The 69346-nt window shown below is 54.0% G+C and overlaps 2 protein-coding genes across 2 annotated transcripts in view; both read left to right on the top strand.

The window, feature by feature from the left end:
- NLRC5 (NLR family CARD domain containing 5) overlaps positions 1-17995 on the top strand; it is a gene marked incomplete at both ends in the record, with an annotated part of 61149 nt that extends 43154 nt beyond the window's left edge. The window contains 21 exons of the mRNA XM_084256857.1: positions 223-306; positions 1030-1119; positions 1455-1520; positions 3458-3577; positions 3665-3748; positions 5174-5260; positions 5646-5819; positions 6579-6662; positions 6931-7014; positions 9112-9204; positions 9747-9830; positions 11829-11912; positions 13438-13521; positions 13764-13847; positions 13988-14065; positions 14696-14779; positions 14866-14937; positions 15181-15264; positions 16714-16797; positions 17115-17198; positions 17920-17995. Coding sequence (XP_084112983.1) covers positions 223-306; positions 1030-1119; positions 1455-1520; positions 3458-3577; positions 3665-3748; positions 5174-5260; positions 5646-5819; positions 6579-6662; positions 6931-7014; positions 9112-9204; positions 9747-9830; positions 11829-11912; positions 13438-13521; positions 13764-13847; positions 13988-14065; positions 14696-14779; positions 14866-14937; positions 15181-15264; positions 16714-16797; positions 17115-17198; positions 17920-17995 — 1864 coding nt within the window. The remainder of the gene's footprint in view (positions 1-222; positions 307-1029; positions 1120-1454; positions 1521-3457; positions 3578-3664; positions 3749-5173; positions 5261-5645; positions 5820-6578; positions 6663-6930; positions 7015-9111; positions 9205-9746; positions 9831-11828; positions 11913-13437; positions 13522-13763; positions 13848-13987; positions 14066-14695; positions 14780-14865; positions 14938-15180; positions 15265-16713; positions 16798-17114; positions 17199-17919) is intronic.
- Positions 17996-38363: 20368 nt separating this feature from the next.
- Positions 38364-67935, top strand: CPNE2 (copine 2; the record flags this gene model as incomplete). Its single annotated transcript, XM_084256855.1, has 15 exons — positions 38364-38573; positions 40679-40858; positions 42716-42790; positions 44472-44543; positions 45677-45760; positions 46020-46109; positions 46877-46975; positions 47485-47571; positions 48946-49005; positions 50238-50371; positions 52631-52685; positions 57679-57730; positions 59069-59202; positions 66388-66624; positions 67825-67935. Exons 1-15 carry the CDS (start codon positions 38394-38396, stop codon positions 67933-67935), a joined length of 1650 nt encoding a protein of 549 aa, XP_084112981.1. The 5' UTR covers positions 38364-38393.
- Positions 67936-69346: the final 1411 nt, after the last annotated feature.

Raw genomic sequence — 69346 nt, 5'->3', positions numbered from 1 at the left:
TGGGCACAAGGGAGCCATGACTGGTGGTGGGGATAAATCTAATAGTGATGGGCATGGTGGAGATGGTGGTAGTGGTGGTGATGGTGGTACTATTGGGACAGTAGCAGTTTGGAGTGGCCCAGTGATTGCGAAAGTGCTAGAGAGTCACAGTGGTGGTGACTGAACAGAAGGCATCCATGAAGACTACATCTGATCCCACCAACCCCCTCTGACCTCTTACAGCCTCTCAGCAAACCTGCTGGGTGATGGCGGGCTCAGGAGCCTCCTGAAATGTCTGCCCCAGCTGCCTGTCTCCAGCTCGCTTGAGTAAGTAACCAGCAGTTTGAGGTCAAGAAGGGTGACTCCCTGGACTAAGCGGGCTTCTTTAGAGGCACCTCGGAGCACACCAGAGGACAAGGGCTGAGGAAGGAAAAGGGGGTTAGGTCCTATCCACCTTCCCTCACTATCCACCATGACCAGAACTCCCACCAGACCCCCAGGAGAGGCTGAGTCTAAAGGTTGGCTGCCCCAGCGACACAGGCTGACATGGCGTCTCAGCTGGCCCAACTCTGCACCTGCCAGTCCCTGAACTTCCTCTGGCCAAATCTGATTCCCAGATTTGAAGATGTCCCACAGCGGGGAGGGGCCTCGGAAGCCATCCCATTTTCACCCAGTCTCCCCAGCGACCTGGGACACTGATGGTCAGAGCCAGGATCCCGCCTGTTGCTAGGCAACTGAACTTTGCGCTCTGGGCTTCCCTGACCCCCATGGCCCAGCCTCCTTAATGGCCTGTCCCAGACAGGTCCCCACCAGGCAGCAGGCACGGTCAGTGCAGCTCTTAGGGCTGGGGTGTCTGGTGCCTGTGCTGCCGTGAGGAGCAGGCCCTCTGGCTTCTCCCTGGACCTCGGTGTCCCTACCTGAGAATGGATGCTTGGACACTGAGGACTGCTCCCGGAGATGACAGCTAGAGAGGAAGAGATGAGGGGGACTGAGCAAGCCTCCATTGGGGTGCTGCCCCCACCTCTCCCCTGAACCTTGTTTCTCTTCTAGTCTGAGTCATAACAACATCTCTCAGGAAGGTGCCCTGTACCTGGTGGAGACGCTGCCCTCCTGCCCACGTGTCCGGGAGGCATCGGTGAAGTAAGGATTGTGTTGACACCACTTGCTGATGGCGGGGAATGCAGGCCTCCCCTGCTTAATGGCCCTCCTCTCTCTGAGGGTCAGGGTCACTGAATTCGGCCTCACAGTTTCCATCCCCTGTGGCCTCAAGCCCTGGGGACCAGGGAGGTCACAGTGCGAGAGGGCCAGGTTAAACAGAAGGAGGAGGTGATCTGCTCCCGTGGGCAGGGCCTTTCTGGGGTGTCTAGCCTCCTTTGCTTGTGGGGAGGGGTCTGTTCTTCTGCACCCCCAGTGCCTGGGTGCCTAGGATGCTGGCCAGGTCAGCCCTTAGGCTTCCCCAACCCCTCTCTCTGCAGCCTGGGCCCTGAGCAGAGCTTCCAGATTCACTTCTCCCTACAGGAGGAGGCTGGGAAGACACTAAGGTAAGTAAGGCCTGCTCTGGGGTGAGGAGGAAAGGGAAGAGGAGACTGACCCTGTGGTGGCCTCCATGCCTCCTCTGGGCCTCTCCTCCTTCACACACCTGCTTCAAGCTCACTGTTTTGTCTGCCTCCCCCGTATCTACCCGCAGTCTCCCGACACTCGCAGCCCTCAGGCAAGCCTTCATACTGTATCTGTGCATCTAAGGCAGGTCCTAACTCTAATAAGTCTGGAGGCTTCTGACTATGTCAGTTAGGAAGTTGGACTCTGGAGCCACTTGGGGGTAGATCCCAGCTCTAGCACTTCCCAGCTGTGTGCCCTTGGATAAGTGACTGAACCTCTCTGTGTTTCAGGAGAGTGATAGTAAAACCTGCCTCTTAAGGTTTTTGTTGCATTGGCCGGGAAGTTGTTGTGGATGAGCCCCTAAATATGTGACATGACGTGATTTGATGAACGGGGACCAGGGCCAGTATAACAATGAATTGAAACACCACACACTAACAGCAGTAATAAGCAAGCCAAAGCAAGTTTATTCAGACACAGGCCAGCTCTCCAATTGCCGCAGCCTTAGAGAAACAGGCTAACTGCTGCCAGCAAGGAGCAGGCTGCTGCTCCCGCGGGAGGGGTCCTGAATGGGTTGCTGCTCGTGAAAACAGCTTGGGGGGTTTTATAGTTTTGCTCATGTTTTGGGCCTCAGAGATGAGCTGTGATGATCGTGCAGTTTCTTGATGGATCACCCTTGGCCGATATCCTAACATGGATTAAACGGTCATAGTGTCATGGGCTTTTTCTTGTTATTGGCTTTTCTCTCGTGTTACATCTCCCAGTGTCCCAGTCTATCCTAGCCCCTCATTAGAGTGACGAGTAAGTGAGTTCATGTGTGTGTGTGTATGTGTGTGTGTGTGTGTGTGTGTGTGTGTGTGTGTGTATAAAGTGCTTGGAAAGGGCCTAGCTCACCTGAGTGCTGTATCTATTGCTATTGCTGTTACAGTGATTACCACCCACCACCCCCTACCCCCTAGCTTTGGGATCAGCCGCTCTCAGCCCTACCACCTCTGTCTGAGCCGCATTCCCTGCATGTCTTACTTTAGCTGCCATCACATCCTCTAAATTGCTCTGCTTCTTCTGGCCAGGCCTCCTCCATTCACCCCTCAACAGTGGGAGGGATCCTCCTAACACACACATCTGACTTTGCCACCCCCATACTCTAAGCCTTTCAAGGACCCTGTCACTCCCAGGATAAAGTTCAAATTCCTTAGCCCGCCTCCTCCCTCATCGTCTGACCTGGCTGTCGCTTCCCATGATATTCCCCTCACCCCCACACCATACACACACCCCACACACGTACACACACCCCATATGTGCACACACACCACATACAGGCTATACACATACCACATGCACACACACAACATACACACATGTTCACACACCCAACACCACATATACACACATACCACACACAACACATACACATACACACACATTCAGCCATAGAAAGCTTTGCTTCTTGTTCACCACACATGTACTGCCTGATGAAGCTTCCCTACCTCTCAGAGGCCACTGGGCTGACATTCTCTTCCGTGTCTTTCCTGAGATAAAATTCTCCTGGCCATTTAAGACCCAGTTCAAATGTCAGCCCCTCCTAGAAGCTTCCAGTGGTCCCTGTGCAGCAGGAGTGAGCCTCCCTGTGAAGTTGTGCTGGGCCTCTCTTAGCCCATCTGGGAGGCGGTGGTCAGGGGGTCTGTCTGCTGACCACACAAGGTCGGGGCGCCTGGAGCTCAGGGCTATGGAGAGAATCACAGGGTGGAAGCTACATCTCAGGCCTTTTTTCAGGCCAGGTTCAAGGTCTTTGCACTGTGGCAGGAAAGAAGGGCTCCCCTATAGATTCTGGGGGGAGCTTGGGAAAAGCAGGACAGCAGCCCCCACAGGCCTCACTCAGACTCTGCCCCCTGTCCTCCACCCTCAGGCTGAGCAACGGTAAGTTTGGGCCAGAACATGTGTCCAGACTGGCCACCGGCCTGAGCCAGACCCACCAGACCCAGCAGCTGACAGAGCTCATGTGAGTGATCAGGCCCAGTCCCTGGGGGCAGCTGAGGGGTGAAGACTCCCTGCCAGAGTCACCCTAGTAACCCACTTCTGTCCCCAGGCTGATGTGCTGTGGCCTGGACCTGGAGCAGCTGACCATCCTTCTGAGCCTGCTGAGGAGGCCAGCGGGACTCCTCCATCTCTGGTATTGTCTTCCCCAGGGAACATGGCCTATATCATGTGTTTTGCTAGGATCTTTTTTTTTTTAAGATTTATTTATGCATACAAGAACTGGGGTACAGGCCAGAGGTACGGGAGGTGAGGATTCACCAGAGACAGAGAGGGGAGCAGAACAGGCAGATCTACTGAAACACACTGCTGAGGGGAGCAGCGGGTAAGACAGGAGAGGTCTGCTGTGCCATGTAGTTAGCTCCCCGGCCAGCCAGGAATCAAACAATGCTGAGACTTAACCCCTTGCGCCACTAGGGAGGCCCTCACTTCTTATTTGAAAAAATAAGAAGATATTAAAAAGGAGAGAGAATAATTTTGAAAACTCATAGTGCCACCCCCTAGGTTCCACAGTAGTTCCTGTTTTTCCATATTTGCTTCATGTGTTTCTGCTTGAAGTGTTCTGAAGTGGGTTAGAGACCTCATAAAAAAATCACTCTGAAATATTTCACTACAAATTTTTAAGAAGTAAAGCCATTTCTGACAGAATCACAGTTGAATGAGGACATCTATGAAAATCAATAGTAATTCCTTGGTGTTATGTGTTGCCCAATTCAGTTTAAGGTGTCCCACTGTCCCCAAAGTTGGGACCATGGTTTGTGGGTTCAGGATCAAGTACAGGTTTACATTTGCCTAGGGCATGGTGACAGTTCTTAGGAAGCTTAATCCTTGTCACCCCCACCCCCCCCACCATTTCACACCCCCCCCCATCACCCACACACTCACACACACACCCTTTCATATCACTGAAAGGTAGAAGCAGATGCCCAGCTGCAGCCCGCCCCCCCACCCCCACTCTCTGGCCCTTTCTTGCTTCCTGTGATGACACTGAGTTTGGTCCTCTAAACACTGACTTTTCTGGAACTGGACATTAGACCAAATGGCTCCATGAGATTCAGGTACATATTTGTGTCCAAAAAACTTAACTTTGTGGACAGTGCCATGTATTTTTTATTGGCTGGTTGTTCGCCAAAGTAACCTTTTTTAATTATGGTCAAATACATAGCATCAAATTTACCATAATAACCATTTTCTTACTCTAAATATAATATGGAAATGTTGGAAAATCCAGAAGAGCCTAAAAAGAAAATACTTGGGAAAAAAATTCAACATTAACTTTAAAAGTAGGAATATTTTAAGCAACTCTTTTTTCTGCCTCTAAATTAATGCATAGACATTGTAGAAAGTTCTGCAAATATTGAAAACTAAAGAAGAAACTAAGTAAAAACCATTCATGGGTATCCTACTAGCTAAACAACCGCCATTAACATTTAATGTTTCCTCATCTCTGACTCCCTCTTACTCTCTATGGTTTTTTTTTTTTCTTCCTTCTCTTTATAGATTTTCCCTTTTTTTAAAATACAAAGTTGAGATCATGTTTTACATACATTTTTATTAACAGGGTGGAGGAGCCATGGATGGAAAATGCCAGTGTGCTTGACCTGCTGAAAGTCTGTGCCCAGGCCTCAGGCAACATCACTGAAATAAGGTGAATCCAAAAGGAGACCCCTTAGAATTCTTCATCTTCTTATGGACAATGGGACCTTATCTCTGGGGAGTCTCTTGTCCTGTGGACTCACAGCTGCATCACTCACAAGTCCCCAAGATGGCAGGCACTCCTAGGGTTTCTACAAGGGGCTTTACAGGGCTGTTGGGACCTGTGCAGTAGTCAGGCTATTGTGCCAGATTGAGGACAGTGGCCCTAGATTAAAGACACAGGGCTGTTGAATCTATGTCGACACAACTGGTGGTCCACATTGGCTGCCTAGAAATGGACCCTGCATTCTAGTAACACGCACCTCAGCTCCGAGATGACAGAGTGACATGGAGTAGCTGATAGCAAAGGCTTTGGTATCCCACTGACTTCTGTCCAGGTCTCCACTGGGCCTGGGAGCTCTGTTTAAGGAGCCCCAGTCCCAGCTCAGCCTTCCTGGGAAGAGCCATGGACCTCACACTGGCCATCCTTCCCTCCTCAGCATCTCCATGACCCAGATCCACGTCCAGCTGGAATTTCCCCAACAGGAGAACCCAGAGGCCATGACTCTCAGGTGGGACCCAGGACTTAGGGCTCCAAGCAAGTGGCTGGAGATGGGGATTTGGGGGTGGGGAGGAGAGGGGCAGTGTTGCTTCCGGCATTTCTCATGTCCCTGCTCTGAGTCCTTTGATGTCCAAAGTCTCTACATCATGAGGTCTGGCCCTTTCTTCCCCTCCATGGCATGTAGTCCTTACCCCCAAGCCTCAGTCTCAGCTGCAGCCATCCCCACCGCCTCCACTTCCTCCAGCCCCACCTTGCTCCCTTTGACCTCAGGACCTTTGTACAGGCTCTAACCAGCCCAGAATGTTCTCTTCTCTCCTCTCTTCCTCCTTCTTGGCTAACTTCCCCTCACCCCTCAGGTATCCTCCATTCTTAGTTTAAATGCCACCACCTCAGGGAAGCCCCTCTGAACCCCGAGTCCTGCCTTTATTCACTTGTAGGGACCTGGATTTACAACACCTCTAATCCATATAGCACATTTTTGGAAATTAAAATGTTACCTGCTTGGGGTAAATGCAACCCTGCAGGTTTACATTCTGAGCACCAGACCACAGCTGGCTCCTATCCCCAGCTCACCTCCCTGGCTGTGCCCCCTCTGGACCTCTTCTCCATAACCCTGCTCATAATTGAATTGTGGGACTTTTTTGTTTAGGGGGAACTTTATTTGATTAGCACTTGTTTACCCCCAAAAGTAAGCTCCTTGCAGACAGGGACTGAGTCCCTACTTCTGACCTAGGAGTTCAGAAACTGCTACCTCCCTGTCCACCTCCAGGTTGGCTCACTGTGACCTCGGGACCAACCATAAACTTCTGATCAGGCAGCTGATGGGTACATGTGCCAGGCTGCGGCAGCTCAGGTCAGCACCCCGAAACACTACCAGGGGCCCCGAGTTCTCTGGCCAACCCCAGTACATACTCTAGGCCACATGTGAGAGGCTGACCACTCTAGGGTGGGGGTGAGCAGCGCCTGGGGCAGTGCTAGGCCCAAGCATCCTTGCTTCCTATGCCAGCCGATGGGGGCCAGTTCCAGAGTGGCATAGGGGAGCCTGTCCCCCTCTGTATATGACAGGTGACCCCTGAGGTGTGTCCAGCCTAAAACCCAGTAATATGTGTGGGCCCTTTCAGCTTGTCCCAGGTACGCCTGTGCGAAGCCAGCTCCCTGCTGCTGCAGAGCCTGCTGCCTGCCCTGTGTGAGCTGAAGAAGTTCCGGTACGCATTGCCATGTCCACCCTGCCCCCCCCCGCCGCTCTGCCTGCCCCCCCCCCAACTTCCTGTTCTATACAACCCTGGGCTCAGAGAAACTGTGTCCCCACCCTGTGGACTGACCTCACACTTGACCCTGGAGATGATCACGGGGTCTAGGGTGAATGCCATGGCCAGAGAGTGATTCTATTTTCAATGCTCTTTCTTTTTATTATTTAGAAATAATTGAAAACAAATGGAAAAGTTGTGAGAAGACTGAGAAGAACGTTTGCATACCATTTTCCCAAATTCACCCTTTATTTTTTCAATTTATTTTAATTTTATTTATTTATGTACATCATTGCTCATTTTTGTATGTTTGACTTATCCCCTTAGGTGTAATCCCCATAAAATTCCCACCACCAAATCTCTCACGAACCATCACCGTAGACTCGTGTGCTCTTCCCACCCCTTTTATGGCCTCTCTCCCTCCTGGTCCCCTGTGGTATGTCTCAGATCTATAGTTCACCTGCCAATTTCGTCTTTATTTTTCTGACCCCTTGTTCAGTTTCCCTATATTCCTTCTATAAGTGAAACCATCTAACATTTTTCTTTTCCTTCTGACTTATTTCACTGAACATCATCCCTTCAACTCCATCCATGCTGTGAATGGCATGAATTTATCTTTTCTGATTGCTGCTTAGTACTCCACTGTGTAGATAGACCACCTCTTACTCATCCAGTCATCTGGTTTTGTTGGTTCCATATCTTGGCTATTGTAAATAGTGCAGCAGTAACCATAGGAGTGCAGGTTTCCTTTTTAATGTTTTTGTGCCTTTTTAGTAGATTCCTAGGAGTGGAATTGCTGGATCACATGGTAGATCCATTTTTAATACAAATTCACCTTTTATCAATATTTTTTCACAAGGGATTTTCTTCCCTCCGCTCTCTCCCTCTCTTTCTCTCTGAGCCATTTGAAAGTAAGTGACAAAGCCACGCCCTTTCATCCCTTCATTCTTCAGTAAATTCCCTAAGAACCAGGACGTGCTCTCTCATAACCCAGTAAAGCTTTAAAATGCGGGAAATTTAGCATTGATACGGGAGAGTATCTAAAGCACAGTTTATATTCCAGTTTTGTCAGTTGTCCCAATAATGTTGCTTCTTGCATTTTTCCTAGACCTGGGTCCCATCCAGGACCACTGGCATCTCTCCTTCAACTGGGAATGTGTCCCCAGCCCTTCTTTGTCTTTTGGGATTTTGTCCTGACATTGAGATCAGCTGTTTCACCAAGTGTCCTATAACTTGGGTTTGTCTGATGTCTCCTTGTGCTCAGATTCAGGCTCTGCCTTCCTGGCAGGAATATCATGGCGGTTCTCTTGTGCTCCTCTCCCCATGTCACACCAGGGGGCAGACAGTGATTCTCTCTGCCCCCTTACTGGTGATGACAGCTGTGATCACCTGGTGAAGGTAGTGTCTGACAGCTTTCTTCCTTGTTCAGTTATTATTTTCCCTTCTGTGATTAGCCAGTATCTTGTAATTAACTGGTTTTGTAATTAGCCAGTATCTTGTCGGAGATAGTATAAGACCGTGTACATAGCCCGATCTTCCTCAAAGTTTCACCACTCCTTTTAGCACCCTGGGATAAGTCTTGCCTGAATTGCTTATCAGCATGACAGCTGCAAAATGGAGTTTTTCTGACTTTCAATAATCTTTCAATCCAACTGATTACATCAAGGAGAAGGTCTTCTTTTGGTGCCTGTGTGTCTTTAACATCTCTCCAACACATGCGACTTTTTTTTTCATTGCTTAAGACACAGAGTTTGTGGTCAATGACCACCACTAGGTGGACCGTATGGTGATGTCCGACTATGGCACATATCATGAAGTTGCTGCCTGATTGGTTGTGCTTTAGGGAAATTCTCAGTTACCCTGTGCTCCTGCCTCCAAGCTGTGCCTTGGCTTAGTGATTCTGTGAAGGGAGAGCTTTATAAAGGGAGAGAAGGGTCCCCTTCCACTGTCCTCCCTGAATCTCCCCCACCCCACCTCCTCAACCTCTGCCACCAGCATTTAGAACTCCCAGGACCCAGAGCCCCTGTCTGACCTGCTGCCCTTTGACCCCACCAGGCTGACCTCCAGCAGTGTGAGCGCCAAGGGCCTGGCCTACCTGGCCTACCTGGCATCTGGTCTGAGGCACTGCCACCACCTGGAAGAGCTGAAGTGAGTCAGGGATGGGGGACCCTGGAGGGGGGTGGGCCGAGGGAGGTCAAGGGGTGGAGAAGACCTTGGGCTTTTGCTAAGGCAGGTCACTTCTCTCCCTGTGCAGCCTGGAAAAGGCTGAACCTGAGCTCTCCATCAACGTTACCACCCACTCAGAGCAACTCTGGCGGAAAACTCTGACCCTTGGGGATGGCCTCCTTTGCAAAATGGAACTCATAATCCCTCTCCGCCTGGAGTGGCAGAGTTGAGGGTGGAAGGGATTGTGACGTGTGTGTGTGTGTGTGTGTGTGTGCACACGCGCACGCACGCCCTGTCCCCTGTCCTCTTCCTTCCTCTTCCTGGACTTTCTCAGCTAGTCAGCTGTGACTGCCACACTCCCTTCTCTGGAACCCCAAGGCTTGACCTTTGGGGTCAGGGATACCCCCATGGAGCCTAGATCTGCAGACCGAGACCCAGAGCTAGCCTCCTGGGGGTACTGAGCAGGGGACACAGGGGTCTGGTCAGGCTTGTCTAACCCTCAACTCATTCTTGGTCCCCTCCAGCTTGTCTGTCAATCAACTTGGCGAGGAGGGCACTATGGTGCTGATGGGAGCCCTTGAGAGCAAGTGCGGGCTGAAGAGGCTTGAGTAAGTGGTGGTGGTTAATCGGAAGGAGGGAGTGTGAGTGTGCCTAGGGACCTTTGCGTTTCTTATGGACACCGTCAAATCCTCCCAAGACCCCTTTTCTTCCCTTACCTGGCTCTGCATGCCATCAAAATGCCTGATATAGGAAACAAAATACCCACGCAAACCAACCCAAGTCAGAAATGTATTGGCTCAATGTCACAGAAAATTACAAGGCAACTGACTTCAGGCATGGCTGGATCCAAGGATTCTATATTTATTCCCTCTGTCTCATTTTGACTTTATTCCCACCTACAGGTTTATTTTCTACTAGCTTAGTGGAAAGAGAGTACCTTTATTCCTGTCATTACAACTAAAACAGCCTAGACTGTCTCGCTGCACTAGCCTGGGTCATATGTCCATCCCTAAGCCAGTCATCAATCACTCTGAGCACTAAATGTTCTCATGGGCCAGATCTGGGTCATGTGCCCAGTTATCTGGACTTAGTAGGGTCTCTTTCAGGGTGCTATTAACAGAAGAAAGGGAAACAAGCCCTAGGCAGAACAAAACCCAGAGGTGTCCATTTGGTGCCAGTCATTTTCCTCCTAACTGGCAATTTTCACCTAGAATTTGGAGTCACCAGAGTCTTAAAAACACCAGAAACAGCCTCAGTCTAAAGGACAGGTGCCCATCTTGTGCAGACATGGTCATATCCAGGCAGAACATTCTACAGGACATTTTTTGCTTTGAATCTCTACATTTTTCTGATGACGACAATTTGTGAATTTTCTCTAGAATTTTTTTTTTCGACATTTTTGGAATACAGTTTAAAAGATGCCTTCTGACGTTTTCCCCTAAGCTATGGAATTCTCCCACTCTGACCCTCTTGGCTTGTCCTGGGATGGGGAGGAGGTGGTATTAGGGAGACCTTGGCCAGAGCCCACCAGGCTTCCCACCCCACCCCTTGCCAGGTGTGCCTGCATCCCTGTTCAGCCTCCCTTCCTTCTGGAGCCTTTTTTGGGGATTCAGAGGCCCCAGGTGGTCATTCATTAGCTCACTCGTGTCTTTGGCAAGTATGTGCTCTCCAGGGCGCCTGGAGGTGCTGCGGGAACCAGATGCTTGTTACCCTCTCTTCTGATTTCTCAGCCACCCGGCGGCACCCCTTACTTCTCACCGCTTCATCACCCCATCTCAGAAGTGGGTGTAACAATAACTTCCATGTCTAAGGGAAGGAGGTACTCAGAAGCCCTCCCCATCTCAGAACTCTCATCTTCAAGTGTCTCTTTCCTGACCAGCAGCTCCCTGCCAATCCAGCTGACTGCTCCCACTGACCCCTCTCAGAGGGCTGGGGGCCACACTGCCAGCATTCACGCTTGGAAGGGTGACTAGCTGACCAAGCTGACCAGAACAGCCCTTGGGCGAGTCACTCGATTAACCTCTGTGCGCATTTTCCCTCATCCTAACGCTGGGGATGACATCTGGGACACTGGCTGTGGGGATTACACAAGATAACACGCCACAGGCACATTATGATGAGTCCCCTCTGTGCCCGGGCTGGGGGCCTGAAGGAGCAAGATCCGGTAGCTGACATATGGCCAGGTTCCTGGAATGAGGGTCCTACAACCTTGGGTTCTATTACAGAGCCGTGAAGCTCTGTGGGCTTCAGGCTGCCTCATCTGTAAAATGGGAGAGACCCAGCCCTCAAGATGGCCCTGAGCACGGTGCTGGGCCCGCAGCGTACACTTCCTAGGTGGTCACTCTGGATACCAGGGAGTTGGGTCCAGTGTGAATCAGAATATAGAACTACTGCCTGGATAACCCTAATAATTACTGCAGAGAAATTATTTCCCAGCACAGTTTTATTTTGAACAGTTTTATTTTAACTGAGGGGGTGTAAGTGCCTGACTTGGAGGGCCCAGGGCATTGCTGAGCCTGGATAGGGCCTGGGTCCGCAGCTGGGATGCAACCCCAGAGAAGCCAGAGCTTCCTTGGCCTCCAGCCTCAGCCCCCCTCTTCTCTCAGCCTCAGCCATTTCCTGCTCAACGACTCCATGCTGGCTGCGCTTACCCAAGGACTGAGCCCCATGACCCACCTGCAGAGCCTCCGGTGAGTGACCCCCTGCCCCAAAGGAATGAGTCAGAGGACTGGCTCCCTGGCTGGGGAAGCCCTGGGGGCACTCCCTGAAGCCCCTCATGGGCTCTGTGCTGGGGACACTCCTGCCCTCCCAGGCCAGTGCCATGTGCTCTTGTCTTTTCACGTCTTGAGGTTCCTCCTCAAGGAGATGGCCCAAGTTCTAAAACAAGCTCATGTGCACGCAGAGCCTCCACACTCTACCCACCTCCCCAGTGCTGCCGATCCCATGCAGGCCGACCATGTGGTGAGGGTCTAAATTCCGACGTTACTCGGTGATCGTGATGTTGTCACCCTTTGGCACTGGCCACTGGGACAAGCAAATATCACAAGCTCTTTTCATGTGACTTTTCAAAAGGAGAAATAGGGTACCTGAAAACAAAGCAGGAACACAACCAAGCCCTGCTAGTTCTGGCCCAGACCCTCCCCCCAAGCCGGAGGAGTGAACTATATAGGAGGTCAGAGAGTTTGGGGGGAGGGCAGATCACAGGGGACCAGGTCATTTTACCCTGAATTAACTCAGTTAAAATTTCACTTGGAAAACAAAATGCCTCAGACCAGTGCCTCAGCTGTCTGGTTTCCTTGGGTTTTTCCCCACTCACAGAGGGGCAAGGTCAAGATGCAAAAAAACAAAAACAAAAACAAAAAAAACAATAAACTGAGTTGAAGGGAAAGCCTACCATTTGCATGGACTAGAAGGTGATTTGTTTGGAGAAAGGATTTGCCTGCATGTAGACACCCCATGAAATTGTCATTCAACCTGGAGATCCCTGACACAGAGGCGGAGGTAGAGCTGACCCACCCAAAGGATGCAGTCAGGACTCCCAGGGCCCCTGGCTTTGCAATCCCACCTCAGCGGGGAGTCACACAGGGTGGGGGCCAGGGAGGGGGAGCAGGGCCACAGCTCCTCTCTGCACCTCAGTTTGCTCATCTGGACACTGGGTATAAGGTCCTTCTCACCTCCCTCCTCTTGGCTCTCCGTCAGAGTTTTGTGACTGCATATGAGTTCCTGGATGGGTGGAGGATTGCAAACTGTAGGTGCTGAATACAGTGCCTGCAAAGGCACGTGCCCCTGACTCGACCTCTGCTTCTCCAGGCTGAGCCAAAACAGCATAGGCGACATGGGCTGCTGCCGCCTGTCAGAGTCTCTCAGAGCTGCCGCCGCCAGCTTGGAGGAACTGGAGTGAGTTGTCTGTCCCTCCCCCAGACCCAAGACCACGTCGGCAGGGAAGAACCACTGCTCTGCATAAGTCCAGGCCTAGAACCTTGGGACACCCAAAGATCAGTTGTGGGAGTGTTGATTGCAGCAAGTGGGGATTAGGCCAGACATCAGGAGAAACGCCTACACGCAGGACCAGAGTCTGACTCTCCCCACACACAGGGTCGGGGGCTCTCGCTGTCAGCCCAGACCTCTCTCTCCACACCAGCTCCTCCTCTATTCTGGGAGGGCGAGGTGGACCAGGTGAGAGGCTTTCAGTTCTCCTGCTCTTCTCTCCTCCAGCTTGAGCCACAACCAGATTGGAGATGTCGGTGTCCAGCACTTAGCTGCCATCCTGCCAGAGCTGCCGGAGTTCAGGAAGATAGAGTGAGTGGCCAGACCGCCGACAGGGGCCTTCACAGGTCATACCGCAGGCCAGGAGACACTGGCCCTGGGACGACCTGACATTCCTCCCCTGGACACCTTCCGTGTCCAGGCAGCGGGTCCCCTTCTGGCCCTGCTGACCTTGAGGCTGAGAGCCAGCCCAGCCCCTGCTCCCCTCTGGGCCTCCCTGCCCCTCAGGCTGGAAGGGTGTCTGGGGTCTGATGTCCACTCCGCCCCTCCCTCAGCCTGTCAGCAAATGGCATCAGCCCAAATGGGGGAGTGCGGTTAGTGGAGTCTCTCACCCTTTGCGGACACCTGGAGGAGATGAGGTGAGTGTCTGCCCAGGTAGGCCACCCACTGCCTCTTGCCCCATGGCCCACCTGGCCCTCATCTCTCCCGTGCGCACAGGGAGGGCCGGGGAGCAGAGCAGGCCGGCCCATGCTCAGCCGCGTCCACTGTCTTCTTCCAGGCTTGGCCGCAATGCCCTGAGGAACCCCACAGTCCTGAAGCTGGCTCAGGCGCTGCCCCCACATCTGAGGGTCCTGCAGTGAGTGTCCCCGCATCTGTGGTATATGCAGGGCTGGTCAGTTTACCGCCACCTACCCCAGAGAGGCTGGCAGCCGCCTCTCCTGCCCACCCTGGAGTCTTGGGCAGGGCACTCGGGAGACCCAGCCCAGTCCTGGCTCTGCCACTAGCTCCTTGGGTGGCCTTGGCCAACCCCTTCCCTTCTGAGTCTCAGTTTCCTCATCTGCAAAGGAAAGGCCACAATCCCAGCTCATGAGCCCTTCTCCGAGGAAAGTATCAGCAAGGGAAAGTGCCAAGCAGCACAGCCTCAGCACTCTACAGTTTCTGTCTGGTCTCATTGGAGCCTCACAGCAGCCCGTGGCACCCAGATTTCCATATGTTCTATTTTCCAAGCAAGGGGACTAAAGCCAGGAAAGGTGTGGAAAGCTTACGTTACTAATACATGAAGGAACCAGGCCTTGAACTTGGGATCTCAGCTACAAAGCCCAGGGCCTTGATACCATCCAGACCCTGTGTAGATGGGGAGGGGGCTTGGAGGTTCACTTTCCCAGAGACTATTAAGATCTTCAGTGCAGCCTGGGAAGGTTCCAGGAAGCCCCCCGATCCCCACACCTAGTCCCCCAGGCTCCCTTCACCCCTCCCCTTTCCTCAGCCTGCAGTCTAGCCATCTGGACGCAGAGGGGGCATTGAAGCTGAGCCAGGCCCTGGACGGCTGCCCGCACGTGGAGGCGATCAGGTGCGCAGAGGCCGGGGAACCTGGGCAGGCGGACAGGCCGGGAGTGTCTGGGGGTTCTTCTCACAGGTGTTTCCTCTGCCCTGCAGCTTAGCACAGAACAGTTTGGCTGGAGGGGTTTCCCCTTTCTATAAGGGACTCGCACTGCTCAGGCAGATAGAGTAAGTACCTGGGGAGCAGGGGAAGGTGGGGGCCATCCTTTTCTGGCTGAGCCTGACCCCTGGGGAAGGCCTTTGAAGTGACAGAGGTCTCAGGTTTGGGGGAAGCCTGGGGCACTTCCCCCAAAAGGCCACCCTGCCGCAGACCCTGGCCACTCTGCTCCCTCCAACTCTGACTGCAGGGTGGGGCAAAGGGGAACTGACTCACCCACTGACTCACTCCATGCCGTCCCCTCTCCTCCCCAGCCTGGTTTATTGCGAGTTGGACGACCAGACTGCTAAGCCCCTCATTGCCAGCCTCGTGCTCTGCCCAGCTCTGGAAGAAATCTTGTGAGTACTCGGCCGAGCCCAGGGCTAGGAAAAGGGCCACTGGGGCCTTGGCCTCAACCCACTGCTGTGGCCATTGCTGGCTCCTTTTACCCCTCCCAGTCTTCTACCTGGAAAAGGAAGAATGTTCTTGCTCAGACCTGTTCTCCAGGAAGTAATGTCAGGCAAAGCCTCGCCTGCTCACAGTTCCCATCTGTGGAGCGGCAGAAGAGGAGATGGACCAGATGGTCTCTAAAGGCTCTTTGCCCCTGACCTTCCCTTTGGGAGGTGGCTAGATTGACCACCTGCTTGGTTTATGGAGCCTGGATTTATAAACCACTGGTGGGTCGTAAAAATTAACTGTAGCCACAGACCCATGATGTGCCCACTGCTGGCTGAGCCCACCTCCCTCTGAGCAATCAGAAGCACTCGGAGCTTGGAAATATCTCAAGAGCAAACTAGGCCTCCAGACTAGCCTGGGACCTGGATCACAGGATGGAAGAAATGCCTAATCCTAGGGCCTCTCTAATGGCACAAGAAGTTAAGATGCAGCCACTGAGCGTGAGTTTGATCCCCAGCCAGGGAAGTGACCCACATGGCGCAGCAGACCTCTCCTGTCTCACCCGCTGCTTCCCTCAGCAGTGTATTTCAGTCAGTCTGCCTGTTCTGCTCCCCACTCTGTCTCTGGTGAATCCTCTCACCATCCCTATCACTGGCCTGCACCCCAACTCTTGTATGCATAAGTAAATATATCTTAAAAAAAAAAAAAGAAGCAATGCCTAATCCTAAAGTACAAGACACACATGATCATAAGAAGATTTTAGGTTTTCACCCTAGAGAACTTACTCCTTCTCATTCCATTCCACCAGAGAGATGGTCTGCTGAGTGCTCAATCCTCTGTAACACCCAGCACTGCTAAGTCTCACTTTTTCAGCCCCAGTGGGCAGGTCACAGGCTCCACTGCCTGCAAAGGACATAGAACCCGTAGAATCGATTAGAAGAATACTGTTGTTTGCACTGTTTATCCTTGTCTATTCTTTTTAAAGGTCCTTAACACAGATTTTTCATTGATAGTAATAAATGTTTCCTAAGATTAATTTCTTAAAGAAAAAAAAAAGTGGGGAAAGAAGATGAATTGAAAGAAAAGTATGATGCAAATAACAACATAGGAGGGGCATGGATGCAGCAGGACTTGTAATGGGGGTGCATGCCTGGAGAGACAGGATGTCGTTTCCTCGAACCCTGGGGACAGCAGCTCCTACCTGTGTAGATTCTTAAGGGGCAATAGCTTTGCTGTGGGGTTGGAGCAGGGAGGAGAGAGCTACCCATGCCCTGAAGTCCTCACCCCACCAGATGGCCTCTCTTGCACCTGCACAGCACACCCCCGTTGGCCCCCAGCCCTCCCCATCCATTGCCTGGTCTCCATGCTGACCTCACTGCTCCTGCTCTGACCTTGGAACCCCTACCCTGCAGGCTGTCCTGGAATCTGCTTGGTGATGAGGCCACGGCTGAGCTGGCTCGGGTCCTGCCGAAGTTGGGCCAGTTGAAGAAAGTGGAGTATGACCCCCCATCCTGGGAAGCCCAAAGGGGTGGGGAGGGATGGAGAGGGACCGACGTTCTGGAAAAAGCCCAGGGGCCACCGGATTTGGCCCCCGCCTCTGGAAGCCCCAAGCTCTTGTAAGCTTGGCTCTCTCCCTGCATACCAACCTTCTGCCTTCCTGCTGCACTGCTATCTGCTGGGTCCTCTGAGCAGACGTGTGGGGAGCTCATGTGCCCCCATCATGGCCTGGGGAAGGGCTATAGAGAAGCCCTTCTCCCCAATCTCATGCCTCTCTTACTTTCTTTTTCTTCATCCTCCATTGCTCACTACGAAGTCTGGAGAAGAACCGAATCACAGCACGTGGAGCCTGGCCCCTGGCTGTAGGGCTGGCACAGGGGTCTGGCATCCAAGTCATCCGGTAACAAGGGCTGGAGGGGGCAGGGATGGTGAGTGGGAGGCCACCCCAACCCCTGTAATGTAGGGAGACTTCTGCAAGTGGAGGCAGGCCCTGGGTGGGCAATGATCAAAGGACACTTGGACCAGGCCACCAGGAATTTGGCAGCAAGCAGACCTGGATCAATCCCAGCCCTGCCATTTGCCAATTGTGAAACTGCATCAGTAGCTAGACCTCTCTGAGCCTAGGGTTCCTTGTTTGTAAGATGGGGATAATGATAGTATCTACTTCAAAAAGTTGCTGTGAGGAGCAAATGATTATATAAAGCACTGAGCACAGTACCTGGCACATAGCTATCAAAGCCTCCATGTATGGTGGTATAGGTTGGGCACTGCACAAGGACATGGCTTCTAAGGGATACCATTCACATAGCAGACCTATTGGATTTTTAGCAGATGTTAGTGCCATGTTTTGTTCTATAAAAATCCCCATATTAGGCCAATTTCAGATGATGGACATAAAGTATCTTATAGAAAGGGAGTTTTTTTCCTTATTTGCACAAATGTGCCACAGGAGCATGGCCCTGGTTAGGAGCACATGCTCCTGCAGAAGACTGTGGGAATAGTCAGGAGGTGGGTGTGGGGGACACCACACCCCTAGGGTAGCCATGCTAGTCTAATACCTGCCTCTACTAGGTGACTCTGAGCAGCTCCCAGTACTGAATGCCTGTCTCTATGCCCTTCAGGCTCTGGGGAAACTCTATCGCCCCTGAGATGCAGCAGCATCTGCAGAGTCAGGAGCCCCGGCTGGTCTTTACTTGATGGCCCCCAAGACCCATCTGATCCAGCCAAGTGATGCCAACTTCCACCCACTGCGATAGAGAGCCCAGCAAGAGAGCCTCAGCTGGGTGCCCTGCACACTGTCCCAGGAGGCTGGGGCATGTTTATCCCACTACAATCCTCAGGGAAGACTTTTGAAGAGACTTGGAGCCTAGTATGGCTGAAAGACTACTCTGCATCATATGTGACATACATGACCACTTGGGGACATGCATCACAGTGTGGGTGTCATGATGTGACATGGACATGAAGGTCATATACAGTAGAGTTCCATGAAACAGGATATGGAACTTACAGTGTGACTGTGGTCAGTGACATGGATGTTACAGTGACAGTGACATGGTACCATACACAGCAAGATGCATGATACGTGGTCCATGTGTGACACACAATGTGTCCATGTCAAGTGACAGGGATAGGTCAAATGCACTCAGGCTGGTCCTCCATCTAATTTATTACTTTTTATTTTTAGCCAAGCATGTATTTATAGTTTACATTTCCAGAGCAACCAAGTCAGGGAATGTCTCCCGCCCAACCCTGGGGAAGGGAGGAGCGTGTCCAGATACTGAAGCCCCTGGAGGCAGGGCTCTGGGCCAAGAAACCTCGACCAGAAGACTTCTGCATGGGCCCCCTCCTGCCTCAAGCTGCAGTTTTCTTGTATACTGTATAACCCTCCCCTTGAATGCTGTCTTCCAAGAATTTTGGACCGAGGTCCAGAGAGAGCCAGCCTGACCTTGGGAATGGACAGACCCGGTCTGACCTGTGTAAGGGACAAAGTCAGGTTTAAGGGTGCAGGGGTGAGCACTGCCAAGTTAACTAAGCAAGAACACAGGGTTCAGCCACCAGTTTAGCAGGATCCACAAGACCTCCCAGGAGCCACATGTATTACAGTGTTCTCGTTACTTCCAAGAGGCCCAACGGTGGGCTCTCCAACCCAAGTTTGATCAATAAATGTGGGTCGTTTTCTACTCTCTAGCCTGAGTCTGATGCATCCTGCCACCTCACCAAGATCACAAGTGGCACACTGCCTGCTCCTCAGACTGGAAAGCAGAGCAGACCAGAGAGGTATGCTGAGAGGGGCACTGGCCTGGGAATCAGGAGACATGGGGCAAGTCCAGACTCTGGACTGTTTGGTCATGTGATCATGGGCAAGCCGCCTCCTCTCTCTGGACCTCACTTGCACTGTGAGCATATGAGGAAAGCTCAATGTGTTAGAAACATTCTTTATTTGACTTGCATTTTGCAGTAGCTTGCAGTTACTACTCGACTTTTCTGAATTGTCAATCTTTAAAATGAGGAACTTTTGCATAAAATGCCAGATTTCTCTTAGGTGAAGTCCAACACATTCCCACTCAAGAGTAATCTGCTAGAGCCGTGTGACAGTGCCCTTTAGATGTGGCACACATCCCTCAATTTTAAGCAGTTCCCCCCACTCCCCAGTAACCTCCTCTCTTTTGGCGATTGCCTGGTCCTTGCAAGAACCTGGTAACTCCTGACCCAGAGGTTTTCCACAGGCAGGTGGCATATTAGGAACATGGCTTGGAAGTCAGACGGCTATGGGATGGGAAGTGACTCCAGTTGCTGCCTGTCACTGAGAGCAAGAAGTGTTTCTACATGTGAGTTACTAACACCGACCCGCCCTGCCCCTGTTCCCAGGACTTTTGGAGGGGTCATGGAAGCAAGGTATGCGAAGTTCCTAGAATGAAGAAGTAGGAACCGGTTACGTGTTTGTTCCCTTCATCTTTTATGGCTGACTATCATATGAGATGGAGAGATACTCAAAATGACAACACCCAAGTTTATCTCAGGGTGTTTATCTCAGTTTATCCCAAGTTTACCCCAGACTTCCTCCACAGTCACACCCCATTCTGAAAAGTGGGAGGGGTGCAGTTACAGCTTATCACCACTAGAGGGAAGGCTGGTCCATTCCTGAGATAACTTCCTTTGCCAGTGGACCCAGAAAGTATGGAAGAGGTAATGCTAGGAGCTGTTCCCAGGTGACCTGGGAGCCTGGAATGTCCTGACCTGCCAGTGGCTCACCTGGACAGCTCATCCCTGACCTTTGCCACCTTCCATGGTGTCCTGGTCTCCTGCAAAGCATGAGGAGAAAGTCCTCCAGCCAAGTGCCAACCACACACATCTGGCACAGGGACACTTCTATAGAGTCAGGCTCAGGGCGCACCTGGCACTGTGTGGGGCCATCAGCCTTGTCCTGGGGGAAGGGGATGGACAGGGAAAGGAACACAGACTTTAACCAGAAACGTGGAGTCCAAATTTCTGTGACCTTGGGCCCTCACAGTGCACCTACACCCCGGGGTGAGGGGGTGCCAGCTCTCCTGGAATGAGTCCCTCAAAGCTTGGAGATGCCTTGACCTGGGAAATCAAGGCTGAGGAAGAACAGAGTCCCAACCAGAAGCTCCCAGCCAGTGGACGTGCACACCCAGCAGGGCCCAGGGACTCTTCATTTGCTGATTAGTTTAGTTACTCCCACCCCCCGCCTTTCTTCCTTTCAACTCAAAATTCTAAACTCCCGAAAAACTTCATCAGCTGCTCTGAAATAAACCACAGTGTTGTCAGCACCGCGGAGCTGCTGGGCCCACGTCAGGCTGTGCACCCTCATCTTGTCTATATTCTCACGAACTTTCTCCTGCCGCCTGTTGATTGGAGCCTGGACCGTTTTTCTATTCAACACTGATGAGGTCCAGGCTCTGTCCCCCTTCCTCCCAAAAGTAGGCTCAATTTAAAATCAAATATGAAGACAAGTAAAATTCACAAAGAAGTGAAGACTCTGGTTCCATATATCCTGTAATCAAATTCACGCTCTGCATTTCTGGGAATACGTCTCACTAAATCCCATCAGGCTGGTAGTCCATCTGCAAGGCTGGGACACGCTTCTTTGCTGCGCTGTCACTTGGCCTCCATCCCATGGTTTTACACATTTACAGATGAGTTTACAGAATGGAAATCCCAGAATCTCCCTTCCCATCCCCACAGGTTTCAAGTTCTCCCAAATTGCCTTCTCTGTCCTTCCCCCCAACACACACATCTGAAGTCCAGGCCAGTCATTCTCAAAACATAAAATCAGTTACAGAAACTGTCACATGCAGTGAATCATCCGGGGATCTAGTTAACATACAGATTCTGGCTCAGCAGGTCTGGGGGGCCTGGGACTCTACATTTCTAAAAGGCCCCCAATTGTTTTGATGTGGCTGGACCATACTGAGCTTGGTGACTGTAGGGTAAATGGAAGTGATCAGGTGTTTCCTCCCTCCTGCCATTAGCATCAGTGATTGGCACCTGTGGCCTTGCATGTGTGCCTGATGGCAGCACCTGGAGTAGAGTGTAGGTGTGCATAAGAGGGCACACCTGCGCTGAGAGACTGGCCATATAAGGTGTGGCGACAGAGGACCATGGTGCAGAGTGCAGCGGAGAGCAGTGGAGAGTGTCAGAGAATGGCTACTAGAGGGAAGAGGGGATAGAGATTTGCTGGTGCGGGGGCGGGAGTGGGGGGGGTGCCCAAGTTGCTGTCTCCCTGCTGGTTTGTTTCCCCTAACCTGTGGGGATGATGCCAAGAGCTCCAAGATTCTCTTTCAAGCTGCCTGAACTGATGATGAACCTACCCGGCCTGGGATGGTTGCAGACCAGCAACACCCAGACTAGCGAGTAGGCCTCAACCCTGACTTCACATAGGCATCACCTGGGGAATGCCTTTTTTTAAATAAAGTATTTAGAAAGTTCCCTGGCAATGCTAATATACAGCCACAGTGGAGACTGGTCTGGGGTCTGCCTCCTCTCAAATAGGCAAGACTTTGCCCCTACACCCCTTCTTTAGTCCCGAGAATCCTGGTGACCCTCCCTTCCCAGGTAAGGACAAGGAGAACCAGAAATTTTTCCTGATTTGCCCACAGGCACACGGCCGGTAAGTGCCAGCACTAGGAATCAATCCAGGCTCCTCATGGCCTTTTTATTTCTTTCCTGTTTTATTGAGATATAATGGATCCAGTGGGAGAGGGGGAAAAGTTCCCGACCCTTCTGCGTTCTTCTCAGATTGGTCAAATAATCGAAATGACATCAGACAGATTAACTGAAGATAAAAACAATTTGATGATGTGCATAGAGGGTTGAGGATTCTAAAGCTAGTGAGGCAAAATGGGGACTTATATCCTGAGCTAAGAGAGGAGATAGAGGCCTGAGGCTTTAAGGAGCGAGCAGGGGAGGGGACTCACATGTGGAGGAGAGGTGATTCATGTGACAAAGAGCAGATGCTCTGTGATTCAATGTCTGCCCTGCCGTATAGATAGGCTTTTCAGACAGAAAGGTTATTTCTGGTAATAACCCTCATTCTGGATGAGACTGCCAATTTTCATCCTTCCAGGCAGTTATGCCACAGTAAAGGTTCCTCCTGAGATTCCGGGGCCTCCACCGACCTCCATGTGAAATCGTCTGCACACCAAGGGCCGCGTCTGGGGAAGCTTGATTTGGACGTCTATACAAGCACAAGTTTAAGGGATACAGCCTAGCGATTTGACTCGAATCGATCACCACAATGAGTTCATTAACGTCCATCATCTTGTAGAGAGACAAAAAAAAAAAAGGAAAAACTTTTTTCCCTTCAGATGGACCGACTCTCGACAACTTTTAAATTTCATGACTCATAATCCCACAGGTGCAGCCCCAGTTTCCTTGTCTGCATAGTGAGGGGTGAAATATGAGACCAGGCACCAGGAGGTCCTCAGCTGCGAAGATGACCTGATGTTCCTTGGTCAGGGTTCTAAATCCTCTGTCACCAATCTTGCCTGGTGGTAGTTCTGAGGGGTTTCGCCATCTGGGATCCCCTCCAGTCAAAGAGCACCATCACAGGAGAGACAAGATTTGCCCAAGGTCACACAGCAAGTATCTGGTGGCCTTCAAATTCCAACCTTGAGCAAGAAGGAAAGGTCTTCGGGATGGTCCTGGGCTGGGGACGTAACTGGCCTGTGAGTCTGTTTGTTCCTCAGAAAGCACCCCCAATCCCAACTGTGAAGGTGAGAGGGCTGTGTGCTCTTGGGGGACCTGTAGCTGCCCAGCCTCACCCCTGCATGACCAAGGCCAGGCCTGAGCGCCGAGGTCCCAGCCAGGACCTGACATGCCCTCCGGACAGAGGTCCTCAGAAAAGTCCTGCAGTTAAGATCCTCTCAGGGCTGGCCAAAGAAGTTCCCTGGACATCTGGTGTTCCTCCCACCCTCCGCTCACCCAGGCCACCTCCCCACCCCCACCCTTAGAGCTGAGTCCTCCCTCCCTCTCACCCTAGGAAGCCACACCCTGAAGCTGATCCCACACCTGCCCCAGCCAGGGCCTGTCTGCCCAGGAAGTCACCTTTGCCCAGAGGAGGCAAAAGGAGGTGACAGAAGAGGAGATATCACTGAAGAACAAAGGCTGGGGTCCCCAGGTTGAGACACCTAAGATGCCTTAATCTCCTGGTCTGTGTTCATGGTGCCTACGCCCACCCCCTACACATACTCCACTGCAGGGTTGAGGCTGATGGAGTTGTCTGGGACTGACTGGAGGGGTTGGAGAGGGGGGCTGGGTATCCTGAGCCTAGAAGGGATTCCTGCATTAGGGTGACTGTCACTGTGAAAACTAAAAGCAGCAATACCACCACGCCTGGTGTCTCAGCATGTCTGGCACCATGTAACCCACGTTAGGGTCTCATTGACTTCCTGCAACCATCGTGATCTGTCCTAGACAACTGGATATCACTCCCCCACCCCCAAACACACATATGCTCCTGAGGCCAGTCAGGGCCTGGTACACAGGCAGAGCACCTTCGACCTGTCTTTAATTGACAAGCAACCCTGCCTGTTCTGATCAGTGTGACCAGACAGTCCGGACTCATGGAATATACACGCAGATGGCAAGTGTAACACACACATACCCCAGCATCCACCTGTTTAAGGCAATTCGGGCCTCCAGATTGTGCACAGAGAAATGTCTACCAGGACAAGGAAAGACTTGTTTCCACAAGTCTTACACTTCCAAGTGTACCATCAACCCACAATGGAACTTGACCTTCAACCAACCTCTGATCCCTGACTTTTTAAAAGTTCGGTTTATGGAGATGCAATTCACATTCTAGAGCATTCACCTTTTCCAAATACACAAATCAATGGTTTTGAGTATATCTATAGTTGTGTAACCATTACTATGATCTAATTTTAGAATTTTCATCATTCCCAAAGAAACCCCTACCAGTAGCTGTCATGCCCCAGGCTCCCTCCAAGCCTAGGCAACCACTAATCTACTTTTTGTCTCTATGGGTTTGTGCAGATATTTCCTATAGATGGACTCACGTGCTATGTGATCTTTGTGACTGGCTTCTTTGACTTAGTATGTTTGCAAAACTCACCCAGCATCATACCTTTCAATGGCTGAATAATATTCCACTGGACGGATAGACAACATCTAGTTCATCCACTCATCAGCTCATGGACATTTGGGTTGTTTCCTCCTTTTGGCTCTACTGAATCAAACGCACTGAACTTTCATGTACAAGTTTTTATGTGGTCATATGTCTTCATTTATGTGACCTGGGGCCTTTGTACTCTGTCCCCTTGGCCAGGCATCCAGTATCATCCCCCCTGCAGACCCAACGAGCTCTTCCTCAGGTCTCCTAGAGGGAACCTTACTGAACCCTACAACTGGGTTGGGTCTTCTGTGTGACCTGCCTCCAACCTTTCTATATTTCATGCAGTGCTGTGATTGCCTGGCACCCTAGAGGTGAACAGCTTGAGGGAAGGGACCTGCTTGGGTTCACCTGTCCATTCCAGTGCCTGACTCTCCTACCAGCAAGGAGCTGGAGAGAGAGGAGAGAGATTCTGGGGGTCAGAGCAATCAGGAATGGCTTCCTGGAGGAAGCCCTACAGATTGGCTTGCCTGGCAGCTGGGCTGAGGGCTTTGAGGATTGGGGCAAACAAAAAGATAAGGAGAGCTTGGAAAAAGGAAGGCTGGATGAGGGACAGACTGGCAGAGAACAAAGCTCAGAGCCCTTGGGTGTTTTAGTGGCTCCCTTCTAAGGCTGCAAAGTGCCTGTGACTCAGACTTAGAGGGAGGCTTTCAGCTGTAGTGTGAGTCTCTCAGTTAACCCTCACCCGCCTGGAATGGAAAACCCACAACCTAAGGGCTGGGCGGTCATGTTCAGTTGCCCAGTCCTTGAGCCAGAGGTGAAAGGGCATGGGATCGATGTGGCCTTGAGATCCCTGGGACAGCTCCATTCCCCACATTCTTGTTAAATGAGGACACATAAACACCATTAAGTGGCCTGCTGTGGCCTGAGCACCCCACAAAAGATGCATTTCTTAAGAAGGGGTGCCTCTTCTGGGGAAATGAGGCCTTCGCAAAAGGGACAAGGGGTTCCAGCGCCTGGGCCTCAGGGAGCCCCTAATTGTCCCAGGCACTGACTGAGCTGTCTTTATCTCAGCGTCTGTCAGAGGACGTGCCATCTTCCTAGTCTCTGGCGGCTAGAAAAGGCGGAGGTATTTCACTGTTGGGGAGGGCCGGGGCGGGAGGGGGCAGATCACACACGCGTCCCGGTCCTGCCCAGTACCGCCCAGAACCCAGCCCTGGGGTGTATCAGCCCTCAGGGGCGATGCCTCGGGCGGCCACCTAGGACCCCGCGGGCGGGTGCCCACTCCTAGGTTCCCGCGTCCGGGGCCCTGTGAACACAGCACCCGGAATTTGGAGGCGCCCAGGGCTCCACGGAGCTGGCCTGTGGAGGGTGCGAACCCCCGGCGTCCGGGTCCGGCCCTCGCCTTCCAGCCGCGCACGTTCAGCCCCTCGGGCTGCGGCTGCGAACGCCGGGACCCCGCGAGCCGAGGCCGGGCGCGCCGGGCGCGGGCAGCAGCGAGCGGGACAGCGCCCTCGCTCCGCCCGTGGAGCGCGCTCGCCCCTCCAGGAAGCGCCCGCCTCGCCTCCCCACGCCGCCCCCCCTCGGCCGGGGGAGGAGCCCGAGCCGCCGCCGCCCGCCGGGCCGGGGAGGGAGACCGGACCCCGCGCGGCCGGGAGCGCACGCGAGCTGGCCATGGCCGCGCGGGCAGCGCCCTGAGCCCGTCCGGCGCCCGCGGGCGCGGCCGAGCAGGACGCCCGGGGATGCCCCGGCCGCGCGGCGCGCAGGCGGCGGCGGCCACGCGGTGAGGGCGGCGGCGCGCGCGGGACCCGCGGTGAGTGGGGCTCGGGCGGGCCGGGGCGCGCGGTGCGAGCGCTCAAGTTCGGCCTGCGGGCTCGGCTTCGGGGGTGGGGGGACGGCTTGGAAGGAAGCCGGGGTGCGCCTCCCCGGGCTTCGGGGGCGGGGGGGCGGCTTGGAAGGAAGCCGGGGTGCGCCTCCCCGGGCCGCGGGGTTGCGAGCCCCCGCCGCCCGCGCGCTCCCCACTCGGGCTCCGACCCGGCCGCGCGGGGGCGCTCCAGCTGCGCGCCGACTGAGGGGCCGGGCGGGGGGCGGCGTGAAAGCGCCGGCCCGGCCGCGCCCTCCCTCCGGAGTCCTGTTTGGGGGACCCCCCTTACTCCCCCGAGGAGCCTGGGGGCGTCCGGAAGTTGGAGTCCCTGCTGCTCTAGCAGCTGCTGAGGACGCCGCGGGGCTGGCCCCGGCCGGAGCCGGCCCTTCTCCCGCCCCGTACCCCAACTCCCAGTCCCCAGTCCCCCGCCTTAGGAAACTGCTGGAGAGCCGGCTGCCAGCCCGGGAAGGGGAAGTGAAGAGAGAAGTGACGCTGGGCAGCTTCCCAGAAGTCGGAGTGTGTTTGCAAACTAGTTTTTTCGCAAAAGCTGTCTGGCACCTGTGTGGTTAAGGGGGGAGGGGCACGGATGGCCTTTCTTCTTTGCTGCTCCCCAGTTCTTCCACAGCACGGCCTCTCTGAAAACAGTGGTGTTTTATTCTCTTCTTCCAGCCAGATCCCCCAGCCTTCACCCACTCCCCCGCCCCAGTTCCACGGACCCTTCAAAGGGGACTGTGATTTGACCAAGCACAGAGGTAGAACTAGAACCCAGGGCTCTGGTGGCCATTTGGGGGTTCATCTTATTGTCTGTGATTCCCCCAGTTCACTTATGGGTTGGGGTAGTGACAAGGGCGAAGGATTTGGAGAATTATCTGAGCCACCCTTTGTTTTGCCTGCTCTGAATTTTTCTGTCCAAGGGGCGGGAGCTGTCATCGAGAGGTGCGAGGCTTTCTTGCTCCTTGGAGTACCCACAGCTCCGGATACTCTGGGGTGAAGTCAGCCTGTAACCTCCCCTGCCTGCAGAGCCAGTGGCCAGCCTTGATGGGGACCTTTGGGAGGCAAGACTGGGGCCTGAACACCCACCAGTGCGGGCCTGACCCAGGCCCTCCTCCTTTGTAAGCCTCCCAGGCCTCATCTGTAAAATGGGCTAATTGCCCAGGGCCTCTGGGCCGGAGGCTGTGTGCAGACATAAAGGAGTGATTTTATTGCAGTCCCTCTGGCTCCTGGCCCAGTGTTAGGATTGCCCCCCGGACTGCAACATAACTGGCCAAACTGGGAGTGGTCACCCAGGCAGGTTTCTAGGTGGAAAGAACCCGGGGTTAAGAATGTGGACATTTGGGCTCCTGGCACCCTCTGCCACTTCGAGCCTGCATGCCTTGCCACCCCTTGGCCCAAGGAGGGATTTTTCCATGTGTAAAATGAAGCGAACTATGCTGATTGTGTCATAGCTTACATAGTTTACAGGGCAAGCTGCTGAGGGACAGGGATCAGGGAAGGCGGTCTGAGCAGTGGGGTGCGCTTTGTGAATGGCAAGATGGTGTCTCGGGGGGCGGGGGGGGGGGGGTGTTTCAAGGGACCTCCCTCTCAGAGGCCATGAGAATGAAAACCTCAGGGTCCTAAGAAGAGGGTCAGGGATCGAACTTGCAATTCTTAACATGTGTAGTCATGAGAGGAAAACTCTGTATATCTTCATAGTCTTTCAGGGTGATTGTGTATTTCTTTAAAGGTAGTTGGAAGATGAATTCAGATGATGGGATTCCTGTATCAGCACTCAGTTCCCCATCCATCCGTGTCATTATTTATGGGAATATTAGTAAGTCTGATGTGGGTAACTACATTTAGGATTCCTTCTGGGATTTCCTCTGGCCAGCCTGTCCCTGCCTCTTCCACCTCAAAATTCAACTGTCAGCCTTCTGGAATGTTTTAGGGGCAGCTTCCTGAGCGGTAAAGTTGTACCACCTTCTCCTGTGGAGAGCACCAGGGGTCATGGTAGATGGGCCAGGTGTTCCATTCCCCCTGCTTTGGGCTGGTCTCACAGGGCTGTGAGGAGTGACAGAAAACAGGAGACCGTTCTCTAAGAATTGCCTCACTCTGGTCAGAGCCAGGAGCATGGCTGCCAGGGGAGGTCCCCTGCTGAGAAGCACCAGCCCCCAGGGGGTCTCATCTACAAGCCAGAGGTGTCCTTTCCTCTCTCCCTCCCTCCTCCTCTCCCCCTTACAAGGGCTCCTGGGTCCAGAGCAGTCACTTTAGGAACCAGCCCGCTCCCCTTTGGAAAATATGACCTCAGAAAGAGGGCAGGAATCCCCCCTTCCTGCCTGGCCCCCTGCAGGACACAGAGTGGGCTCCTTGGGAGCCAGGAGACGGGGTCACCTGAGATGATGCAGACAGCAGCTGGAGACGGCAGCAATCAGGCTGATCCCCACTGTCCAGAGGGGTAGGGAGTCCTAAGGGGAATCATGGCTTCCTAAGGTACTGAGGACTGAGTTGGGGTCCCAGGCACCTCTTGGCTCCCTGCCCACTGTCCTCTGTCCTCCTTGGGCTCCCTAGCCTCTGCTCCACGGCGGCATCAAGTGGACGGTGCTGTTCTGTGTCCACTAGCACTGTCCACGTCTTCTTCCTCCAGGGTCTGAGAAGAGAAGAATTAACCACTAATCGCTCATTCACGATCACATCACCTTGCTCAATTTTTCTCTCTCTCTGCTGCCATCTTATTGATTCATTTGTATATGGGTTTATTATCTACTCCCTTCCCAGAGACTCTCAGTGCCAGTGGTGAGGGCCGTGTCCGTCTCGCTCCGGCTCTTGCCCCACACTTAGGTAATGCCCAGTTAGTGCGAGTTGAGTGACTGAGCCGCCCCTCCCTGAGGCCTCCTTGAGTGGTCTGTGATGATGGGAGATGGGCTTACCTTTGTGGGTCTCTGGGCGGACCCCTGTCTCACCCTGCTGGGCTCTGGGGGGTGGTCATAGGCCATGGACCTATCCAGGAAGGAGGGACCCGTGTGGGCCTGGGGTAGGGCAAGCTGGTGTCTGGAAGAGGGTGCTGTTGGCTTCGTGCTGAAGGACTAGGGCTGCGAGAGGCAGAGCGCGTGGCTGGTCATTGCCTGGCCACCCAAAAGGCTGTCCTGTGCTGCGGAGAGTCATCCAGCCCCGATGTGACCTGAATCGAGTCTCCTAACCCCTCTGATCTCAGTGTCTTCATATAGGAAACGGGGATCCGTTTGCTTTCTTCATGGGGTCCTTAAAGCAGAAAGGGCTCGTAAGTTGAAGCTGTCTGTGCACAGAGGTTGTGGTTCCTTCTCAGGAAGTGCTTCCTTAATGTGCAACCATCTGACACTCAGCAGATGTTTGACTGACTCCTCTGGGCCAGGGACTATTCTGAAGTTGGGGTGCAACTATGGAGCTCCAAGTACAGTAGGGGAACAGAGAAGCAAGCAAATGACAAAGATGCAGGAAAACCTCAGATAGAGGAAAAAGCCATACAAAGAATAAAGCAGGCTGAAGAGATTGGAGAGTGGGGGCCATGCAGCAAGGACCAGGGAGGCCTCCAGGGGAGGAGGTGATGACCTTGGAGCTGAGACACTGATCTGCAGGCTCTGGTCTCTTATTTGTGCCAGCCATACCCGGTGCCACTCTCTATCTCCTGCAGTGGCTGGAGCTGGGGGCATCTGATCTGCCCACCACGCGCCTCTCAGGGACACAGAAAGAGCATGCTCAGCTTCCAGAAGATGACACTGCTGCTCAACCCCTCCCTCCAGTTAGGCCACAACAAGCTTTCTGAGTCATTCCCCGTGCCCCCCTCCAACCCTCCAGGGGTGCCCTGTGCTCCCTGGCTCAGGGAGCTGCCTGGTTTCAAACTCTGGTTTGCTCTGACTTGCTGAGTGACTCCGGGCCGTGTAGCAGTCTCAGTGGCTGCCATAACGCTCTGGGTGGCTTCCAACAACAGAAGTGTGTTCTCTCTCTGTTCTGGAGGCTAAAAGCTCAAACGTAAGGTGTTGGCAGGGCCGTGCCCTCTCTGTGGTTTTAGGGGAGGGTGCTTCCTTGCCTTTTCCGCTTCCCAGCACCTGCAGGCATTCCTTGGCTTGCCGCCGTCTCCATAGCCGCCTGTGGCTGAGCTCCCTGCCCTCCCTCAACCGGTCCTAAGGCTGCCAGTCACGCTGGGTCAGCAGTGGCACTCCCCTACTCCTGTATGACCTCATCTTAACGAATTACATCTACAAATGCCCCACTTCCAAACAAGATCATCTTCTGAGATACTAGGATTAGGACTTCAACATATCTTTTGTGCGGGTCACAATTCCCCTTCTAATAGACAGGTTACAGAACCTCTCTTTGCCTCAGCTCCCTGATCTATAAGATGGGGTGATGATAATAGGGCCCTCTCCTGACGCTGCTGCTCAACCCCTCCCTCCAATTAAGCCACAACAAGCTTTCTGAGTCATGCCCTGGTGCCCCCCCAACCCCCCTGCAAGGGTTCTCTGTGCTGGGAAAGATTGTGGGGAGGCCTAAATGGAATGATGCAAACCCCTGGGCAGGATTGGGCACACAGGAAGCAGTCAGGGCTGTTATTTCCAGCTCAGGGAGGACTTCCTGGCGCTGAGGCCAGGAGCTAAGAGCAGAGCGTGATACCCTTGGCCAGAAGGACCAGCCCAGTGGGACTTGATCCCCTGGGTTGTGGGCATCTTGTTTGGGCGCTAAGGCCCAGAGAGGCCTCTCCCCACTCTCTGGATGAGAAGGCGTAGGAGGGGTATCTCTCCAATGAGGCAGGGCATGTGAAATCCATCTGGGCAAGGGACCATTAGCAAAGGGGAGAACCCCCTCTGCAGAGGGACTTGAGAGAGGGTGTCCAGTCACCATAGGAACCCATGAGGGATTCAGGCCCTGGATGAGCCAGGTGACTTTTTTGGGCTCTATCAGCCGGAGATTCTGGGTGGGATTCTGGAAGCCCAGAGCAGCTTAGGAAAGGTTAAGGAGCATATACAGACTCCCCAAGGCTGGAAGGAGCCCCAGCCCTTGAGAGACAGGGAAAGTGAGGCAAAGGAACTTGTAAAGTCAATGCAGAGTGGGAGCCCATCCCTATTCTTCCTATGGTAGCCTTTCTGCAGGGGGGAGGGGCATGGACACCTCAGGGTAGGGTCCAATGACTGCACCCCAGTCTCTTAGGTTACCCTACAGCCACCTTGGAATGCAGCCAGGCTGGAAAGACTTTGGTCTTTTCCATGGTCACTATCACCATGCCCACCACCACCTGTTAGCTTGGTCCACCCTTGGAGCCTGGCCAGACCCACTCTGAGGTCCCCAAATACTTTCTACATCCTGGGAGATGAGAGGGCTGAGCATCACCCACTGTGCAGGTGAAGAAGCCTGGAGGAGAGGAGGTGGCAGACAGGGGACTAACCCAGTGCTCGCACTTCCAGAGGGGGCTGAGTGGAGCACTCTCTGCTGTTGGGCCAACCCCTGGATGGTAGCCTGAGGAGACCACAGGCCAAGCCCTCTGAGCAAGCCAAGCCCAGCTACACCAGGGCCTGGGGATCCCAAGGAGGGCCCTTCGTAAGGGACAGAGCCTGGTGATTAGTGGGGCTGCAGAGACTACCCTCCCTCCCAGTGTGGTCTGGGAGAAGAAGCCGGGGGACTCGGGGGCATCAGGACCGACCCCTGCACAGCCTCCTGGCTGCTGACCGCATCTATATTTATCCCCATAATGGCCCTACTGCCTGTCGGGAGTGCGCTGTCTTCGGAGCACAGCAGCCGGTGCCTTAACTAATGTGCTGAAGTGATTTGTGTTGGAGAGCCTCCTACCTTGACTGGTGCGCCAGCCTCCTCTCTGGGGCCAGCATGCCGCCTGGCAGGAGCCAGTGCAGCCACAGGCTTGCAGGGAGGGCCCCTGGGAGCACGAGCAGCCCTGTGCTGAGAGAACCAGGGCGAAGACATGTGGGGCGGTGGCCGGCTTGTGCCTGGAAGATCAACTTTAAAGTCTTTCTACTCAGGTTCCAAGAACTTGTGACCCCAAAAACCCAGAGCCCTCAAATTCTGGAATTCCATGAATCTAGTCACAGGCTTCTAGAATCCCAAGATGCTTCTGTTCCTTTTCCCTTCATCTTGTCACCTTCCTCCCTTCCAGGAACATATATCACATTCCCAACCTGTGCCTCTGTGCTGGCAACATCAGAAATGAGAGTAGGCGCTGGTCCCGTCTTTAAGCTCAAGTGAGGATGACATTTCCTAAAAGCTGGTGGGCACAGAGTGGTCACCTAAAAGTCAGTTCCCATCAAGGCCTGGGCACTCAGGAGGGACTCTGCAGAGAGTCTCTGCACTGTGTTGTTAACATTATTACCAGCATTTAACATCCAAAACAGTAGCAGTCACCTCCTGGTCCAGCTCAGTGGCTGTTCACAAACTGTTGACATCAGTGTCTGCAGCACACAGACCTTCAAGGAAGGGACGTGTGACCGTCACAAAGCCCCCTGATGCCCCATTCCCAGCACTAGCACCTGCCCAACAGCACTAGACCCCCAACAGCATAAATTTATTTGTCTGTGTTTAGCTTCATCACAACGAAATCACACAGAACAGCGACCTCCTGCCTTTGGGCCTCCACTGCCCAGCGTTTTCGAGACACATCCTATTGGTGCCCTAGCCCTGCCTTCGTGCTCATGGCAGTGTAGTCCATCACGGGGGCTTCACCATTTATTTATCCCTTCTCTTTTTTTTTTTTTAATTTTTTTTTATAGAGGCATGTTATTTATTTGTTTGTTTGTTTGTTTGTTTGTTTTGTTTACACATGCACTGGGTACAGTCAGAAGCGCGGGAGGGTGAGAGAATTCACCAGAGCCAGAGCAGGGAGCAGAACAGGCAGACTGACGAAATACACTGCTGAGGGGAGCAGCGAGCGGCAGGAGAGGTCTGCGCGCCATGTGGGACCCTCCTCCGGTGGCCGGGGAGCAGCCGGGGATCGAACCGCTGCGCCGCAGAGGTCGCCGGCAGCTGCGCAACCCAGCGCTCAACCGCTGCGCCACCGGGGAGGCCCTATTTATCCCTTCTCTTGAGGATAGACATGGGACGGTTCCGCCTGGGGCTATCACAAGTTTATGAGTAGCACTGCTGTGAGTGTCCCAGATGTAGCTTTGGGTGAACATACGTGCATGTTTCCATTGTCGCTGGGTCCTCATGGGAGATGCATTTATTTAGCTTCTGTGGACACTGTCAACCAGTTCTCCAAAGTAGCTGTGCCAGTTTACACTCCCACTATCAACGTGTGAAAGTTCAGTTGTTCCCCATCCTTGCCAACTCTTAGTGTTGTCCATCATTTTTATTTTGGGCATGGAGGAGGGTTTGTGGGGGTGCATAGTGACAGTTACTGCATTTGGTTTTACTGAGCTGAGTTTAAAGAATGAAAGCAACACGAAGAAGAGGGAATAGCATTCCAGGCAGATAGAACAGCATTTGCAAAATTATGGAAGCATGAGAACGTATGACTGGAACTCTGTATGGTGGACAGCAGAGCTGGAGCCAGAGTGTGGAGGCTGTATCAGGGAGTAGGGCGTTGGCCTGAGAATGGCATGGAGCTCCTGAGAAGCTTTTATCTCATTTGGAGCCAGCACCTACTGTGTATCAGGCATTTTGTAGTTTCTGTTTGATGGACAAGAAAGCTACCGTGAGGGCCTCCTTGGTGGTGCAAGGGGTTAAGTCTCAGCACTATGAAGCAATCCATAGCCACTGCAGCAGCAGCATGAGTTTGATCCCTGTCTTGGGGACCTCTCCTGTCTTGCTCGATGCTCCCCTCAGCAGCGTATTTCAGTAATCTGCCTGTTCTGCTCCCACTCTGTCTCTGGTGAATCGTCTCACCCTCCACACCTCAGACCCACACCCCAGCTCTTGTATGCATAAATAAATAAATCTTTAGGGCCTCCCCGGTGGCGCAGCGGTTGAGCACTGGATTGCGAAGCTGCCCGCAGCCTCTGCGGTGCCGGTTCGATCCCCGGCTGCTCCCGGGCCACTGGAGGAGGGTCCCACATGGCGCGCAGACCTCTCCTGCCACCCGCTGCTCCCCTCAGCAGTGTACTTCGGTCCTTCTGCCTGCTCTGCTCCCCTGCTCTGGTGAATTCTCTCACCCTCCCCCGCTTCTGACTGTACCCAGTGCATGTATAAACAAAATGAGCAAACAAATAAATAAAATAAAATAAAAACATGCCTCTATAAAAAAAAAATTAATAAATAAATCTTTAAAAAAAAAAAAAAAAGAAAGAAAGTACCTCGAGACTCAGAAAGACTAAATGACAAGCCCAGAGTCACGTTGGCAGAGCCTCTGGAAGGCAAATCCTTGCAAACCTCAGTTTGTGTGTCTGAAGAATGGAGGCGGTGATAACACGTCACTCAAGTATATCATGAAGTTCCAGAAGTTAAAGTCCACAGTGCCCTGGGCACAGGGTCTGGGGCAGCCTTTATGATTGCTCTCATTTTATTGTTTCTCCATCAGCACGGCCACCCTACCTTCGCCCTTCTCTTCCAGTTGACAGGGCTGGGGGGTCTCTCCTAGTTCCTGTAATGAGAGGATTAACCCAGAACTCCAGCTCCAGCATCCTGTTTTCCTCCCCCATGGCGTGTCTCCTAGGAGCTCAAAGAGCCCAGAGAGAGAAGTTGTAGAAAGGGGACTGAACCCAGAATCTGGACTCCCTAGGGTGGCGTGGGGGCAGGTGGAGCTGTGTTGGATGGTTGATTTTATGTGTTCACTTGGCTGACTCTGGTGACCTGTTTGATTAACACCAGTCTGATGTTGCTGTGTATGTATCTTTTAGATATGATTAGTCAATAGACTTTTATTAAAGCAGATTATCCTCCATTATGTGGGCGGGCCTCATCTAACCAATTGACGGCCTTACAAGCAAAGACTAAGGTTTCTCCAAGGAGAAACCCTTCAACTTCAAGAGAAGAAGCCTGTTTAGTTGCCAGCCAGCCAGGCTGTGCTCCCTGCAGGCTCAAGACTGAAGGGTGACGTGTCTTAAGAGTGATGGGGGGCTGAGGAGGGGCCAGAGAACCCTGAGGGGCTGGAGCCTCTGTGTCTTATTTATTGCTGTAGCTCAGGGTGCTTGAGACATGTTTGCTGAATGAGCGGATGAATGAGTGGCAGTTCCCAAGCCCTGACTTCTCTTTGCCTCAGTTACTTCATCTGTAACATGGACTGCTCATTTTATAGCCCCACCTTCCGGCCCCTTCCTGGGGGATCTGTGGGGGTCCATCTGGACCAGGAGGCAGAACCGTCTGTGATCAAGCTCTGGCTGCCCGTTCCCCCTCTCCAGCCTGAAACCTCAAATTACCTGTGGGGCGGGTGCCTGCCAGGGAGCATTTCCATCTTGCCCAGATGCGCATGGCAGGCCCATCCCTCCTCTAATGACACCTTGCCCGCCTGCCCTCTTGCTGGAGTAGGAGGGGAGGGGGCCGGTGCAGTGCAAGCTGTGGTTACTTTTTCCGTTGCGTCAGGCCTCAGGGTCCTGCCCTCTGCCGGGCTGGCACAAGGGGCCCACTCTGACCCCCGGCTGTCTCAACTCCAGAATCATGTGCTCCCCATTTCGGGCATCTAGAAGCTTCCAGCCAGAGGGTGAGTTGGGGCTGGGGGTGCCTGACCCTACCCGGGAGAGAAGTGTCCCTTCCCCGCCCACCATCACTCACTTAGCCAGGGCCTTCCAGCTGGTCCAGGCAGGGTTGCAGTGGGCTTCGAGGAGCCATACCCTCGCGAGTGACCTGGCCCTCCTGGCCACACCCTCAGCCAGGCCGGAGCCAGAGAGCAGTGGGCGGGAGGCTGGTGCGGTAACCGAGGCCACTCTTGCTGGTGGCTTGGACGGGGGGAGGGCAGGGAGTGGGGAGCAGTAGCCACAGTGTGTTCACATGGGTGCCAGCCTTTGCCTTTGCTGGTCTGGCAGATGCGTGTGCGTGTGCACGTGACCATGCACATGTGTACGTGCATGAGGAAGTGTAGGGACCTGCGTGTGTGTACCTGGCACCTCTCAGTGAACACAGCTGTGTCTGACTTGGCAGGGGGTGGGATTTGACTCAGGTGTCATGAAGGGAGGCAGTGAGGTGGGTGAGCTGGAAGCCACGCCATCAGTAAGGGTAAGAGATGCAGGGGTGTGGACAGGGTGACCCCAGAGGACCTGGTGACCTCAGGTGCTCTAGGACCCGTCCTTGGTACTTGTTACAATCACACTAGAGTCCCTGGCTCTCCCAGTCTGGGCCCTCTTAGTCTCAGGCTCCCTTTGGTCTGAGATCCCTTTGGTCTAGATCCCACGTGCCAACACGCCCAGCAGTCACCCCTGGCAAGAAGGCCCTGGGAGTCTAGAGACCCCGCTCACACCTTACTTCTGCCATTTCCCAGCCTTGTGACCTCAGGCAGGTGACTTCAGCACTCTAGGCCTCAGTTTCCTCACCTGTAAATTGGGGATGACTACCCTAACTCCGGGGGGTGTAAACATTAACAGGTGTTCTCTCAGCCACAGGACAAGGTGTCCATTTTGGACATATCTATCCTCACCCTCCTGGCTGGGTCGAGGGTGTGCTCACCCATCCCCACTTGGCCTGGCCACCCAGCCACACACAGTGAGAGTGAATGCAGCTCCTCGAAGGGAAACTAATTCTTACAGACAGGAATAATCCTGCAGGCAAATTGCAGTGCTGTCCTGCCGCTCTGGGAGGGTGTGATTAAAATGAGATTCTAGGGGCAGCCGCTGGGAGGGAGGGGGCTGAGGACTGGCTTGGTCACTGTCCAGATGATCTCCCTGCCAGGCATGCTGGGGGGGACATTATGTCCAGAAGGGAGGGAGGACCAGCCCCACACTCCTCCTGCAGACCCAGGCCTCTGGCCTCCCAGTGAAAAGTTGATGCTCAGGATGCGTGCTGTGGCTGGGGTCGGAGGGCGGGGGAGCAGGCCCAGCATGCCCACTGTCCCTGGGCCCTTCCTGCGTGGATGAGAGCAGCCTCCTCCATGGCCTCCCTGCTGCCTCTCTTTAGCCTGACAACCCCTTCTCCCCATGGGGGCTGGAGTAAGCTTTTAAAACATAAATCAGATTATGCCACCTATCTACTTAAAACCCTCCAAGACTTCCATCACTCTTAGAATTAAAAAAAAAACAAACCTCTATCAGAAACTCCAGTGCCCAGGGGACCTGGCTGCCCTCCCCACATTCTCAGCCAGGCAGGACCTTGGGGTCTCTGAGTTCTGAACTTGGACAATCTCCTACTGCAGATCCCCAGCCCTGGCACGGTTCTCGGGACCCAGAGCTCCCCTTTGCCCCTGGAGATGAGTTTCTTCACACTTGCTCCAAATAAATGCCTTGAGTAGGAGGAAAAACACAACTGCTGGGAGTAAGCAAATGCCAGTAATTAGCCTTGACAGTGTATGGCCCAGTGCTTGGAATCTTGAGCAGTCGTGTACAAGTGGAGTGGCAAATTCTACATTGAGGATGAGGACCAACTCAGGCAGGATCTGAGCAGTGTGGGGGTTGTCTGATCATTGATTTATACACTCATCCTTTTTTTTTTTTAATTCAACAAATATGTATTGAGTGTCTCCTGTGTACCAGTCACAGTGCTGAGGCTGGGGATGCAGGATGAACAAGATAGACAGTAAATAAAATCAAGTTTTGGTAACGTCACCAGAAGTGAGCCTCCTAGCAGCCAAAGCAATGAAGAAAACCGGAGCAATGACCAGCTCCGTCCTACCTACAAGATGCCAGCGTTTTAATTGCTCAGGAGAAGGCAAGGTTTTCCTGGCAAAGCAGAAGTCTGGGATGCCCGTGCCCACTGTGACTTGTTGCTGGTATGACAGGGGCAGCATGAGTGCATCTCACAGGTAAAGATACACAAACGCTGAGAATAATATCAAAGACAAACTAAACACATCAAACTAAACACAACTGCCAGACACTTGTTTTTCCTGCATTTCCTGTGTTTGCCTGGCCCAAGTCTTTTGCCCAGGTTATTCTCCCCTCCCCCTACAAAAACACAATTTTCCTTTCATCTCTCTACCTACCTCCTATCTTGAAGTAGTAACACCTCCCTGGGGTGGAACAGCATGTATCTGTCCATTCTCTGACCCCCCTCTTGTCCCCCTAGACTGCCAGGAGTTGCTGCCACCGCTGCCGACCCCCATGGCCTACATACCGGGTGGGGGCGCCCCTGCAACAGGGGCCACCCCCATGGGCTCCCAGTATTGCGTGTGCAAGGTGGAACTGTCTGTGAGTGGTCAGAACCTACTGGACCGGGACGTCACCTCCAAATCTGACCCCTTCTGTGTCCTCTTTACAGAAAATGATGGCAGGTGGATCGAGGTGAGGCCCTGCAATGTGCAATGGGGGGGGGGTGGCTAGGTTGTGGGGGAGGGGCCCTCACTGGATCCCTGGGCTTCCAGGTCAGGTCCTTGGAGGTAGCTGGAGTGTAGGCCCAGCATTACTTAGAAAATTGCTGCTCTTAAAATTAAATTGTATTTAAAATATTGCTTAATGTCATATTTCTGTTTATTATTATAACTATAGCAGTTTTCTATTTGAAATATAGTTGTATATTTATTTTGTGCCAGAATATTGTATTTTATTTTTTATTATATTTAAACGACAGTATTTCAGATTATAATATACAACATATATAGATATGGATATAGATATATATAGCTAAAACCTTAGAGTTTTACAAAATGCTTGCTTTCACCTTTTAAGTAAATTCCCCCACTTATTCCTAAAAGAACATGATCAGTGAGGAGCAGACAGAGAAATGGGGCACCCAGGCTTTGGGCACGGAGTCCCCGCTCTGTCACTCCCTGCTGTGTGACCTTGGGCAAGTGGCTGTCCCTCTCTGAGCCTGTCTCCTCATCTGTGAAATGAGGGTTTTTTACTTCCTGCCTATCTCAAGAGCCCCAGAGCTGTTAATGCTGGTGGTGCCACTGCCAAGAACTTTTGAACTGGAGGACTCTGATCGGAGGACTCAAAAGAGAGGCAGCTTGAAGAGGAATATTGAGCAATCCAAATCATTCAGACTTTCGGCTTTCAAAAATTGCCATGTTTCCCATTCCAAAAGGAGCCTATATTCTTGTCATATATTTAGAAAATCTAGATAGACCTAAAAAAGAAAATCAAAATGGTTGGGAACCTGCCTGTCGGGAAGAATCGCTGCTAACAGTTTGGCATCCAGTCTTCCAGATAGTTTGACACGCATGTACATCTTCCGAAATATGTGACTATTTTTCAGTTATTTAACTGGGCCACAGTGGGCCTCCCACTGGCCAGTCTGTGGTTCACAGTGTCCACAGATCTTGGCTCCTCCTGCTGAGGAAGCCGTGCTGAGATTACCGACCCGTTTCACAGAAGGCAGGCGTTGGTCAGGCACCCAGTGTCCGGGTGCAGCCAGTAGGAGGTGGGCAGTGGGTCAGCCCCGGACTCCTGTCGGGAGTCCCAGGCCAGAGGCCGGCATGTCTGGAACCCACCAGTCCCCCCTTCTAGGTCTCCCTAGGGAGACCTCAAGGAAGGACATCCTGCCCCACTGCCTCCCGCCCTCTCAGGGCACTCCCCCAGAATCCCCCTATCTCTTTCCCACCCAGGCCAGCCACCCTGGCTAAAAATATTCCCAGGCCAAGACCTCTTCCTCCCTTGCTGCTCCAGCCCTTGGAAATAAACTGGGTGGGAGGAAAAGTCAACAGAGCCCAGGCCCCAAAATAGACTGTCACCCAGACTCTGCGGTTGGGGCCTCAGAGTCAAGAGGCCAGGAGGCAGGCTCTGTCCCAGCCCCACCTCCGACCCACAGCACAAGCCCCGTCCTTCCCCAGGCCTGGAGTCCTCAGTAGGTGGGGGGCTTGGCTGCACGGTTCCCGGTGTTGACACTGCAGGTCTCCATCAAGGTACCAGCACCTGCCCCTCAGGAGGGTGGGGAGCCCTGACCCCACCTCCCCCTAAATACCCCTCATTCTTTGTTTCTTCTTTCATCCTCCACGTAAAGTGCAGTTTGAAAAAAGGCTTCTCCCAAAATAAAAAGGATAAAACCGTAAGCAGTCAAATTCCGTCTTTTTACGAAAGTGGAAACTGAACCCCAGTTGGAAAAAGGGACTTGACTTGTGTCACTTATATAGGCAGGGACAGGGCCTACACTCTTGCCCTGGCACTTGGATGTAGCGCCAGGGCCAAAGGTTAAGAGTGTAGGTGCTAGAGTCAAGTCTGGGTCGGACTCTGAATTTTGGCCCTGCCACACCTGCTGTTCATCCCTGGGTCCGTCACTCAACCTCTCTGTGCTTCAAGGTCCTGATCTGTGAGCTGGAATAATGATTGCTCCAGCCGCCCAGGTAACTGGCCACGAGTGCCTAGGACAGAGAGGTGTTCATGGAGTCAGCAGCAGCCTGGGAAGAATAGAACCAGCCCCTGACTACCTCCCTTTTCCCTGACCCTGCCAGTACGACAGGACAGAAACTGCAGTCAACAACCTCAACCCCGCATTCTCCAAGAAGTTCATCCTCGACTATCACTTTGAGGAGGTGCAGAAGCTCAAGTTCGCCCTGTTCGACCAGGACAAGTCCAGCACGCAGCTGGAAGAGCATGATTTCCTGGGCCAGTTCTCCTGCAGCCTGGGCACGGTGAGTGGGGCCCCTCCAGGTGGGCAGTGGTAAGGTGGTCCCCCAGATGTTCCTCCAGCTCCCCAGGACTGGGCAGCCCCTTGGAGAGTCTGTCCTATCGCCTGCTTTCCCTGATCCTGTTTTCCTGACTGACTCCCGAGGTGGCATCACAAACGTAGATTGCCTTGGGACCCAGCGGGCACGAAAAGGAAAAGCAGCCTGGTGGATTTGAGGTCAGGCTGAAGAAATCCCATCAGAAGATGTAGTGCCAGCCTCTGCTGCCACACAGGAACGGGGGCCCATGTGGCCAGAGCTCCTGGTTATTAGAAGTAATAGGCTATGGTCTTGACTTCCTGGAGTAGGAGTCTCCAACCAGCAACCAAGACACCTGTCGTAGCCCCCCTTGTGGCCGGCACTGTGTGATCTTGAGCAACTTCCTTCCTCTGGGGCACACTTCCCACCAGCTCTGTTCTTATGGAGGTTGGGAGGGGCCAGGCTGGGAACCCCTATCACAAGTTCCAATCATCTTTTATGGCTTTGTACCCTTGTACAAAGTCTACCCCTTTCTGGGCCTCAGTTTCCCCATGTTTCACTTGGAGATAAGAATGACTGTTTTACTCAGCCTGAAAGTATGGTGAGGGAGTGTGACAGAAAATGCTCTGAGGGGTCCTGGCGGAGGCTGAAAGGCCCTGGACTGTCTTGGAGAGGAAATTCAGTGACCAAAGCAAGGGACCAACAGGGCCGGCACCCTCCAGAGTAACTGAGGACAGGGCTCAAGGATGAGTGGGCCGGGAACCTACCGGACCTGCCACCAGCCAAGCCCAACCACCCCCAGCCTGGAGGCAGGGGCAGGGCAGGGCAGGAAGTGATGTGTTGTGGGCCTGGGGAGGGCTGTGGTCGAGGCAGAACTGACCTAATACCAATGACTAGCAACAAAGCCTCTGCCAAGCCACAGCCCCACCTTTTTTTTTTTTTTTTTTAAGATTTGTTTGTTTATACATACACCAGCTGAGGTGTAGGTCAGAGGTGCAGGAGGGTGAGAGGATTCATCAGAGACACAGTGGGGGGCAGAACAGGCAGATCTCTGAAATACACTGTTGAGGGGAACAGGGGTGAGTTAGGAGAGAGGTCTGCTGCGCCATGTGGGTCACCTCCCTGGCCAGGAATCGAACTCATGCTGCTGCTGCAGTTGCTACAGATTGCTTCATAGTGTTGAGACTTAACCCCTTGCACCACCAGGGAGGCCCTTTTCCTGATCTCCTGGCTTCCACTATCACCCCCTAGGCTGAACCCTGCACACCAGAGGACAGAATGGGTGGATCTGGGGACACAGACAAGCACAGGGAATAAGAATTGGCTCCTATGGGCACACTGGGGTTTTCTCCAAGAAACTACGAACCTGGTGGCCCAGGAAGGGTGTGGGGAGGGTGTAGCAATGCCAGCCAGACGAAGGATGGCCCTCCATGTGCTCCCTCTTTCATTTCTATGCTGTGAGGAAGTGAGTATCTCCCCCATTCAGGCCATGAGAAATACATAGGCGTGTCAGGGTTTGACTCTCACCACCCGGGCTGCAGCCCCAGGAGGGAGAGGTCTGTGGATGCTTTCCGAGAGGCCATCAGGGGGCCCACCTTCCTGTAGTTGTCCCCAGATGCAACAGTCCTTCCCTAGAGTCAGACTGCAGGCATTCCTTCAGCTGTAGAACCTCAGGCAAATGTCTTAACCTCTCTGCGCTCCTCAATAGCTCAGTAAGGTCAGTAATGGCTGCTGCCTGCCTCCCACAGCGACTCAGTGCAGGGCCCAGAGCTGTGAGTGTTGACTATGGAAGATTTTTCCTCCCTGCCACCTCCACTGAACACCCCTCTCCCCTCTCCCCACCAGATTGTCTCCAGCAAGAAGATCACTCGGCCTCTGCTGCTGATGAATGACAAGCCTGCTGGAAAGGGCTTGATTACGGTACCAGCCAGCTCCCTGCTCTCTGCACCCTCCTCTGGCTCTGCCCTCCCCCATCAATGGGCCGCTTCCCTGGCAGATAATCACCAGCTTTGTTTGGAGTAAAAAGGCCCAACTTACAACTTAGCAACAGGTCTCTTAGCAACGGGCTCCTGGCTCCACATATGATGCATTGGGGGCTTCCAAGCAGGGGAGGGAGGAGGAGGGAGCTGCCAGAGGCTGCAGTGGAGCCTCCCCAGGCAGGAGTGCTCCTTGCTCCCACTCATCCCTGGAGGCACCCCCAGCACCTCTCCCCACACTGGCCCCTGCCTGTCATCTCTTGAGGTGTTTCAGGAGCTCCTTGCCTATTGGAATTTTGCTTGTGGCTGCAGCGCAAGCAATTCCTGCCACGGGCAGTGAATATCGGGGTGCAAGGAGCTCCTTCCTGAGTCCACAGACTCCCAGAGACAGGGAAGTCCCACTGTATAGAAGAGGCAATTGAAACTCAGAAGTGCCCTGGGTGATTTAGCTAGTGAGATTCTCCCCTGATTGTCCCCTGTCAGGCCTGTGTGATGCCCGGGGAACTGGAGCAAGGAGACTCATGGCCTCCTTCATAGGATGTTCATATGATGTCCTGCTCCAGAGCCTCCCCTGGCTTCCCACTGCCTGTGGAGCCTGGCAGCCCCCTTCGTGGCCCGGGCTCCTGGTCAACTGAATTCTCAGCCAACCTCAGCCCTTATCCCCTGGAATATCCTGGAATGTCCCTCCAAGCCCCTCTTGCCTCTAGGAGTTCTGAATATCTGAGTGCCTTTATAGCTTAGCGCCCCCCACCTAGAGCCAACCCAGATGGACCCCTCCAGCACCGGCTGCCATTCCCTGGTGCCTCCCCGCTTCCACTCTAGGCCTCCAGCCCTCCTCTGTGAAGCGGGAGCAATGACAGGACCCACCCTACCGGTTGCTGAGCAGGTCTGAGCTGGAGGAGAGGAAGGGAGGATGGGCATCCAGTCTGGCCTCTGCCAGTCTGGCACTGCGGGTCAGCTAGCTTGTGCTAGGTGAGGCCCTCCCAGAGGTGGGGAGGGAGGGAAAGGAAACCAAGAGAGGGCCCAGCCCACTTCTGTTGCTGTGGGCTGAGAGCATTGCCCCTCACTCTGTGGGGCAGGAGAGCAAGAGAGGCCCCAAGAGGGCAGATGGCAGCCTCAAGGTCACCCACTGGGCTGGGGCCAGAGGCCCTGACTGATGGAGGACAGATGGCCAGTGGGAGCTCATGAGACAGCACAGGGAGCTCCAGTGGCTCCTCCCTCTGCCCTGGGCCTTAGCTTCCCTAGCTGCAAGGTGCAGTAGCTGAAGTGCCCAGCACCTTAGTTTCCAAGTGGCTGTACTCTGGAGCTTCAGGGTGGGCCTGGCAAGCTGCTCCCTAGCTCAAAGCCTCTTCCCAGGGCTCAAGACCACACCCTATGCCTGGGACTGCTTCGTCTTCCCCCACTACCCTGTGACCCCCTCTCTAGAGCCACATAGGGTCACTTCCTGATTCCTCAGGGGGACAAGAGACTTGTCCAAGGTCACCTGGCATGACCTCTCCCCACCGTTCCCCCCTCCTAGCCCTGGCGAATTGACTCCTGGGGCCCCCTGTGGCCACCCTGCCTGGCACGCAACTGGGGGGAGTGTGAGGAGCAGGTCCTGACCCCACATCCCTCTGGCCTTCCAGATTGCCGCCCAGGAGCTGTCAGATAACCGCGTCATCACGCTGAGCCTGGCAGGCAGGAAGCTGGACAAGAAGGTGAGGTGGCCAAGGTGGGGGTGCTCCGTAGGAACAGAGCCCTCCTCAGCCCCAGGTCTGACCCTGGGCATCTGAACTCCACCTTCATCACCTGTCCCCCTGCAGGGGAAAAGCCCATAATGCAGGGCACCCCAAGTAGGGCCTCTTTACCACTGAGGGATAGGTTTCTCATCACTTAGAGGTGTTCAAGACCTGACTGGAAACCTATTCGCTGACACTCCCCTGTCACTTAGTATAAATGTGAGTGCCCTCATAATAACTCTACGGGGGCCCCGCCTGATGTGTCCAAGCCCCCTGACTCCCTGATGTCTCCCCCTCCCACTCCCCTCATTCATTCTACTCCAGCTGAATCAGCTTCCTTGTTGTCTCTGGAGTACATCAGGGACCCTCCTGCCTCAGGACCTTTGCACTTGCTGTTCCTTCTTCCTCGGATGTTCTTTTTTCTGAATATTCTCTGACGGCCTGCTCGGCTCTGTCAAACTTCTGCTATGTCACTTCCTCAGCAAGGCCTTTCCCTGAAATTGCCCTGGTCCCTGATTTCCCACCCCTCCTGCTGTGCTTGCCTCCCTAACTCTAATTACCATCAGCACATGTTATTTACCTATTTATTTATTGTATTTTCTGTCTTCTTCACTTGAATAGTTTATTTAACGTGAATTTTTTTTTAATTTAAATAAATGGCATTAAAAGGACATCCTATCCCATCTGTAACATTCTGAGATAGTTTTGGCTTCTCAGATTCCCTTAAAATTAAAATCTGCAAAATTCCCCTAAATTAAAATCACATCCCACTGGGTGTCTTCCTCTATGCTGGGAAGAATCGTCCTCTGGAAGTCCTGCCCTGTCTAAGATGCTAAGTTGTAACTCTCACGGGCTCCTCAGGGTCTTGAACACAAGGTCTGGTAACCCCAGGATGAGGTGCTTTCTCCTGGGGACCTAGTTGGTCCCGGGAGCCTTTACTGCTCTGGATCTCTTGCCAAGTCCTATAGCAGCTGAGGGGAGAGGGGGCAGCTGATTCTGTCCACAGCTCCTACCCCTGACACTGGGTTGGGGGAGACAGCAGGTTATACCCCCTTTCCACCTGAATCTGGTAGAACTGTGCCTTCCTGACCACCTCTTCCTGCTTCCTCTAGGACCTCTTTGGGAAGTCAGACCCGTTTCTGGAATTTTATAAGCCAGGACACGACGGCAAGTGGATGCTGGTCCACAGGACTGAGGTGGGTGCCTGGGGCTCCAGGGGTCTCCACGCCACCCAGCCTGTCGCTGTGGCCATGCAGTCTGCCGGACAACCCATAATGGCGCCTACGGGACTTGTTCCCTCCCTGCCACGGGACTCTCACTTCTGTCCCCAGACTTGTGGCTGTGGGTCTCTCCAGCCTGCCATTCTCCACCCTCACCCTGTCCCCCTTGGGCTAATCCAAGTCCAGCACTGCTGCCTGGGGCCTGAGCTCACCCTTCCCCCTCACCATCCTGCAGGTGATCAAGTACACGCTGGACCCTGTGTGGAAACCATTCACGGTGCCATTGGTGTCCCTGTGTGATGGGGACATGCAGAAGCCTATCCAGGTGAGGGGGCTCTGGGTGCCCTGCTCCCCACCCTTCCAGCTCCACCTGCCAGCTTGTGGCTTCCTGAGCATGCCTTGTCAAAGAAAGCTCCTTCTAATTAAGATGGAAAAGGAACTGGGGTGGGGTGGGGTGGGGTCCTGCCCCACAGGTCAGCCTGACCTGCACAGGGCCCCCATCTCAGAGGCTGATGGCTGTTGGCTGAGCTAGTGAGTACAGAAACAGCTTGGAAATGACCAGGTGACGCCTCCATAATCCAGGGGATGATTTCTAGTCTCTAGCCCTCTGTCTAGGGTTCTGGTTCTGGGTGTACTACTATCACTGTGACACTTTGGGCAAGTGCCTTCCTCTTGGGGCCTTGGTGTACCCGTCAGTAGAATGGGTATAATTCCTGCCATCTTCCTAAGGGTGTCATGGCAGCTAAGTTGGAAAACTGAGGTTTTGGCGCTCATCTCAGGGAAAATACTGGCCTAGGGAAAGCTCCAGGCCATGGCCCATGAGGCTCAAGAAAGATGAAGAGCCGAGTGATGGGGTGTGAAGAGGGAACAGCCTCCATTACTCGGGTGGGCACTTTGCCCTTTCCCCAGCAATCCCGATAGGCTTCCTGTAGGAGACAGTGCAACAGCTGCCAATATCATCCCAGGCCAACTATGCACATGCTCAGGGCAGAGGAAGTACCACCCAAAAATGAAGATGTGGGGTTTTCTCAGGAAGCTGAGATGATCTGGAGAGTACCTGTTAGGGGACAACTCTGGGGTGACCCACTCTAGGTCATGTGCTACGACTACGACAATGATGGAGGCCACGACTTCATCGGCGAGTTCCAGTCCTCTGTGTCACAGATGTGTGAGGCTCGTGATGGTGTCCCGGTAAGAAGTGTGGGTGTGTGTGACCCTCAGACCTTGTCGGGGTTGACCAAGGAACATGGGATTTCGAATCAGGCACACTAGGCCATGATACTTCTCTCTCCTTGTATGAACTTGAGCAAAACATTCACGCTCTCTGTGCTTCTGTTTGCCCATCTGTCAAATAGGGAATTAAAGTGCCTTGCACATAGTGAGCACACAGAAGCTGTCCATTTACTCCCCTGAGAAGCTGGGCAATGGAGGTAGCTCTGGGTACATAAGTGTATGTGACATGGGTGAGTTGTCTGGGGATGGGGGTGTTGCAGGAACAGACTCTTGGGCAGGTACAGTTTGGTGGTAGAAACCATTTCTGGGTGTGGATTCCAGGAAGACTTGCTGGAAGAGGCATGCTGCTCCCCTCCCCACCCCACCCCCCTCAGTCAATGCTGTAGAGGGGATTCTGAGGGTCAGGGGAGGTTCACTTCCTGTGGAAGGCAGGATTGAGTTTCTCTTTCTCCTCCCATGTTGCCCAGCTGGAGTTTGAGTGCATCAACCCCAAGAAGCAGAAGAAGAAGAAGAATTACAAAAACTCGGGCATAATTATCCTGCGTTCCTGCAAGGTGAGCCAGCAGGGGTGGGCACAGGACAGGGGCCAGGTTTGGGGTCACACGGAGACGTCTCGCCACAGAAGGAACACAGAGCACTGGGTATGGAGCCAGCAAGGCCTGGGTTCAAATCCTGGTTCTGCCCCGTCCTGACTCCATGACTTTTTTGAGCTTCACCTGTCTGGCCTCAGTTTTCCTATCTGTAGACTGGGCATGTTGAAGTGGTAAAGCACCTGTGTGGAGGTCAAGGAGGGAACAAGGTGACCTTCAGAGCCTCTCCTAGTTGGAAGGAAATGGAGGGAGTTTCTGCTTTCCTGTGCTGGTGGCTTGTCCATTGCATGTTCAGCAGCCAGGGGGCAGAGGATGTCGGGAGGGGGCACCTTCTCCTCTAGCAGTGACATCAGCAACTGACCCCTGTGGTCTAGCTGGGCCCCCAAATTCCAGAAATGCAATGGCATTTGCACCATGATGGCCAGGCTGAGGTCAGAGCTCCGGATGTCTAGTAGCCACGTAACTGCTGGAATCGGGCAGGATGTTAAGGAAGACAGCCTGGGCGGGACAGGGAGAGCCCTGGATGCAGGGCTCTCCTTCTACCAGGTGAAGATCGCAGGCCCCACTTGTCCATGTCCTGGCCCAGAGACCAGGGTCTCCACACACTCAGTGAGGTCAGCAGGCAAAGGTACCTGCCAGAGTGCAGCATGACCTTCTGTGCTGGTTTCTGAAGTTTCCGTCACTTCCCTCCCCTCTTGTGAAGTTCGACACCAACTTTACTTATTTATTACTGATAATTGTAATCAGGCCCTCCTATCCCCACTTTCTCTCCTTTTTCTTTCATTCCTCTCTCCCTCCCTGTCTTTCATTTTTTGCTTAAATACATTTATTTTGAAAGGAACCCTTATAACTCCACCGATACTAGAAAGTCAATATTCTTTCCCAAAAGACTACAAAAAGCATCAAAATGAACAGTGTTGTAGCAGTTTTGCTAATGTATAGTGGAACACCTTGAGCCAGAGACCTGTCCTCTGGCTTTGAATGTGGAGATTTGTAAGGGCTAAAGCGGGCTTAAGGACCAAAGAACAACAGTTTGAGATTGTCTCTTTTGTAATGGAGGGGGTACCCCACACAGGCCTGGGCCCCTGCCTGGTGTCACCCTGGGCTGTGCGTGCCTGAGGCCATGTGTCCCCACAATTAGGAACCTTTGCTCTGGATGCTTCATTAGGGAGACTTGGGTTTTGCTGTAATCAGAGACAGTCCATCTGCCTTTTTTAGCCTCCTTAACCCTACTGAGTTTTCAGGGCACAGAGCATTGGCCCGCAAGGATCCTGGTGGAGAGGCGGGCCAAGTGGAGGGTGCCAGTTGGGACCCACTGACTCCTCTGGTTCCTTCCAGATAAACCGGGACTACTCCTTCCTGGACTACATCCTGGGAGGCTGCCAGCTCATGTTCACCGTAAGTGCTCCCCCCACCCACCGACTTGGGCTCCCCTACAGCAGGAGGGACTTGGGATGGACTTTAGGAAGGACTTCCTCAGGGCTGTGCTGTGTTAGCTCAGAGGACAGGGCATCAGTGGGTGGGCCTGCATAGGGGCTGAGCCACAGATCAGGGCAAGAGTGCCCTTCCCCTGCATGTCACTAGCAAGACCCTTTCAGAAGGGAAAAAAAAAAGCCCAATACTTCCCCACTGGCCACATTGGACACCCCCTTCCTCCTTGCTCCCCTGGCTCCATACACCCTGGCCCTCATTATTCCCCCAGCACACCTCTCGGCTCTGCCTCAGGGCTTTCATTGGCTGTTCTCTCTGCCTAGAACACTCTTCCTTGGGGACTTTCTCACCTACCCTCCTTCAGGCCATGGCACAGCGGCCCCACCTCAGGGAGGCTCCCTGGACACATCCTGTTCTCAGGGAGTTGATCCACCCCATGGTGACTGAGTTCTAAGGTGGCCATCTCTTCTCCCAGGTTCTTGTCTTAATCCTTCCTCACTGGCTAGTCTTGCTCACCCCTCTGTGCTGTCTGCTCCCACCTGAGCTGGAAGTCCCTTGGGGTTCAGAGAGCAAGTGGAGCCCAAATCCCTGCCCATCCATCAGCTCCAAACCTGTGGGGCACCCACCCAGTGCTCTGTGTCCAGCCCTGAGCCTGGCTCCCCAGGGGCATGTATCTTGCCACCAGTGAACACCCCGTCTCTCTGGGGAGGTGGGTACTGCCCACCAGGCAGCCCTAGTTCCTGGGGCCCTTATGGTCTGAAGATGGTGTGGGATGGGGGCAAGATGTTGGAGAAAGCTTCAGTGGGGCAGCGGCATCTGAATTGAGTCTGAAAAGTGGAGAATTCAGTGGGGTAGTAAAGGTGATTTTGTTTTCAGTTGAGGAAATGGCACGACTAAAGCCCCAGAAGTGGGAGCATGAGTGTGGAGGGGAAACGAATTTGGATCTGTAGGTTGACCTTATATCACATCTGGGCAATAGGCTCTATACTTGGGCAATAAGGAGTCGTAGATGGCCTAAGAGCCAGAGGAATGATGCAGTTAGACAGTTTCTAGGTTTTGAAATGTCAAGTAGAAGGATGGGTTGGGACTGGGAGATGAGTGGGCTTTCCATGTCCCATCAGCCTCTCCCGTTGCCTGGGGTTGACATACGGAGCTGGGATCTCTGGCCACACTGCATGACCCTTTTTGCCACTCTGCAGGTTGGGATCGACTTCACGGCCTCCAATGGGAATCCCCTGGACCCTTCCTCTTTGCACTATATCAACCCCATGGGCACCAATGAATATCTGTCAGCCATTTGGGCTGTTGGACAGATCATTCAGGACTATGACAGGTAAGAGGTATTTGGGGAGAAACTCTGAGAGTCAGTTAGGGCTCCATCCAGCCTAGGAAAATAGAAGGAACCCAGGGATCATCAAATCTAGGGATAGCCAGCACCAGAGCATGTATGCAATTATTGCCCCTTCCTGTGCCTGTAGCAGACATTGCTAATCAATTGCTGAACTTCTACCTTCTCAGCCTGAAGCCACACTAAGATCTTTTTTTTTTTTTTTTAAGAGGCATGTTTTTTTTTATTTATTTGTTTGTTTGTTTTGTTTATACATGCACTGGGTACATTCAGAAGCACGGGAGGGTGAGAGAATTCACCAGAGCCAGAGCGGGGAGCAGAGCAGGCAGAAAGACTGAAGCACACTGCTGAGGGGAGCAGCGGGCGGCAGGAGAGGTCTGCGCGCCATGTGGGACCCTCCTCCGGTGGCCGGGGAGCAGCCGGGGATCGAACCGGCGCCGCAGAGGTCGCCGGCAGCTTCGCAACCCAGCGCTCAACCACTGCGCCACCGGGGAGGCCCCACACTAAGATCTTCTCCATACATTATACCAAGTACCAAGTGGGGCCATGAGTCCACATAAAAGATAATACCTGTTGCTATTGCTACAGTCACCCCCCCCCTTTAGAAATGGGGAAAGGAGTGACAGATCAAGAAACCTAGAACCTAGACATTTCGATTCCTTGGCTGGGCACCAACACACACATGCCCTCCTCTAATGACCATGCTTCCTGAAAATCTTTGAGTAAAGAGGACAGTGGAAAGTCAGTTAAGAAAAGCCATGTAGGGGTTGTGGCCACCAGTAAGATGGACCAAATGTAAAGTAAAGAGAGCCTTTGAGGATCCAGAAGTCACTTGAAGGTTGCAGTGTCATTGTCACAGATGGTATTTGTTGGAACCTACAGGTCAGAGGGTGGAATGACGAGGAGGCAACAGGATAGGAAGGAGAAGGTGCCAGAAATTTGATAGCAACAAGAACATGCTCAGGAATCCTGTATGTATTTGGCATCCTAGAGAGTGGCAACCTAAGGACCAGTATCTGACTCCAAGGAGGCTCAGGGCCTAAGGGATGACTGTGATCCAAGGCCATATTAACAGAGATATGGCACATAGAACAAGGGAGGTGGAAGTCCCCGCCTTCATGGTTGAGTAGAGGAGCATGCTGTTGTTGCTCCAGAAGCCCTCATAACCAGCTGCCCACTTAGCCCCTCACTGAGCCTTCTCCTGGTCATTCAGATTTAGCGAGGCTCCAGTGAGTGCTGGACACCTGCCCCAGTCCTGTCCTCACAGTCTCATTCTCATCTCTATGAGTGGCACTTCCATGCCCCCAAAACTTTCACTTCTTTCCCTCATCTCCCTTACTTTCTTCCAGCAAATCCTTTAAAAACATATAACTTAAATACAGCCTCTACTCCACAACCCCTGCTACCAGCCTGTCTGAGCCACCATCACCTCCTACCCATCATTCTGGTAACTTCCTCGCTAGTCTCTGTGCTTCTGCCCTGGCTTCCTTCATACAAACGTGGCGGCCAGAGGGATCCATAATAAATATATATAGAGTGAATAAACAAAAAGACATGATCCCTGTCTTCAGGGGGTTCCCACTCAAAAAAGTAGAGAAGAAATCACTGGCATTTCGAGAGACCAGTTTACATGAGTCAGAAGTGAGTCAGAAACCATGGTAATACCAAAGAGAGAACTTTCTGGGTCTCAGGGAAACCCATGAGAAAAGGGCGTTCAAATTAGGACTTAGAGGGTGCAACAGGACTGATGTTGGAACATGAAGAAGCCCTGTGTCTGGAGAACAGTGAGTGGCCAGGACTGGGGGAGTAGGGTGTGAGGGTGGGAGGGTGGAAGGAAGCCTGGATGATAAAGGGCATAATGCCAAAATATAGTTCTCACATTAGGAGAATTTTTCCCAGCCATAAAAGAGGTTGAGTGACAGCAGTACATTCTACTTCCATCCCCACTGCAGGTTAATGGCCCAATTTGAGAAGGATCTCAAATTGGTTAAAATTACTTTGGTTGATTAGCAATGTCTGCCAAAGGTATAGATGGAGTCAAGTCAGATACCCAGAGATGGGTTGAGATCTGGAGATCATCAAAACAAAACTTTTTCTAGAGGTCATGAGCTCTTCCTTTCCGTCCTTGGAGATGTGCAAGGAAGAATGGGCCCAGCCCTGGGGAGGGGCTTGGGAGGGTGAACAAGGGTGGTGGAGTCTGTGTCCACTTTTCTCATAGTGTTTTTTCTCCCCTCTCTAATTTAGTGATAAGATGTTTCCGGCTCTGGGGTTTGGGGCTCAGTTACCCCCGGACTGGAAGGTGAGTGAAGACGCTCCTTTAGCTGAGATCTTGTGTACATGGTCTTGTGTACATGGCTTCTCTGGGGTCCACTTTGGAAAGGTCTAGCTAGGGGCCCAGCTGCCCTGCCTTCTCTCCATTTACCCCAAACCCACACTCATTTCTCAGCCCACATCTCAAGTAGGCACTGGGGTGGTAACAAGGGGCAGGACAGTACCCAAGTCAATGGGAAGACAAGGTGCCAGATTTAGCAAATAAAAATATAGGACACCCAGTTAAGTCTGAATTTCAGATAAATTTGAAAGTGTAAGCATGCCCCTAATATTGCTTGGGACATACTTAACACTAAAAAAATTACACCGTGTTTGCCTGAAATTCAAATTTAATGGTGTATCTTGTGTTCTCTCTGGCAACCTTCAACCGAAGCAGCGTCATCAGTGCTATGATGGCACAGCATGGGTCTGGGAGAGCCCATAGGAGGGGCCTCACGCTGGACTGGGGCATCTGGGAAGGCTTCCTGGAGGAGACAAGGTCTAATTCAAGAAGGGAAGGGAAAGTAAAAGGTTATAGAGTGACTGGGGGACCAATGGGGCAGGGGCAGGGAGAGTATTCAAGAGAGGAGTCTGGAAGGCTGAGGTGCAGGACCTGTTGAAGGAACAGAGGGCGGGCACGGGTGAGGAACTTCCTGTGGAAGATGGACAGGATGGAGAGATACGTGGGGGGCCAGTCCTGCAGAATCTCAAAAGCACATTAAGAACAGTGAGGGCACTGCAGGGTCCACCAGGGCTATTATATATAGCCCAGTGGCATTTTTGAAGGCCCCCTCTGGCTGCTGAGTGGAAACAGCTGGGGTGAGGGTGGGCCAGGTGGAGGGAATGAGAGAAGGGAAGATGGTAGGGAAACTGACTGGGTGACCAATGGATGTGGACCAAGGAGGCCACCCAGCTTCCTGCCAGGCATTGAGGTAGGGGGTGCTGCTTACTGAGCTGGGGAACAGGAAGGGCTCGGGGTGGTAGGTGGGCTCGTCCGGGGAGATGGTGAAGATGCCCTAAGGAAAGGCAGAGGGTGAGTCAGGAACTCAGGGAAGAGGGATGGAGATGGAGCCTCCTGGTCCAGGACTGAGGGTGCAAATGCTGGGTAGGTGAGATCTCCAGGGAGGCAGGAAAGTGAGAATCAACGATATGTGAGCATTCTAGACGCGTTTCTGCCTGCTTTACCTGTTTTATTTCACCCTCACAAAAACCCAAGATGGTGGGCACTGTTGTTAACTCACTAGACAGTCAAGGAAGCTTAGTAATTAGGGACCAGTAATGACAGCATGGGTGCATGATCACACCTGAGAAATGGCGCGGTGAGGGCCTGAGAGCTGCCACAGTGGCCGGGGGGAGGGGAGGCACTGAAGAGGCAGAGCAAGCGTGTGTGCGAGGAAGCATGTGTGCAAGGAAGCATGTGCAAGAAAGCAGGAGAGGCAGGTCTAGCAGGTCAAAGGATGCTGGGAAGGAACCAGGAGAGTGCAGCTGGGGTGAAGAGAAATGGGGGATGCTGGGCCCCCAGGAGCAAGATGAGAAGGGGCATCAAAGCCAGGCACCCTGAGCTCTGGGGGCAGGTAATGAGGGTGAAGTTGGGGTGCTCAGGAGGCCAGGACCAGTTGTCCATTTTACAAATGGGGAAGCAACGACTTATCCATGGTCAAACTTAGAGCAGGGGCCTGGATTCCACCCAGGCAGATGAGCTCCAGAGTTTATTCTCAGAATCTGCTGCCTCTCTGATGAGAAGCTTCAGGGTGTAGCTCCTAATTTTGCCCATTGTCTCTGCCAGTGCCCGCTCTTGCCTGCCCTGCTGTGCCTCACGCTGTTTCTAGAGTGAGCCGTGCTCTTCCATCTTCTCCAGAGAGGATGATTTTCACCTACAATCTCAGAGAGTGATTCTGGGGCCTCCCAGCCATCATGTGGTTCGGAGCAGGATCCTGAGGACCAAAGCTGGGTCCCTGGGCAGATAGAGTAAGGCCACTGGGGGCAGGGCTGGCTGGTGCAGCCAGGCCCAGCACGAGTTCGTTGCTAGGACACAGCCAGCTTTCAAAGAACTCTGGCTGAATGAAATGTTTTCTTGCGCAAAAGCCTCCTTGGAAATGTCACAGGGCAACTCTGGGGAGGCCGGGGCTTGACCAGGCTGGAGTGCCCGGCAGTGCCAGGAGGGATGCTGGAACCAGCCCTGGAAAGGGCAAGATGCTGTGTCCCACCTCCCCCTGCCCGGGAAGACTTCCAGACCTGGCCCCTTCTGGCCTCTCTCTTTCATTCCAGCTTGCCTTGGGAACCTTCTTTCATTGGTTCCACCTCAGGGCCTTTGCACATGGCCTGCCCTTGACCTGTTGCTCCCTTTCACTGACTCCTGTGCCACGTCTCAGCTGAGAGATCATTCCCTCTGGGAGCCTGTCCCTGAAGTGTTCACGTGAAGTCCCCACGGCAGTCTCCTCACAGAACTCTGGTCACTTCCGTCTGTGTTGGTTTGCTCATTTATCATCTCCCTCTGCACTCCGCACTCCGGGAGGGTGCTGGCCGCCTTCTCGCTGTGTCCTGGCCCCTGGAGCATACCACTGTGTAGTGCTTGTTTGTGGAGAGTGAACTGGAGGCCCCGCAGCCTGAGCAGACAGGGGAGCTGGTTCTCCGAGAGTGGGAAGTTGAAAGGAACTTCCAATTCCTCGCTGGGGCTGCTCCAAGTGAGTCCAGAAGGGACCCCTGCACCGGGCATTACCTGAGGGACCCAGGGCATGATGGCTTGGACCCTCCAAAGGAGCCAGAGTTAGTCAGATGAAAAGCAAGACCAGGCAGAAGGAAGGGCCTGTGCCCAGTCAGGGATGGGAGGAACTAGTTTATGAGTCTTCCCTTTACAGATGGGGAAACAGGCTCAGATAGGACAGTTTCCCTGAGGCCCCTTCAGCTCCCTCCCCACCTCTGAAGGGGCCACAGGGAGTGCATCAGAAGGACTCATTGACCATGGGCCTGGCCAGGTGGGGTGATCAGGGCCACTGATTGTCAGAAGGCATCAGGGAACCCCAGGACAAAGACCTGTGGCCTGCCGTTCCCCAAGCATCCCTAATGGGCTTGGTGTGACCTCCAGGAAGCTTGTCCAGTTACTGCCATTTCTCAGGCAAATCAGGGCATGGAGGGGGAGGCTGGGCACCATGGGCAGCATGGACACTTGTCCTCTGGATCTGGTCCTGCTCTGTGGCTCCCCAAGTGACCTGGGCATTCCCTGGCTCTCTCTGAACCTCACTGTTTCCACCTGTGAAATGGAACTGCTAGAGTAGGAGACACACCCCCCACAACCACACCCTCTGACCAGCAGGCCAGACCTTCCCCCCAGAGAAAGAGTGGAAGACGTGGGGATGAAGAGGTTGGATGGCCGAGAGGATGGAATGTTCGCCCATCCCCATCAGGAAGGGGCTTTTCTCCCTTGGTCTCTAAAATCTAACATCTGATTTTGCAGAAAGTCATTGGCCCAAGGGAGGCCTGTTTCCCTGGCAACCATTTTCCTCTCAGCCCCCTCTGTCCTAGCCCCCCTCTTAATCTCTCTGGAGGATCATGAAGTTTCCATGGCAACGAGGACCTCCGGCCCCCACACCTGGAGCCCAGACTGGGACTGGATGAAGAGGGCCCCTAGGCTGGGACAGGGCCCAAGAGGGACATCAGGCACTTAGGGCTGAGGGAGCAGGAGCAGAAATGCCCAGAGCAGGGAGGGGTCTTCTCCTCAGCGTGCCAGGCGCAGGTCAGTGCTGTGTGAACTCTGCCTGCTAAGACCTCCTCCCTGAGCCCAGGAGGGCTCCCAAGGTCAAAAGTGAGGACTCTCTCCAGGCACAAGTCCTTTCTGGGGAGCTGTGTTTGTAGAATGGGGATGTGGGACACGTAGAGCCTTCTAAAACCCACACTGACGCAGAGCCAAAGGGTCGGTCTGGGGTTTTTTGTCCCCAGGCTCAAGCTCTCCCCTGGCGGGTGTTCACCAAGCCTCATCACCTTCTGACGTTAGTGAGTTCATGGAAGATGAGCTCAGGAGGCAGCCTGACCTAGTTCTAGTCCCAGCTCTGCCTTTCAGAAAATGTGTGACCATAGGAACATTCTAGTCCATTCTGTGTCTGTTTCATCATCTGAAAAGTGGGCTAATAACAGAACTTTCCCCATCGGGTCATTGTGAGGAAGAACAAGAGGAGGCCTGCAGCACGCTGGGGAGTGGCACGGGGTGAAAGGGGATTTGGGCCACAGGCTGCAGGGGAGGGAAGGGAGGGAGGTACCCCTCCCTGGGCTCTGCAGCCCCCTAAGTGTCACCCACAGCCCTGACTTAGGTCTAGTTAATGGCCCCTGTGTGTCTCCAGGATTGCTGTGGGTCCAGCGGGACCCCAGGGTGTGTGGGGCCAACCCACTGAGGGGGGTGGTGGCTGCGCCTGGAAGCAGAGAAACAGGATTGGGGAACACACAGCCCTCTGTGTCCCCCTGTTGTCCAGCCTCATTATGCTTCCTGCTTCCCTAGTCCAGCTCTTCCCCAGTGTGACTCCCTTGCAGAAGGGGGGCGCCCTTGCAAGCACTCATGCTCATTGTGAAGAGGGGAGAGCCTTCTGGGCCCGAAGATATGGGACTCCACACCCTATCCAGTGGCAGCTGGTGACGAAAGGGTGCCAAGTGCCCCTGAACCTCTCCCCTCGGAGGCATCTCTCTCCCACTCAGGGCCTTGCTTACTGGGGCATCACAGGCAGCCCTGCTGCCCCAGAGGAGGCAGCAGAAGAGGCTGGGGTGATGTGGAAGGGCCTCACTTCCCCCCATTATGAAGTGAGGTGGGGGAACCTCTCTGCATGGAGGGGACCCACCAGTGGAGGGGAAGGAAGATGTGGGGGTAACAATAGCCTTGACCTGGGTCCGCTGGGGTGGGGGTGGCAGTAGAGATCAGGTGTCCTCTGAGGGGTAGGTCTGGGCCCAGGATCTGGGGCCAGGGAGCTGGCAGCTCAGCATTTTCTCTGCATTTTCAGGTCTCCCATGAGTTTGCCATCAACTTCAACCCCACCAACCCCTTCTGCTCAGGTGAGTGGAGAGCCTACCAATACCTGCCTTGCGTTTACCCACCTGGCCATCTCCTGGATGGAGAGAGGGGCAGAGTACAGATTTCTGTCCCTTTCTGCCATCTCCTCCCCTCATGCTGGCTTAGAATGGCAACGGGAAAGAGCTGAAGTTTAGAGTCTGAAAGTTCTGGATTCAAGGCCAGCTGCCACCCTTTTCTGGCTATGTGACCTTGGAGAGGTCACTGCACCTCTCTGGGCCTTTGCCTCTTCAACTGCCCCAGGGTGGTGTGAGCTGCTTAGCTCACTTCACTGGGGGGGCAGGTGAGAGCTGAGGGAAGTCGACAGGATGCCTGGTGTAGATGAGGAGGAGGCGAGATGGCAAATTACAGCCCTGCTCACCTCCCTCCTGCCCTCACTGAGAGACCCAGCCTTGGCACCCAAGGGGAGCAGAAGAGACAGTAAGTGAGTGTGGTGTCAGCTCACCCCCACTCCTGGGCCTGAGAGGGTTTCTCAAAGTCAGATGAAACCCCACTGGAGCAGGAGAAAGGCTCACATGGGCATGGAAGAGGGTGGTGCCCGTCACAGGACATCTTTTTGCCAAGGATTTATCTTGCTGTAGCATCTGCTTCCCTGGGGATGCCTAGAACTGAGCTTGTACTTGAAGGCAAATATATCAACTCACCAAGTAGGGGACAGTGCTAGGACTTGGAAGCTGTGGCATCTGCCGGCTAGAAATGTGGCCAGGGGCTGGGGGCTGGGGATCTCTGTGGAGTAGGTCTCCAGAGACGTTTTGTCCAAGTTCTCAGCTCAGTCAACCTCATTCCAGCCAGAGGCCTAGACAGGACCACAGGGCAGCGGGGTATTCTTAGGCTCACTGTGGTGGCTGTTTACAGAGCACCTACTGTGTGCAGAGATGTGCGAGCATCTCTGCCTCTCCCCCAGGCCTGTGCAGAAGCCACAGTGTGACCAGCATGGCCTTCCAGATGGCCTCCCACTGCCCCAAAGTGTCATTGCTGGCTTTGCTAAGCCCTTTCCCTAGGAAGAGGCTGTGGACCTCCAAGTGCAGATGATGATCATCCCCTGGCAGATAAGGAAACAGACTCAGAAGGGTTAAGCAGCTTGCCCAGCTCCCAAACTGGTGAGGGCAGCGTTCAAACTCAGGCCTGACTCCACACTCAGGGCTCTTGGCTTTATTCCACCCTGGCCCTGCCCTCTGGGGGCTTCTGGTCTCATGGGGCCACACTGGCCATGGCAGGGGAATTTGGGTGAGCAGGAAATAGCAGTGTGGTTAGCAGTTGGGATGAGGGTGGGCGCAGGGTCCAGGAAGCCCAGGCTGACCCAGAGTCTTCTCCCTGAGCAGGCGTGGATGGCATCGCCCAGGCGTACACAGCTTGCCTGCCACACATCCGCTTCTACGGCCCCACCAATTTCTCTCCCATCGTCAACCACGTGGCCCGCTTTGCAGCCCAGGCCACGCAACAGCAGACGGCAACAGTGAGTAGGCGGCCCGGCATGGGCGGGTGGCGTAGACCTGGCACCGGGTGTGTGTCACGAGAGAGGGTCTGGCTGAGGTCTCACCTTCCTGCCCGTCCCCACAGGCTGCATATTTCTGCCTTCCCTGCTCTAAAATCCTAGATGAGGCTCTGCTATCTCCTCCTCAGTTTACCTGCAAGTATGGTAAGGGAATTGGATTAAGCTTAGCTTAATGGGTCCTGGCTGCCTGGAGCACAGACTTGGGAAAGCTGCTGCATTTCCCTTCATACTTCATCGGAAACTGGGCCATGATGGGTGTCAGGTGCCTCCCCAGGACAGAGGTTCTGTTACTCCCAGGTCACAAGGGAACCAGGAGACAATGGCCCTGGCAGCCCTGAACTGGCCCTCTGGGCGGCCTAGCTTCAGTGACAGCAGCTGCACCTCCCACCGGAGGTGTCTGGCCCTGGCTCAGTGCTCAGTAACGAGGCTCCAGCCTGGCCTGATGCTGCTGTGTAGTGTCTGATCTATATGGCCATCCTGGGCATCTGAACCATGGTCCTCTTCCTGCCCCCCATCTCCAGGCCCAATGCCAGTGTTGAGGTCACCAAGAAGCCCCTCCCCACACCCCCCCATCCACTCTGCATCATGCATTGGTCGTGTCTCCCCGTCCCACCAGAGCCACTGGTCAGGCTCATTGAGTCTGGGAATCAGCCATCAGCCCTGAAAGGGGGGCTGGCCCCAGCTTCCTCCTCTTGAAGGAGCAGGTCAGTGCACAAGTGCCAACGTCCCTTCTAGACTGTCCTTCCCAAAACAGCATCTCAAATTTGCCACTTCGTTGCAAGCCACCATTGCCCCTCACCAGACACCCAGCCGGCCCCACATGCTGTTGTCCCTGCCTTCCATTCTCCAGACAGGAGGGTCCTTTTAATGGCATGGAGCAGACCCTGCCTGGCCCAGCCTCTCCCTTCCTTAGGAACCTGCTCTCCTGCCCTGCCCTGCCCACCCCGTGCCCTCACCCTCCTTCACCAGGACCATTCAAAGTTCCACATTCCCCTCAAACACACTGCGCTCCCCCCACACACAGCCTTTGCCCTGCCATGGCCTCCATCTGGCAGTTGTGTGTGGCTGGCTCCACCCCTTGTCCCAGTGCCCCCTCCCAGTGGCATTCCTTGGCACCCCATCAGAATCTAGCTCCCCACCTTCTCTGCTTACTCCCTCTTGACCCTGATGGCAGCAACATCTTCACACATCCCAGCTCTCCTCATTGATCCCGGCTGTGGTCATCCTGTTCTCCCCGCTGGCCAGTGGGGGGCGCTTCTTATGCTGGGGAGTGGGGGGATTTAGATCAGCCTCTGCTGTGGCCTGTGCAAGGAGGCAGAGGAGGTGGCTCAGCCAGCGGGGCAGGGGCGGGGGCGGGGCACTCAGCCGGAGACCATCAGAAGGGGGAGTCACCAACCTGGTCACCAGGAGGTGGCCACCAACCTGGACGTGGCAGGCGGCAGCAGAGATAGGAGGGGAGAGGGCATGAGAAAGGAAGGGGACAGCTTGGGGTGGCGGGGCAGCAGGACAGGGTCTAGTTGTTCAAGGCAACAGAGAGAGTGTGGGGAGGGTCCCTGGGGTCAGGTTGCCAAGTTTGAATTCTGCCCCTCCTCTTCCTCACAGTGTGTCCTGGGTAAATCTTTTAAGCTCTTTGAGCCTTGCCTTCTTCCTTTGTACAATGGAGATACTAATAGAACCAGCCTTGAGGAGATGGTGTTAGGATCAAGTGAGATAACACACTTAATGCACCCAGCACCCAAAGAGACCCAAGCCTGGAAAAGTATAGCCTGCAGTGGGTTCTGGGAAGACCCCTCCAGCACTCCCACCCCAACTCCCCATCCCCCACCCCCAGGCCGAGGGAACTGCAGAGGCCTGGGACAGGCAGGAGGGAGGTCCTGCAGGGGTCCTGGTTGTTTCTTGTTTCTGCTTTGACATGCTGTGCTCTGGGCCTGCCCTGGCAGCGGCACCCAGGGGCACTCAGGCGCCAGAGACAAGCCCCTTCCTGCCTTGAGCCTATTAACTTCATGAAATAAGAGCAGTAAACTCCTGGGTACGGTGAGGGTCTGGGGTAAGCAGAACAGTACAGAAGCTGGGAAAGGCTGGGAGGGCCTTTCTCTTTCATTCCTGGGGGTGCGGGCTAGGTCAGTGGAGAGGGCAGGGGTCAGGAGGCCCTTCCCCTAGTGCCCTGGTTGGATGCCAGTGGCCAGTCAGGCCCTCTTCTCTGCAAGCCTCTTCCCCTTCTGAGCCAGCTTTCAAGGGATGAAAGGACGGTCTGCACTCTTGGTTAAGGGGACAAGCACGGCAGGGAGAACAGGGAAGCCCAGTGCTTGCCCAGGCTGGGGTAGAACAGGGCAGGATATAGGGTTCTTTCTTTTTTTAAAGATTTATTTTTTATTCATACAAGAACTGGGGTACAGGCCAGAGGGCACCGGAGGGTGAGAGGATTCACCAGAGACAGAGCAGGGAACAGAACAGGCAGAAGGACAGAAGACACTGCTGAGGGGAGCAGCGGGCGAGGCAGGAGAGGTCTGCCGCCCACGTGGGAATCTCCCTGGCCGGCCGGGAATCAAGCCCGTGCTGCGGAGGCTGCGGACAGCTTCACAGAGCTGCCTTCAACCCACTGGGCCACCGGGGAGGCCCATGGAGATAGGGTTCTTTGAAGAAGAGGGCCATGCCTGCTGGATCCTACATCTGGAGGGGGGGGTGGGCCTTGCAGGAGGCCAGGAGGGGTGTTTGTGTTCTGGGGAACAACGGTTGAACCTCCCCATGTCCCTGGCTGCCAGGGAAGAACTTGGCCCCTTCTCTGAGCAAGTCCTGAGCCCGAAGGTCCTCACCCTCTCCACAGCCCGGTGGATGTGGTTGGTCTGCAATGACCTGGTTCTTCCAGCCCGCGGAGGCAGCCTCCCGCTAGCCCTCCCCTGGAGAAGTGCGGTCTCCCGCCCCAGCTCTGTGACCTTGGGCCGGCTTCCAGCTGACCTGGGCTACAGGAGCGGGGCTAGGGGGTCTCTTTTAGCTCCTCCGGCCATGTGTCCAAGAGCAGACACAGACACCTCCGCACCACCTGCTTTTGCCCCATGTGCACTGAGAGAGGGATGCAGGGCTCGCAATGGTTCAGCCCCAAGCTCTGCAGGCCCATCAACCTGGTTCAGACTTCTACTCCCCCACTTCCTGGCACTCTGATCTGAAGCAGGTTGCTTGAGCTCTCTGCACCTCGATTTCCTCACTGGTCCAACGAGGCTGTTGGAAGCAGCACCTGCCTGACAGAGGCATTGTGAGGATTCAGCCAGATCAGTGTGTAAATTGCTTCGCTCAGCACCTGGCACACCATAAGTGCCCAATGAATGGAGCAAATGAATTATCTGGGGACCCCTCTTGGGCCAGCATTTGGTGCTGAGCACATTTAGGCCCAAGGCAAAGGAAGTAATTTGTGAATTTTCTGATGCTTTTTGTACAGCTGCTTTTTGAGAAATACATGATGTGACTTCACCCTCCCTGGCCCCAGACATAAGCACAAGCATGCACACCCACCCACGGACAGGAAATGGAGAGCAGGTGGCGGGAAGCATCTGCAGTCAGGCCCACACTCTCCTGATCTCTCTCTCTCTCACACACACACACACACGCACATACACACACACACACGTGTGTGTGTTTTTGCACAGCACTGGGGACACCACGATGCAGGAGATGTGGCCTCTGCCTCCCAGAGCTTAGTGTAGTGGGGAGCCAGGCCAGCAAGCAGCAGCTTGGATGGTGGAACTCACGGTGAAGGAAGTACAGGATCATGAAGGTGGTCAGGAGAGGCTTCTGGAAAAGTAATGTCCAAGCCGAGACTTTAAGGACGCTTAAGAGTTCGCCTCATGAAGGGTGTGTGCCCATGCATGTGTGTCTGTCATCTCTGGCAGAGGGAAGGGCACGTTAAAGCCATGGGGTGTGAAAGGAGTGTGATGTGACAGGGGTGAAGGGGGATGATGATGGGAAGGTCAGCACCCACAGAGGCCTGGGGCACCAGTGAGAATCTGGATTTTCTCTTGAAAATCCACTGGGGAGCCACTGGAAGGTAAAAGCAGGTTCAGGCTGGGCCAGGTGACTCCCATCACTGGGCCTTCAGTCTTCCCTCTGTGCTGGCCCATAAGCCCTGGGCCTTGCTGGCTGTGTCCCATTCCTGCTTGTCCATTGAGGCATCTGGTGTCCTGGTGGAAGGTTGCTGGGAAGCAGGACCCTGGAAACTTCCCCCTACCCACCCCCTGGGGAGCCAGCCTCTCAAAAATCAGCAGGGAATAAGCGCAGCTTCCCTGGATCCTGTCTGGAACTGCTGTTGGCAAGTCAATTTCTTATAAATCAAATCACATGTTAAATGCAGTAAGGGAAGTAGCTATTTACAGACCTAGAAGCCCGAAGACTATCTGGGTAAAGGCAAAAGATGATCCTTGAATAGGCTGGGAGTTTGGTTGGGTTTTGGTTCTGCCTGACTGTGACTGGCCAGCGTTCTGGAGCACGGGCAGGATGCCAAACCCAGGAGATGCCAGAATATGTGAGGGGCGCCCTGAGGAGCGCTAAGGTGCAGGGGAGAGGAGTGTCTATGGGCTTCTTCCCCGAGGGGTGAGTGCTGGTAGTGGATGCAGAGTGCAGGGCTAGGAGAGCCTTCATGTCTGCTCAGGATGGAGAAGTAGTCCCTCAGATGGAACTGTGGCTGGAAAGGAAGCCAGGCAGGAGGAAGTAGCCCCAGAAAGGTGCAGAGGTGGAAAGCCTGGGGTCACACAAACTGGGACAGCAGAGCCCCCTCTGATTTGTCTTAGGGCTGATAGTAGACCTTAGAGGCTCCTGGACACCCTCAGCTCTGCTCAGGGGAGATGAGAAGCCCAGAACTTGTTTGCTGAGCCTTAGGTCCAGCTGGGCAGCTCAGGCCAGGTGCGTGGGTGGCAGGCTGGTGCACAAGAGTGAGGGTTAAGCCCAGTGCTGGCTCTGGACCCTGCCCTGGGCTGCTGGGCCTTCCTGCACCAGGAGCCAGGTGAGAGGGTACAAAAAGCATCTCTCTGCCAGGCACCACGACCGAAGTCACCAAGTGGGAGCCCCATCTCTGGAGTCAACCAGGCTAGGGTGTGACTTAGGCTATGTCAGCTCCTGGCTGTGAGACCCCGAGCAAAGCATTGAAACCCCTTTCAGTCCCAAACAGGACTGTGTGAGGGTATGGGGTGGGGGCGGGGGCGGTGGTGTTGGGGCCACTACAGTAGGGACTTGCTCATCCTGCTGGCTGGTGCCCACAACCCTGCAGGAACACAGGCCCTGTCTGCACCCACCTCCCTGAGGAAGCAGGGTCCAAGGTTTAAGGGACCCCCCAGCTGCATGCTCTCCGTCTTCTCATGTAGCCATGTGGCTGACTGGGGGTGGGGGGCCAGGTCAGAGGACACATGGGAGGCAGGAGGAAGATGAGGTCTGAGCTGGAAGTGGCCCAGAGACCAGTTCCCCCACTGAGCAGGGAGGCCTGGGGACCAAGGCCAGGCATTCCTTTCTTTCCATCCCTCCTTCTATTTAGGAACCCCTGAAATATTGCCTAGGACTATGTCTGGGGTGGGGGGCAGGCTATTAGAGGGCCATGCTGGGAAGGGGTGTTAGAATGATGGTGGGCTCTAGGGACATAGGATCTGGATGGGTTTATGAGGCTCCCCCCAACCCCAGGATGGGGGACTGGCAGCAGCAGCCCTTCACTACAGGGATTCAGGCTGCCATCTCCATAGCAACAGGTATCCCCAGCCAAGGAACTGCTCTCTTAAAGACACAGCACAGCCCTGGACTATAGCCGCCCGGAGCTGGGGGCTAGGTTTGTGGGGTCTGTGTCTCCATGTGGCTCACCCCACTCTCTCCTACAGTTTTCTTGGGGAACTGGCAGGAGAGAAATGTATCCCAAAGGGTTGAATTTGTAACCTCTGTAAGTTGCCTGGGGAGCAGACAGCTTGGCTGAAAGCGAAGGTGACCCAGTGCTAACCTGGGCTCTGATGTGGTCCTGTCCTCCTTAGCTCCTCTTCTTGCCTGTCTAATCCCCAGCTCCTCAACAAGTCCAGACCCCCAGACTCCTCTCCCAAGAATCAAAAGGGTTAAACTTGAAGGCAAAAAGCCCAAACAGAATATTAGGACCACAGGGATTTTTCTGTATTTATAGGTTGGGGAACTGAGTTCCCCAAAAGAGGCCAGAGGATACTAAGAACCAGGCCTAATTGAAACTGAGGCTTCCTGGGGGCTCCCTGGTGGCCTAGGGGTTAAGTCTCAGTGCTATCACTTCTACCCCTGAGTTCGATCCCCTGATCCCTGGCCAGGGAGCTGACCCACATGGCACAGAAGACCTCTCCTGTCTTACCTGATGCTCCCCTCAGCAGTGGATTTCAGTAGATCCACCTATTCTGCTGCCCACTCCGTCTCTCGTGAATCCTCTCACTCCCCCCAAACCCCTGCATCTCTGGTCTGCACCCGTTTTTCTAAGCAAAATTTAAAAAAAATTTTTTTAAATCTTTAAAAAAGAAACTGAGGCTTCCCAGGGCTTTGTCCCCTGGGTCCATCCAGTGAGCCCCTCCTGAACTTTATTCACGCACCTCACCTTTGCAGTTTGTGCTCTAGTCACAGATCACCCACAGATTATTCAGGTTTTTTTTTTTTTACTTAAAAAATTGTATAGACTTTACAACTCATTGTAAGAGAAAAAGTCAGTTATCACTTGCCATAAATAGAAAGTAAAAATAAATATAACAAACTGTACAGTGGCATTAAAGTCTAGCCAGACTCTTGCCCCCTGAAGTGCTGAGCTTCCTGCCTTGGCTCTCTGTTAATAAGCAAGGTTAGCACATGGCAGAGGCTTTCAAGACACACTCACACCATCCCAGATGTCCTCCAGGGACAGTTTGTGCAATTGACAGACCACTGAAAACGAGTGCTCTTCCCGCTGAGGCCTTCCCGCTGTGTCTCCAGCGTGACCCAACATACCCTTGGGACTTGGGGCAGTGACCTGGTCAGACGTTAGACAGAGGCTGGGGTCGGGGCGCTTAGGGAGCGGTGGGAATTTTACCGCACCTGGGAAGGGAGCGACACCTTCCTTCCTAGAGTCTGAGGATTTGAGGGGTGGGCAACAGGCCTCAGGGTCCTGCTGAGTGCCCGGCTGCCCCCCCCTCCCCGCAGCAGTACTTCATCCTCCTCATCATCACTGACGGCGTCATCAGCGACATGGAGGAGACGCGGCACGCAGTGGTGCAGGCTTCCAAGCTGCCCATGTCCATCATCATCGTGGGCGTGGGCAACGCTGACTTCGCCGCGATGGAATTCCTGGACGGGGATAGCCGCACGCTGCGCTCCCACACGGGGGAGGAGGCAGCCCGCGACATTGTGCAGTTTGTGCCCTTTCGAGAGTTTCGCAACGTGAGTGTGGATCCCGGACTGGGGAGGGGTGGTTACGGGATCCCAGCAACCATAGTTACTAATCAGGGATGACATTCTTGCCTGTCTAATCCCCAGCTCCGTTGACCACATATTTCCTGAGGACCTACTGTGTGCTCAGCACCATGCCAGGCTGCCCCAGATGAGGCCATGACGGTGTGAGGGATCAAGCTAATGGCTCACAGGGGCGTGGGGCCCGTGAGCTGGGGCTCAGGGCAGGTCAGGTTACCCATGCCAGGCACAGCACTCCAGGCAGACTGCGAGACAGGAGCAAAAACCTAGCAATGAGAGGCTTTCCTGGTAATCACCCCGCACCCAGCCTCACGTGGAAAACGAAGCCCATTTTAGGATGGTCTCTTCTCTTTAAGGAGACCGGTAGCCCCTGCCTTATTCCTGGATGTAGCTCTGGTCCTATTTGAGGTGAATACAGGTCTGCCCACAGCGGGGCTAGAGTTGGCTTCCAGGTCACTGCCCTGGCAGCTGGGCCCACGAGGAGCCTGAGGGAGCATAGTCTCTCAGATGCCACCCCTGTATTACCAGTTCAGTCCTGACTTATCTGACGAGAGGCACACTGTGTGGCCTTGGGTAAGTCCCTGACCTCTCAGTTCCCTCAGCTGCAGGTGCTTCTCTGCTACTGTGGCTCAGATCCTTGGGGGCCGGTGAGAACAGCTGCGTGTCCCTCACATCTCTGCCCAGGAGCCTCCGGGTTCGAGATGGTTGGATGCCTTCCTCTGGAGCCTTAGCTCCCGCAGGACAAATGCTGGGCAGTGCCACCCATTCATGCCCACGACATTGACAGCACCTCCCTGTGCCTGGCCTGTGGCTGCGCCTTTAGCAGTGAACAGCTGTGGATAAGGGGCCAAGGAAGTGCTCAGGAAATGTTTGCCAGAGAGGAGGCTCACGGTCCCACAAAGCCTCCCACAGACACATCCATCCTAAACTGTCATTCAGAGGCAGCTCCAAGTGCCCATGAGCAGAAATATCCACACCCCCAGCCCCCCCCCAGGGAGGCATTGCTAGTGGTGGGATTCCAGGCCTGGGTGGGGATGAGGGATGCTCCCCGCTGACAGCCCTGGCATCCTCAGGGGACAATTCCGGAGCACGGTGAGGCATGGCGGCCTCACAGCCGATGTTCCCGTCAGTAACCCTGTCCTGCCACCTTTTCTCCCCCTCGACCCTCAGGCAGCAAAAGAGACCTTGGCCAAAGCTGTGCTGGCGGAGCTGCCCCAACAAGTCGTGCAGTATTTCAAGCATAAAAACCTGCCCCCCACCAACTCGGAGGAGCCCGCCTGAGTGCCAGCCCGTGCCCAGCAGCAGCATGCCGGCTGGGTCCCCCGCCTCCCCCAGGAACGTGCACGCTCACCCTGCTTCCTCGTGGGTGGCCTTTTTTTTTAACTGATCCACGTTTTTATTTTTTACAACTGGACCTCCGCCCCCAGCTTCCCCCAGCCCAGCTGGGCTGCCTTTGTTGGAGTCGACAGATGATGCTTCCAGGCCAAACTGGCTTCCTCTCCTCCTCTCCGTACCCTTGCCACTCTTAAGTATTGAATGTACTTTGTATAATTTTAGTGGAATTATTATTGTTATTAAAGAGAATAAAATTTTTATAATCATAACTGACTTTTTGCCCAGTGACTGGCTGCACTCGGAGAGGACCATGTCCGGGGCATCGCTCGTGTTGTGGCCTGTGCCTGATTCCTGCTGTTCTTTTACACTGTGGTTGTGTGTGACTTGTTATACTCAGGGTATTAAAGGAGGTTCAGATGTCCCTGTGTCGACTCCTTCTTCAGCCGGGACCCAAATGGCTCACGGGCCTGGGAAGCGATACCCCTGTCCTGGGGCAGCCTGTGAAGTCGGCCGAACCCCGTCCACGTGAGGACACACATTCCACCTGAACAGTAACACTGTCCTGGCACAGAAAGTGGCACATTGGCAGCACTCAACAGATTCTGGGGTAAAGGGAATGTCTAGGTCCCCCCCTACAATGTAGGGCATACGAAGCCCTACAAAGCCCATCACCAGTGTTTCTGGGAGTCCCCACATGCTGGCCAACATCACATGGTGCCCCCACTTCTTCCTCTCCATCCACTCTGTCCTACGTTCACCACCTCTCAATAACCCACACACACACAGCAGTTGCTGCTACCCATTTGCCCCCTCTTGGGGTCCCCCCGGCCATCGGGTACTCCATGCTCTGTAGTGTTTGGCCTTAGGATGCTAAACAGGTGCTGCTGTCCCTGCCGATAGCAGCCGTGTCTCTGCTGCATGCCCCTGGTAGACTCAGGCCCAACTTCATGAAATGAGCCAAGGACCCCTTCTGAGCCCCTAACCATGCTCCCACTTCCCCCCTCAATGATGTACATCGTCCTCTCTCCTGCTCACCCCCAGCACTGTGTTCCCAGACCCATGATGAGGGTTTTAAGGCCTCATCCTGGTGAACTCTTCCACTGCCTGTGACCATCCCAGATGAGGAAACAAGCAGAGAAGCTAATGGAATCTATCAGAGGCAGAGCCAGAACTTACAACTGGAACTGGCCACCCCTGAGCCCACACTTGTGCCGTGAACTGCACGTCTTCCTCCCCCCGCAAAGGCATCTCCTAAAGTTGACGGTGAATTTTCCTTCCTCTCCAGTGAAACTGGGAAGTTGGTTGCCTTGACCTACTATCCCAGGAGGCTCGGCCAGCGTTCCTACCTCCAGGTGCC

The sequence above is a fragment of the Talpa europaea genome, assembly GCF_964194135.1.
Source record: "Talpa europaea genome assembly, chromosome: 16".
Taxonomy (NCBI): domain Eukaryota; kingdom Metazoa; phylum Chordata; class Mammalia; order Eulipotyphla; family Talpidae; genus Talpa; species Talpa europaea.
Note: the sequence above shows the minus strand (reverse complement) of the source record. Positions and strands in the feature narration are given on the sequence as shown.